The following is a 70,566-nucleotide window of genomic DNA, read 5'->3' as shown; positions in this document are numbered from 1 at the left end:
AGCTGTGTAACTGCATTCAAGTTACTTAAGCATTTTGAGCCTCAGTTTTCTCATCAGTAAAATGGGGATGATTGTGTCATCTTTATGGGGTTATTGTGAGAATTAAATAAGATGAGGCATGTAAAGTGTCTGCACAGTGCCTGGCACCTCCTACGGTCCTCAACAGGTAAGTAAAAGTGTGTTATGGGCTGAATTGTGTCCTTTAAAAATTCTTATGTTGAATTTCTAAACTCTGGTCCCTCAGAATGTGACTGTATTTGGAGACAAGTCTTTTTTTTTTTTTTTAATTTATCTTATTTATTTAGGCTGCATTGGGTCTTCATTATTGCGTGCAGGCTTTCTCTCGTTGCAGCGAGCAGGGGCTACTCTTCGTCGCGGTGTACATGCTTCTCTTTGTGGTGGCTTCCCGTGTTGCGGAGCACAGGCTCTAGGCGCGCAGGCTTCAGTAGTTGTGGCACACGGGCTCAGTAGTTGTAGCTTGCGGGCTCTAGAGCACAGGCTCAGTAGTTGTGGCGCACGGGCTTAGTTGCTCCGCAGCATGTGGGATCTTCCTGGACCAGGGATCGAACACATGTCCCCTGCACCGGCGGGCAGATTCTTAACCACTGCGCCACCAGGGAAGACCCTGGAGACAAGTCTTTTTTTTTTTTTTGAAATTCACGTTCTTTTATTTATTTATTTATTTATTTATTTATGACTGTGTTGAGTCTTAGTTTCTGTGCGAGGGCTTTCTCTAGTTGCGGCAAGTGGGGACCACTCTTCATCGCGGTGCGCGGGCCTCTCACCATCGCGGCCTCTCTTGTTGCGGAGCACAGGCTCCAGACGCGCAGGCTCAGTAATTGTGGCTCACGGGCCCAGTTGCTCCGTGGCATGTGGGATCTTCCCAGACCAGGGCTCGAACCCGTGTCCCCTGCATTGGCAGGCAGATTCTCAACCACTGCGCCACCAGGGAAGCCCTGGAGACAAGTCTTTTAAAGAGGTAACTAAGGTAAAATGAGGTCATACAGGTGGGCCCTAGTCCATTATGACTGGTGTCCCCACAGAAGGAGAGATTAGGACACACAAAAACACAGACAGAAGAAAAACCATGTGAAGACACAGGGAGAAAGGTGGCCATCTATAAGCCAAGGAGAGGACTCAGAAGAAACCAGACCCACCAACACCTTGATCTCAGACTTCCAGCCTCCAGAATGGTGAGGATATCAATTTCTGCTGTTTAAGCCCCCCACCCCACCCCTCAGTCTGTGGTACTTTGCTATGGCAGCCTGAGCAAACTAATATAAAGCATATAGAATATCTATTCACGGAAGTCTCTACTTTATAATCCTGGTGATTAGCCATATACAGACATGGATTTAGGCTCTATTTAGATCCAAGATGATGACACACAAACCACAAAAAAATAATAGTGGAAACTGGCTTGAAGTACTGCCTTCTTGTTGCCTTCTTGGCAAATTCACAGAAATGTTGTCATCCAGAAATGTGGTTATCACACGAGAAGGGTGACTAATCCCCAGTGATTCTAACTCATCATAATTTTTAGGTAAAGATTTTTGGATTCGGTGAAATGCAGTCATTTTTAATCAGGCTGAAATGTTCTAAAGAGCTTCTGGCCCAGATTCATGGTTCAAGATGCAGTTCATGTTGTCAGATGTTTCTGATGGTTTCTCAGGCCTGAGAAATTCATGTTCATCTAAGAATCTTTTTTCAGCTACTCTCTCTTGGCAAATGTCATTAACCGCCCCCCCCCTCACTACCACATGCCCTTCCAATCACCAACTAGACTATTTATATGATTTAATGAATTCCAAAACAGTTCTTAATTGTGATTATAAACCAGTCTCTATACACTTTATTCCCATGAGCGATGAACAGATTTGGCAAGGTAGGGCATGCAGTGTCATGCACCATGGATGTTTGATGGTTTGAGGTTTCTATAAACAGTGGTCAATGAAGGCTCATGAAGGAGAGTGCTTGAGCAGGCCCTTCCAGGCCAGAATGAGATGAGAATTTGGATAGGCAGAAAAAAAGAGGAGAGGCTATTTCAAGCAGAGAGGAAAGGTTGAGAAAAATCAGATGCCATCATATTGTAATCGTTTGTTATATGTCCATCTCCTTATTAGACCATGGTGAGGCCATTGAGAGTAGGGACTGGATCTTATTCGTTTTCGTACACCTGTTGCCAAGCAGAGTGTCGGCAACCTAGTGGCCATATAACATAGCAGTAATTGTCAGGACCCATGCAGTTCTCAACTTAGTCCACTCAATGGACAGAAACACAATTCAAAGTGGCTGAAGTGAGAAAAGAAATCAAAAGGAGAGGATATTATTGTCTCATTAAATTGGGAAGTCTAAGGGCATGTCGGCTTCAGGCATATTTGCATCAAGGACCTCAACAATGCCTCTTCATCTTTTGGCTCTGTTTCCTTCTCTGTTGGATTCATCATCAGATAAGGTCTTTCCACATAGTAGTTACTGGATGCTCTGGGTTTATAGACAATCAGTGCTCACTTTCTCTCTCTCTCTCTCTCTCCATATATATATATATGGATACCTTTATGTACACATGTAGATACGCACACGTAATTTTTAATGAACCATATAAGTTAGAGACATTGTTCCTTTTATTCTCAATGCAACAGCAACCATTTACTAAACACAAGGAGGTTCTCTTATGCAATCACAGCACAGCTACCAAAATCAGAAAATACAATATTGATTCAATACTATTACCAAATCCACACTTCATTTCCATCAGTTGCCCCAGTAATGGTCTTTGTAGTCATCCCGTCTCCTCTGCCCCAACCAGTTCAAAATCCAACCCACGATCATGCATTGTATTTAGTCGACATGTGCTGCTCTCTTTCAATCTGGAAGAATTTCTTAGCTTTTCTTTGTCTTTCTTGACCATGACATTTTTGAAGAGTACAGACCAGTTGTTTTGGAAAATGTCCCTCCATTTGGGTTTGTCTGATGTTTCCATGTATATTTTTGTGAACATAACGTTCCTTTTTTTTTCTTTCTTCCTTTCGCTCCCACCATCCCCGGCACTGCGATGGTGGGAGGGAAATTATCCTTTGGATGGCGATGGCTTTTTCACTAGAGATCTAATATGGCATTACCCCAGACCTTTGGCTCCTGTGAACTCCATGGAGGTGGGCTGTGAAGGAAGCCCGTCAAAGATTCCTGTGTTACTGGCTCACGGTTTCTTGAGGCTTGTTGGCCAAACTTTTATGGGTGCTGGGTTTTCAAAGACCATGTGACATTTCGGAGCTACCTTAAGCCCACAGGCCATTTTAGGTCATCTTCATCTAGGTGTGTCTGCTACAGGTTTGGGTCACTCTTAAGATTTGTTCAGGAAGGCAGTCTTCCTGTAAAAAACATAAAGGTCTTTGGTTTCCTTTATTGAATCATTTACACTCAGACCATTTCCATTGCTCCGTATTCCAACTTGTCTGAATTGACTTCATACCCTCTAATCCGTTCCCATAATTGAGGTTTTATTCACAGGCTGCCCTTATACCAATTATGGTGGAGCTCTGAAGCGATTCTTTATTAAATCACATCACTTTTATTCTCTGAGCCTCAAGTGTTCTTATCCATAAACAGGAGACAATAACAGTATTTCATAGGTTGCTGTGAGGATTAAATTTGAGTTAAAGCAAGTGCCACATTTAGTAAAATGCCTGATACAATGCCCATACTCAAATCCTTTTCTGTAGCTCGAGCTATGTATTTGTATGTGTATCTGTATCTCTATTTACCTCTCCATATGTGTAGATTCCACCCTTTACTTTGCAAGTAAAAACCCGCGTGATCCTTTCCAGAATTGCACTGGAGAGAAAACCAGGGAGGATGCAATTGATACAGAGTTGCCTAAGCCCCTTATTCATTTGTGGTTGAGCAGCATGACATTAGAATATGAGCTTCTTGAACACAGAGATGTTTACTGATTTTGGTCACTGTTGCAACTTCAGCACAAAGAATAGTTCTGGGCACATAATAGACACTACCAATATTTATTTAAATTGCAAGCCCCTCCTTGGTAACCTTGGAGGTTGGAATAAGATGGGGTTAGAGTATTAAATGAATTCCAGGTATAGCTCAGATCTCTTCCAGCTGGTCTGGAGAAAGGGGTGGAAAAGACGCTCTCAGCCTTAGACCTGTGAAGCATTAACTAAGTGCCAATATTTGAGCTGAAGGGGGGTGTAAAGGGAACAGCAGTGAACTAAAGCTCAGTAAATGCAGTCTCATGGGTGTCTTGATCTGATTCACCACTTAGGATTGAAATTATACTCGATTTCCTGCCATTGTGCTTCTGCACTGTGCCAGGCATGCCACAAGCCTTCCTTATAATCCTCAAAATCTCCCTGCAAGGTGGGTGTTCACAGTCTCAAGGCTTCAGATAAATCGTGAGGCAGAGAAACAATCTACTCAGGATTGGCTTTTTTCCCTCCTGTTAAAAGGCCTGAACGCTTTGTTGTGGGTTAAAGGAAACAAGCTTTCTCAGTTCTACACATTCTACACATGGACCACAGAGAGGAAGAAGGATGATATTATCACATCTGGTGGCCCTCTGTCAGTGGCGTGTTAAGTGATAAACATGAATATCTTACTTAATCCTCTTAGCAATCCTAGAAGAGAGGTACAAGTATGTCCATTTTGTAGAAGAGGAAATGAGACTCAGGGAAGTTTAGTAACTCACCCATAGTCACCCAAGTCCTCTAATGCCCTACACAGGGGATCCAGCTACTGAGCTCCACTGGAAACGTGCTTCATGTCATCCATGGGTGGTACGTGAATGAAGGCAACTGCCCAGGGCTACTGAGATGCAAAAACTGGGCAGTGGCTGGTACGAGTGACCGCTAGCTCGACCCTCTGGCCATCCAGATCCAAACAGACGGTAATGACTTTCAGCCAGAATGTGGACAGAGAGATGAAAGGCCTTAGTTCAGATTTCCCAATCCTTAAGCCAGCCACCTTGACTTTAGAACCATTCTTTGAACCGTCTTCAAAATCCAGCGTGAGAGGAGCTATAAGTCAGCTCCGAGCAAGACCACCCCCTATTATTGCTTAATAACTTCCTGGGCGTCTCTCGGTATATTGCTTCCCCCAGTGGTCTTTTCCTTTTTAGGGGTGTGAAAGGGGAAATAAGGCTTTGATATAAATAAATGGAGGCTAATATTCTTGGGAAAAGAGGATGTTGTCCTTGTGACCCACGTGGGCTGTGCAAACATCTTCCTTCATTGAAATGTATGTTGTCCCAGGTCAGTGACTGAGGTCTCCTGGCAGATGGGTCAACACACATTCATTCAATGTCTCTTTATGTAAATTGAGTTATGACTACTTGATGAGCTACAGGGGCGGGGGTGGGTGTGTGGTGGGAAAACTGGACCGCAACACCCTGTAGCTGTGTTGTCATAAAATGGTGCCTAGATGTCTCCAGGTGTTTGAACCAACACCCTTGCTTTTGGGTGTTGAGCTGCTGAAGACACTTTGCAATCTTAGCTTCATTCACTGCCACATTGCAGACGCTTCCTTGGGAACGCAGCATGAGCCGATGTCTCGCCTGGAAGTTTCCTCTTTCCAAAGAAGCGTGCCCCACCTTTCCCTAGAGATTTGAGTCAAGTGAGCTGAGGCAGAAATTTTGGGTGATGTACCTTGCTTGACAAGTCTCAGCTCCAAGACTGGCCTCCAGAACTGTGAGATAATATATTTCTGTTGTTTAAGCCCCTCAGTCCGTGATACTTTGTTACAGCAGCCCTAGGAAATTAACACAGCCCGAGAGGAGAGAGAGACAGTGAGGATGGCCCTGAGAATAAATGTAACCCAAACTCAGCTGACCCTCTGCACACAGTACCTTCTGTGGTGGCCACATCTGTGCCTCTGGTGACCGGGGAGAGTTCAGGGTGGCTCATTTCAAACCTCCCCTCACTAGAGCAAGTCAAAGGACATGCCTGATTAAGATTAGGATTTTCTTTGCTTAGAAAGACCAGCTTGGAATTTTACTAGCTCATCTGGAAGTATATGCCATACAATATGTTTGCCGGCATCCATGTACACATGGAAAGCATCATTATATGGATCTGTTTATTTTTAGTTACAAGTTAAATATCAGATACAGATCTAGGCCGATGGTTATACCGAATTCATCACAATAGCTAACACTTAACGGATCACTCGCCTGGTAGCTTTTCATGTATTATCTCATTCAAACCCTCCTAATAATTCTAAGAGGGGACACAATTATTATCTCTTCTTACATGTGGGAATACTAAGTCCTAGGGATGTCAGGCGCGTGTCCTTTTGGGCAGCTCTCCCTTGGTGGAGCAAGATGGTTATCAGCAACACTAGACTTTCCATCCTTAAAACTCTAAGTCCAGTAGACAGAGACCTTCTTTTTTTTTTTTTTTTAATTGAAGTATAGTTGATTTACAATGTTTCAGGTGTACAGCAGATTGATTCAGGTATACATATATAATATATATAAATTCTTTTTCAGATTCTTTTCCATTATAGGTTATTATAAGACACTGAATATATCTGTGCTATATAGACAGAGATCTTCTTTTTCCAGTATTTCTGGCAAAAGTCCCACAATAGCCTCTGATTGGATAGGATTTGGACACATGCTCATTGTTGAACCGATCACTGTAGCTGGGGGATGGAATATGCTAATTAGCCATCTCTTGGGTAATTGAAGAATGGGTTGTTTCCCAGGGAGTATCAGGGTGCTGTATCCAGAGGAAGAAATGGACGTTGTCTACTCTGGCCTGATAATGTGTTCTACAGAAAAACCTGCTGTAGTGTTTCTCAGAAAGCACTCACTCATCCTGCCTCACTAAACCCAGATCTATGCATTTCAGATTAACCAGGAGATTGTTTCAATGTAGACCTGACTTTATAGGAACTCTCCCCGACTCCTTGTCTCCTCCAGCTTCCATGGTTTGAAGCCAGAAGCACCAATCTATTTCTCATGCTTTAAATAACCAACCCTTGAAATTAAAGCCTGAGAATTTGCAGCTGGAACCTTAAAACGTCTTTCCTTAAAAACTGGAATGTGGGGATAGTCAGGGCTGGATCTGGCACAAGACCTTGTATCAGCTACCTACTGCCATGATAGTGCTGCATAACAAATAAGCACTACCACCAGTGGCTTACAACAATAACGTTCATTTTTGCTTATGAGTCTATGGGTTAGCTGCAAATGTCTGCCAACTGGTGCTTACTCAGATGCTTGTGGTCACCTTCAGTCAATAGGTGGTTTTCCTGATCTTGGCTGGTCTTTCTTATGTATCTATGGCTTTGGCTGGGACAACTGGGCTGGCTCAGTTCTGAGTCTCATGCTCCAGCAAGCTAGCCCCGGCTTCACACGGAGAAGACAGAGGGACAGGATAGCAGAAATGTACAAGGTGTTTAGTCATCCCATTGGCCAAAGCATGTCACAGAGGCCAAGTTCAGTGTCAGTGTGGGAAAGGGTTACCCAAGGGTATGGGTATCAGGTGGTGGGCAATGTTTGGACCACTACCAGGAAGTGACAGGGTCAGGATTTGATCCTGTGGCAACGCCTGGGAGCTGAGCCAGCCCACGCACCCAGCTTCCTCTCCAGGTGTTTTCTACCCCAGATATTTGCTCTCTCCTCAGTTCCTGGTCACACTTTGGGTCTAGATCTCTCTAAATATAATAGAATACAAGAAATAGAAATATAATACAAGAGTGCCCTCCTCTGTGAACCCAAGAGAGAGAAGTGGAGAGATTAGTCTAGAAAAATCAGTTTGGGAAAAGCCCAGCAAATGTTCCTTTTAAGCTGACTCTTCACTCAGCTCCCTAAATCTCCCCTCTCACCAGGAGCCCCGTTGTCCTCCTCCCTGGCCCCTGGGAGCCTCCACCCAGGGAAAAACAGGAGGTCAGGGAGTAGGCGACAGGCCAGCAAGATCAGCGAGAAACAGCTCTTTTTTTTTTTTTCTGCCGGCGACGGGTCCACACCCAGGGTGCATAAATCCTTTCTTTTATTTTTATTATTATTACAGCTCAGGGTCTAGCATGGGCCATAAATGGATTTAAGAGGCTGCAAGAGTATAGAATTTAATACAGTTGGCACCATTAAATAGTGGCATAGCAAACCCACTTGGAGAAGTGCGAACCCTCCCTCACCACCGCCCGCCCCCTTCCCCATCGCCTCTCATCTCCCTCCTGATCCCGAAAATCCTTCTGGCAAAGGTTTTCCCCCCGTCAGAGGGGGAAGGGCAGAGGGGAATGGGGCAGACGCAAGGACAGAGGCAAGCGGGGAGAGTGTCTGCAGCCCCAGTGGAGAGGGCATTGGGCAAATGGCCAATTAGGGACATTGGGGAGATGGGACAGAGCTTTCTAGATAAGCATGGTTTTTTATCAGCCTATAAAAATACCACTTTCACTTATCTGCTGGCTCCTTGTCTGGGCTCCTGGGAACAGATGGAAGGGGGCACAAAAGAAAGGCCCAGAGGACATGGGAGGGACAGTCCAGGGTAGGGGGCATTTGGGGCAGGGAGAGAGGAAGCGGCTCCGAAAGCCAAAAATATGCTGCAGGGACGTTTTCTTCCCTCCAAACTTACCGGTATTCAGACTTCTTTTCTTATTTTATTGCATGGAGCAGGAAGAGTCCTACAGTCTTGTGCGTCCTGTGCATTTTATTGATTCCGTATATATGCTTTGTCTGTGTCTCCACATCGTTGGGTCTGAGTCCATCTGTTACAATACCTTCATATATTCTAGTCAACTGATATTTATCTAGCGCCATGTAGAAGGGACAGATGCTGTGTTGAATAAGACAGTCACGATCTCTGTCCTAGGCAGTTTAGAGCCCATGGTGGAGGCAGATAATAAACAAGCACATAACGAAGATGATAGAAGGAGGCAGCCATGAAGAGAGCTGGGAGCAGCGGCAGTGGCACATGCAAAGGTCCTGGGGTGGGAACAAGGGTTGGTGCAAATGAGGAACAGAGAAGGAAGCGGATGGAATGTGGAGGCACAAAGGGGGCGGGAGATGAGGTGGAAGGGGCAGGGAGGGGACAGCTCGTGCAAGGCCTTAAAGATACAGAAAGGAGTTGGTTGGTGTTTTTTTTTTTTTGGTTGTGCCGTGCAGCTTGTGGGATCTTATCAATAGTTCCCCGACCAGGGATTGAACCCGGGCCTTTGGCAGTGAGAGCATGGAGTCCTAACCACTGGACCGCCAGGGAATTCCTAAAGAACCATTGACTTTTTTTTTTTTTTTTTTTTTTGGCCGTGGCACAGCTTGCAGGATCTTTGTTCCCTGACCAGGGATTGAACCCACACCCCCTGCAGTGGAATTGCGGAGTCTTAAACCACTGGACCGCCAGGGAAGTCCAGGAGTTGGGATTTTTATCGTAAGCTCTTTGAGCTGCCCTTTGGAGTGTTGTAAGCAGGAATGAGATATGGTCTGATGACTCACTTTTGCTTATGGGCGGGTCGCTCAGGCATCCTTGGGCCAGTAGGTGGAAGGGTGGTGATGGCAGTGGTGGGTGGCGTGTCCAGTGATCTTGCAGTGTGGTCTGCATGAAGGGCAGGAGATGGGGGCCCCAGCCCTAGCTCTGCTCCAAAATCCTTGGGAATTGTGTCTGTTTCCTTCCCGGTCTTTAGACCTGTGAACTGTGCCTCTAGACCTCAGTTTCCCCAGATGTAAAATCACAGAGTTGGACTAGTTATTGCTGAGGGCTCCGTTGGGCCCCACTCCCTAGATGAGTCTATGTCAGAGCCCCGGGACCTCTGTGGGGGGTTGACAGGCAGCTAGGGAAGAGGCGGGCTGCAGGGCTGAGGGCAGAGCTGGAGAGAGGTTTCTCCCTCGCCTGCTGCAAAAACCCATGTGTCCTTCCTCCTCCTGAACTGGAGCTTTCCTGCCTGGGTGGGGGAGTTAAATCAAGGGGTTCTCTCCAGAGGAACCCCCCCGTGCCTTGGTAACGATCCCTGATCGTGCCCACCCAATAACTGCCAGGCTGGGCAGGGGCAGCCCGACTCTAAAGGCACCGTGTGCAGGCTGCAGGAGAGGAGAAGTGAGTGTCCAGGGTAGGGGTGGACACAGTGACTGAGTGTGAACCATGGATGAATGGATGTGAATATGACTGTGTGTGATCGTGTGTGTGTGTGTGTGTGTGCGACTCAGGGAGAAGGATTGTAATTGTGTGTGTGGCTTTCTGTGCGTGACTGTGGGCCAGTGTGACCGCTTGTGATTGTGACTGGGTTAACGTTCACATATGTGCAGTTGTGAGCCTGCTGTGTGTGTGACCATGATTGTGTGTCTGTGTGTGTCTGACTGTGAATGTGGGCCGGTCTTTGTGTGACGACGAGCCTGAGAGTGTGTGTGTGACTGAACAGGTGTGTATTTGCCTGTGGGAGCTTGTGTGAGACCGAGTACGGGAGGGTGTCTGTGTATTTGTGTGACAGAATCAGTGTGTGTGTGTGTAACAGAACTGCTGCCCCTGTACAGGCAGTGGGTGGCCATGCATGGCTGTGTGTGCTCCAAGTGACTCCCAAGTGGCTGGGTCTGGGGTATTTTGTTGCTTGATCCCTTGGGGACAGAGGGCCAGGACAGTGGCATCAGCGAGGGGCCAGGACATGGGGCTCAGGCAAGCCAGCTCCCTCCCAGCACCGTGGGGCAGAAGGGGCTGGAAACCTCACTGCTTTCCGTGCAGGGGTGATGGAAGCATGGGCTCAGTAACCCAGATGAGCGCTGTGCCCCAACCTGGACCCCAGAAGGACTGGCTGCAAGTGGCTGTGGCCCTGGATGGATAGGGCTCCAGGAGCAGATCCACCCAGGAGCAGATCCACCCTGGAGCGAGCCCATCAGGCCCACGGCCTTGGGGGACAAGGTAAAGGCCACTTGGACGGGGGGGCGGGTCAGGCACTTGTTGCAGGGGCAGCCAAACTGCAGCACGTGATCCCTTGGAACCAACTTCTAAGAAGGAAACATGGTTAGGACGTAGCGTCACCTCCTCTTCCTTCTGGGACTGGGGAGGGCCCTGGAGGTGTGTGCAGGGCGCATGTGCACCCTTGGGTGTGGGCGAATGCTCTGGGCCAGGGGCTGGGGCGTGCTTGTGTATCAGCTGCCCCCCCTCCTGAACTCTGCCTGCAGAGGAAGTAACTGCCCTGCCTACTGTCCAGGTGTGTGGCCAGCACATTTATCGCACCTGACATTTTCAACCTGCCAGGAGTGTGGGCCCTAAGCCCCCGGGTGGCGGGCTTGAGAGGGGACTTCATTTACAACACTGACCCTTCTACTCCCAGGCATCTACCAGCCAGTCCCCAGGAAGTGACTGTGGAATTTGTTTCCAAATATAGACTCTGGTGGCCCGGGCTGCCTGTATGTACGTGGCCCCTTTGGCCTCCTGGCTGAACGGCTGGGCTGTGACTGCCTTTTAGGAGACGCAGGCGCTCAGACCTCCGCTTGGCGCTGTTGGTAAAAATAATAATCATACAAGTGGCCCATAAAAAAGGAGGGTAGCTGAACACTGGGTTATGAGCCCAGGACACCAGTTGCCCCGCGATGATCTTTGGGTGATGGCGACCCTGCAGGCTATACGCAGACACAAGGCATTCCACAAGGACACACGGACCCACACCAGCCTGCACCACACACACTCGGGGCCCCGACACTGTGGACTCACGAGTGTTTTCCCATAAGGAGACGCCCAGAAAAAACATATATGTATTCTCAGTGCTCTGTCTCAAGGAGGGACACACAACAACACACACACGAACACAACAGCAGAGAGACACACAAAGTTCCTCCTCAAATGACACACAGTCATCAGAGAGACTTAAGGATAATGTCATCTCCTTAAGGAGGAGACACACAGCCCACCTCTCCAGGTGGCTAGTAGAATCTCCGGCTTTGTTACAAGATGGGAACTGGGGAAGAGGTTGGGGAGTGAGCTAGAGCCAGCCCTTGCCTGTACTCAGATTCAGGTGTTGTGGAGTCAGGCAACCACTCCTGGGTCCTGGGCACTCCCTAAGATGTACCAGGAGCCAGTCCTCCTTGGGGCAGCTGTTGTCGGAGAAGGACTGGCATGGGAGAGGTCGGTGATAAAACCCCAAGAACCCAGCTGGTGTCTGTCCCCCAGGGTCCTGGAAGTGGGAGGTGTGCAGGTGGTGCTGGAGATCCTGGAGATGGGGCAGCCCAACGGAGCGCGCGTTTTGCATGGAGGAGGGAAGCATTGGTCCCTGAAGGCCATGGGGTCCGGCAGGTCCCGGGAGGAAGCTGGAGTGAGGATCACTTGCGCCTCCCTTTGGGGCGCTGTCCTGGGGTTTGGATCTCAGAGTTCCTCACTTTCTAATGGAGTCCCTCCCTTCCTAACTTGGATTTGCGGCAGCCGGTGCTGCGCCAGGAGCCGGTGTGGCAGAGGTGTGCTCCTGGGCAAAGGGGTGGCAGGAAGAAGTGTCTAGAAGCGGGAAGGCGAGGCAGGCGAGGCAGACGCGGCTGGGGAGGCTGCAGGACTGGTGGCAGGCGCAGACTCCTTTGGATCCCAGGTGCGGAGCCCCTAAGAGGTCTGGGACTTCCCTGAGACCCACGCCACTGGCTCACTCTCTCCACCCCGAGCGTGGAGTGTCTGGGACCTGCAGGCTGGCTCCACGCCTTTAGCAGCTGAGCCTACAGGCCCCGCACACTCCCAAGCGGCTAGGGTCCCCTTTCAGGCTCCTCCTGAAGGCGCAAAGCCTAGGGATGGGCACGGAGCTGGGTGAATTTCCAGCAGAGGCTGTGTGACTCTGCTCACCCTCTCTGAGCTTAATTATTTGTTTCAAGCAAAGGAGCCAGGCACATCTCCTCTCGCTCTCTATCCTACCCACCCTATTTCTCTCCCTCCAGGGGACAGCGTGTACTGGCTTGAAGCTGTGATAAATCCGGGCCAGGGTTTGGGAACAGAACACTGAGGTTTGGAGAGGAGGACTCAGCATCTCCCCATCTTCTGTCCCATCCTGCAAAGTGCTGTGGATCTGGGGCTTTGTGTCCACAGGCCCCCTTTTGGGTCCCTCTGCCTCCTCGGTGAGAGTGGGGAGAGGAGATGGGGACACGAAAAGAGATCTAAGCCTTTATCCCACGACTGAAGGAACAACTGACTTCAGCTTCAGACTGTGCTTTTAGGTGCTTACAAAGTGCCCTTCGCACCCCCACCCCCACCCCCGCAATCCAAGAGACCTCTTCCCATTCCTTCCCTTTCCCCGGCCTTGTCTTGTAAAAGAGGAGCTCCTGGCTTCTGGAGTCGGAGCGCCTGGGTTCCGGTCCCACCAGCATGTGACTGGCCGGGAGCCACCTTCTCACGGAGCTACTTACAACTAGCTGAGCCGAGTGAAACCATGTTACAAGAGCTCCTGGCCTGCCATAAATGTTAGCTCTGGTGGCACCTCGAAAGCTAGTGGGCATTTGAGCCTCTCTCCTTGTGGCTGTGTGGACACAAGCAGGACTCTTCTGCAAATACGAATGCAAAATGCTGGGGAGGAAAGAAATGGGAGCTTGAGTGTGCTAAGGGAACCCCTGCAGGTTGTCTTCCAGACTCAGACGGAAAAAGCGGGTAGCAACACTGCAAGGCCAGCCCAGAGTTTTTGCAGACATTGGATGCCCCATTGGAAGTAGAGGGAGAGAAGTTTTGTCTTTCCTGACCAGCTGGGAGATGAATGAGGTCCACAGCAGAGAGTGAAACGAGGGGGAGATGGACCCAGAACAGGAATTGCTCTTTTGGCTCCCTCCATTCCGCCAAACCCGGCCGTCCAAGCTGGTCAGCAACCTGTTTCTTTCTGAGAGCTTACTGCCTCCAAAATGGGAACAGAAAAGTTGTCCTGTATTGTCCAGTGGCCACCCCGCAGAGGGGCATTTCCCCGTGCAGGTTCAAGAAGAAAGCAATGCAACCCCCAAGTATTATTTAATGCTCTTTATAGTACACCCACAATCCAACATTTTTCTCTCTTAAAGGAAAAGGAGTGTAATTTATTTTTTCTCTCAATAAGATCTGGCAGACATTAATGCCATGAGTTTTAGCTCCTGACTTTTCTCCTCCCACTTTGGAGACTTTTTCCAGGCAGGAGAAAGGGTTGCCTGGACGGACGCGGGGAGCCTCAGGTGCCGATGGGGGTGGGCAGTATGCGTGAAGAGACCCCCTGGGATTCCTCAAGTCCCAGGTCCCTAGCTGAGATGTGCAGGATGCGGGCTTGGATGAAAGTATCCCACCCGCTGCGTGAGCGCACGTCTCCGAGGTCATCATTCGCCATTCAAAGTGGGGGCTTTTGCTGGAGACCCGAACTTACCCAGCAGAAGTTCTACTAAATCTCGATTTTCTCCCCCAGTTTTAAAAAAAGAGGGGAGTTTTTCAATCCCTGCCGTGTTGAACCCACTGAAGAGGCTCCGGGAAGCCAAGAGCGAAGGACGGAAGCGCCTTGCAGGCCTCAGGGCCCGCGGCAAAAGTGCGCGGCGATTGTCCTCCGGGCGCCCGGTGGTTGAGAGAGGTCGAGGGGACTCCAGGGTTGCCATGGCGACCGGGAAACCCAGGGCCCTTGTGGAAACAATTGCCGGGAACTTTTCCACCGTGAACCTCTGTCAGTTGCACCCCACGGCCAGCCTCTGTTGGTTTCACCCCAGTGTTTTCCGGGTGTGATTGTGGCTGTGTCGGAGGAGCAAGGCGTTTGGGGTCCCCGCTTCCGGACCCTGCTGTCGCTGTCGAGGCTGCCCCCAAAGGCCAGAAACCCAGTACAAGGAGCCCAGAGGAGACCCTCTGGGGCGCTCTTGGCCCGAGCTGAAAGGGAAGAAAAATTAGAGGTCTCGACCAAGCAATCGTTTTGGTGATGGATCCTTCCAGTTTGGGGTTTGGCCGCCCTCGTCATCCACGCCCCCACCCATCTCCCTTCACCTCCTCAAGGTCATTACTAGAGTTTTCACTCGCAGCTCCAGGCGGGGTGGCCTCCTCCATCCTCCACCCCTGCACCGGTGCAGAACTCCTTTCCGGCAAGTTTCTCCCAGAAAGAAAAGAGGAAGGAATGTGAGATTTAGCCCTGCAGATGAATCTGCCTATTCCCGCGTCTATAAAACAGCCTCTAGGGTTCTCTTAAAACAGATAGGCCCAAAGCCTGATCAGAACTTAGGGTTTTCCAAAATCACTGGCCTGGCTCACTCTGGCCACAGGGTGAATGTTCCCTACCTAAATCACTGGGTTGATTGGGAGATAGCAAGCTGAGCTTTCTTAAAGGAGGTAAATCTTCTCACAACTGCCATCTCCTGTGTTTTCTTTGCTGTTACGTGTTCTGCCTCTCCGCAGGTAGACGGACAGAAACCATGTCCCTTCCCCCTTAAATAAAACACTTTATGAAACATCGGATCGAATTGTCTCCGGTGGGGATGCCACGCTCCGTGAGACCCGGGCTGGCTGGAAAGAGGCCCGCGGGCAGCCAGAACTGGAAGAGTCAGAGTTTCGTCTCCGTTTTGAATTCTGCCCTTGGAGCAAGCTTAACACGTGTGGATTTAATTTCCCTTTCTTTCTTGCTTTCTTCCCCCCAGCCCGCCGCCCCACCTTGTGAGGAAACAAGAAAAATAGTCTGCCGTGTCGACAGCGCGACACCGTTCCCTTTGCCAAAGAAAATTTGTCTTTCCAGAGCCCCGGAGAGCTGCAGGCTCCCAAGTTTCCATCGCACCCTCCAGTTGAGGGAGGGAGTATCCACACAGCCACCTCCGCCCCCCATCCCGCCTGCATCCCAGACCTGGAGGTATTAGCCTAAATCTCTATCTTTCCAGGGTCAGAGCCCTGGAATGTAGTCTCTTCCCCACCCCCCACTCCTTTCGGGGCTGTGGGGACATTGTGACCCTGCAGACATGGTGACTAAATGAGGAGGCCTTTCTACAGGTTCTAGGCTGCGGATACGACTGGAGTTCTTAGGCTCAGAGCAGCCTATGGAATGGGGGTGTGTGCTCCAGGTTTTCTCAGCTCAAGACCCTCACCCTTCTCTTCCACTGGGGACTTGCCAAAGTGGAGGGAAGCAAGAACAGGGACTCCTCTGCATCCAGGTGTGGTACTGCCTTCTCTGTTCTTCTGCAGATCTCCAGCGCTGATATTCTTCCAGGCTGAGCCTCTCGAATGAAGCTCCCGTAGCCATTTCTTATTTCATTACCTGACTGGGGTGGTGGTGGCTGTGGGGAAATCTCGTCCACCAAACTTGGGGGAGTGGAGAGGAGTATCTCCAAAGCACAGGGAACAACATCAACATGTCTAATCAGTAAAGTAAGTAACAAAACTAATTCTTGGTGGAAATATTGGAGAATATTGGATATTGAAATAATAAGAACCGCCAGTATTCCCAGATACTTCTGGTCAAAAGGGAGGAAACCAGGAACCGAATAAAACATTGGGAAGGAGAATACTGCAGTCCTGGAAAAAAATACAACAGAGCCATAATTAACTAGGCAGCAGGGAAAGTGACCGCCTGAGAAACGAGGGAATTTCCCACCCTCAGTCTGACCCTCTCTTCTGCAAAACGAGTTGGTCAAAGTTTGCTTTCGCCATCATTTCTACTGTTGTTATAATTCTTATTAATTTTCCCAGTCCTATCTGCACTTCTACCTATTTTTTTGCCTTCGATAGAGATCCGAGTCAGGCGGGGACACATCGCGGAGAGAAACGGAAATGGGGTGAATTCTTAAGCGAGTTCTCTTTTGGGAGGAAAGAAATACGGTGGTTTGGAAGGCGACTTTCTTAAAAGCAGAAGGCAAGAGTGAAGGAAAAAGATCAACAGCGGTCGCCCTTGCTTTTATTGTTTTCGACTTTTAACATAGGAACCTCTGCTTCCCTATCCATTGCAATATTAAAATCAAGGCAGGAATTTTGCAAAATGAGGAAAATACATTTCGGGAGAAAACCGAGCGCGGGTGGGGGTGGGGATGGGGATGGGGGTAGGGATGGGGGTGGCAGTTCGGGGAAAGCATCGGTCCTCCGAAAGAAGGAAGGGAGGTTGCAGATCGAAGCCTCTCTTTCAAGTTAACTGTCCAATGACTGGGGAAAGAATGGAGATTCTCAAACCTAGTTGCGGTCTTCAGTTTATTCTACCAGTGGTGCGGCCTCCGGACCCTCTGGGACAGCGGGTCCGGAAGCTGAGCATACGGAATCCTTTGTGAGTCGGTCCGGGTCGTTGCGGGGCTCGCGCCAGGGATGCGAGAGAAAGGAGCCAAACGGAAAAGAGCTCGCCCCGCTCGGAGTTTCGCTTTCCCCTTCCAGTCTCGGCGGGGCCCAGGCCTCCGTTTCCGGCCCACCTCGGCCCAGAGGTCAAATAGAAACCCATCTCCAGGTTCTGGGTGAAGGATTTGGGGTTGCGCTCTTGGGCATCTGGGAACAAACGCTGCACCCAAAGGGCCTCGGAGTGGGTAAAAGATAATTATTAATAATTTGGGAAATGAAAGCGAATCTCGGGAAAGTCACTGCGGCCTGGCCGAGAGGAGAGACAGGGGTTCTGCTTGCTGGAAGCAGCAGAGTCTGCGGCCGGACTGGCCCGGGCGCCCGCGTTCGGCGCTGGAAACCACTGCCAGGTCTCCCCGCGGGCCCGACCTTACCTCCTGAGGCTGCTCGGTCGACTGCGTTTCTGCACTTTCTGTTGCTGCTCCAGCCCCAGACCGACGGGGCCTGGAGCCAAGCCGTGCTTCGGAAAGCCCGGGGGGGTGGGGTGGGGCTGGGGGCACGCGCACAACCCAGGCTCGAACCCCGAAGCCGCGGGCAAGTCCAGAGTCCGATGTCCGGCTCCTTCGGGGCCCCTAGGAGGGGAACTTACCCTTTCCAGAAGGCCGGGCGCTCGCTCGCTCGCTCCGTGCTGGGTAGGCCTAGCTCTCCTTTCAGCGCCGCCCGGGGCGTCTATGCGGTAAGTTTCGCAACTGAACCTAGTGGGTTTCCAGCTGCGCGCAAAAGCTTGTGCGCATCCGCCACGCGGCTGCTTAGAAGTTATGCCCCCTGACGAGACTAATATTAATAATAATAATCGTCATTACAAAACAAAGTAGAGCGCCTCGTCCCTCTGCAGGACCCGGCACTACAATTTTTCTCTGCACAAATCACCCTCCCGCATCCCGCCCCCGCCGGGCCACGCTGGGACCAGTTGCATCCCCCGACCTAGCTAAAGGAGGATTCGCAGAATGGACTTTTTCTCAGCGAGAAACGATGCGGACGACTCTCTCTTGCTCCAAACGTCTCTGTGTCTTTTCCCCTCCGCGATTAACCCAGTAATTACTTCTATGCACGCCTGCAAGCGGGCAGTGAGTTATCGCGTCCCAAACTTAATCAGCTAGAGAAGGCGCCTCAATAGTCATATGCTGAGAGCTCCTCCTGGGAAAAAATTGTTTTTAAATAATGAGAAGACTCTTGCCTCCTGAGAGAGACCTCGATTCCAACCCCCCCCCCCCGCCCCCGCCAACTCGGTTTTTCTCCAGTCTATGGACTGATGTGGGCTCCCACCTCCCTTCGCCAAAAGACCCCCTCCCCCTCCCTAAGAAAATCGATCTTGGCTTTATTTGTGGCTGATGTCCGCCACCCCCATTTCCCCAGAGAGCGCTGGATTTGTTTATTTCTTTATTTATTCCCGTGGCCCAGGCGTCTGAGACTTGTGGCTGCGCAGACCCGGGCGGGAGTGATAGGCGAAGACGGAGAGGACTCAACCTCCCGCCGCTGCCCCCCAGTCGAGCGTGACAGCGCGCGGGCCGGTTGCGTGACTCGTGACGTCTCCAAGTCCTATAGGTGCAGCGGCTGGTGAGATAGTCGGTATCGCCTGATTGCCTCTTTATTTTATTGGGGTATGCCTGGTAATAAACAGTAATATTTAATTTGTCGAAGACCACGAACCAACTTCGAGCTGGGCGGTACACACTACTCTTGAAAGACGCTGGAAGAAGGCTTGGCCTAAAAGGGGTCTCTTTTGGGGGGTCCTTTCCAAACTCTTCATCTGAACCCCTCCCAGCGAGCCGTTACTCTCGGCATCTGCGCTGGAAAGAAGAGGTGGGAGTTTTGGAGGTGAGTGTCGTCCTGGAGAGCTCTGGGGTGGGGGGGTAGAGGATTCTCTTAGCACTGGCCTGCCCACGGCCCCTTGGCTTCCCTCCCCACCTCGGCCCTGCTGAATCCACTCCACTCCCAGCCTTGCTCCTTTTTTTTCCACCGTGGAAATAAGAATGCACTCTCTTGCTCACGAGAGTGTCACCTGGCAAGAATAGATTCGCCCTTGAGATTTCAAAATCCCAATTTAACTTGGTGACCCGCAGAATCTGCACTTAACAAACTAAGTGAATCTGGGCCAATTACTTGGGGGAGTACGGATTCTCCCTCTCGGGAGGGACCTGCAGATTATTTATGGGAATTTATTTTATCCGCAAATCTCTGAGAATTTAAAGGGATTGGAGAGCTCTTTCTGGATTTCCCCTTCCTTTTTGCTAGAGATGCAGGCTCTTCCTGAAGCCATGTCTGTTTTCCGTCGTTGGCCGGGGGTCGCCCCCTGAGCGAGCCCAAAGTCCTCTGAGCTGACATTTTGGAAGAGTGAGGGTGTTTTCACAAATAAATAAACTGTCTCAGCAAAAGGCTGTTTGAAAGCAAACTTGGAAGGTGGAGTGAGAACTCTAGAGAATGCTTGGGTTGGTTTTCTCCCTAGTTGCCCCACTTTTAGGGTTGGACAATCCACTTTGGAGTTTTGCAGCGATGCATCAGGCCTGCCCTGGGATTTTAGTTCCCGGGGCCATAGAGGATGGCACTGAGGCGGCCTCAGATCTCCCTGGCGCTTCTCCTCCCTCCATCCCTCTCCCCAGACCTTGGCCTGCAGGCCTGAATCTCTAGACAGAGGCTGAGAAAAGAACAGGGTGACAGAGACATGGGTGAGAAACAAAAACGGGGACCCTGACGTTTGTTCCAAGCACTAATTCTTGACTTTCCAAGCTGGGTCTGCTCAGGCTAAGACCTACTGACTGTGTTTACGCTTCTATTGACCTCTTCAACTCGACCCTCAAAATAATACATTTCAGATAGGGGGAGGGCAGGGAGAGGAGCCGAGTGGAGATGAAAACCCCAGCCAGCCCCCAGTGACTGTTTGATTATTTTAATAAAACTGGGCACTGCCTTGTGTACACCTCCAGCACGGGAGGTCTGGTGGCCCTGAGGGGGTGGGAGCGCAGGGCGGTTTCTGGGCATCTTTGATCTCGGCCCCTATCCCCACGCACCTTCACCCTGCCTTCACCCCGGAGTCTCTCAGAGTCGGGGTGATGAGTGGGGATGGGGGGAGATATCAGGGCGGCTAGCGGCGGCAGGCTGGGCCAGGCGGGGTCAGGCAGTTCTCCGTCTTGAGGTCAGCGGTGGAGAGAGAACGCGGGCAAGGCTGCAGAGGAGGCTCCCAGCGTGTGTGTGCACGCCTCGTGCGTTCGTACTCCGTTCTCTGCACAGCCGCGTCACCGAGATTACTTCCCGGGCAGAAGGCGAGCGGGTTTGCGATGATTTGTGCAGGATTTTTTGCAGCCACCGAGCCGCGCTCAGAGAAGCAGAGATGGATGGAGGTTGGAGAGCGGGTGGAGAGGAGGGGGTGATCTCGAGGTCTGGGTTTGAGAGTCTTGTTGTGATTTGAGTGTTCGGGAAATCTAATGGAAAAGGTGGTTGGGGGAGGGAGTGGGAAGGGAGAGGGAGGAGGGAGGAAGGGAGGGAGAGAGAGAGAGACAGACAGAGGCAGGCGGCGTGCAGTGGGAGCTAGTTGGATAGGCAATTTCAGTACTTTGTAAGCATCAAGGCAGCCCAACGTCACCGAGCTCAGCTGAGTCGGCTTGTATTTCTGAGAGAGAGAGAGAGAGAGACAGAGAGACAGAGAGAGACAGAGAAAGAGACAGAGAGAGAGACCGACTCTTACCTCGGATTCCGGAACTTTAACCCTGAAAGCTGCGCTCAGAAAGGACGTCTCCCATTCGCAGGCTCCCTCTTGTCTCCCAATTTTCCCTCCCTGTGGGTACAAGGGAGAAGCAGGGCACTGAGATTATATTATTGGAGGTGCTCCCGGAGGCTGCCGTTTTGCTTTCTTCGGAGCCCTTCTGGCGCCTGACAACTTGCAAGTCTTTAGGGAGCGCGAGCGCAAGCGGGGGAGGTGTGTGAGTTGAATTGTGGGCAGTCACTGCCGAGGCTCCCGCGGTGGGTCCTCCTTTGTAGGCAGCGGTAGCCGCTGGTCTGGGGAAGCAGTCCCCCCCCATAGACCCCGGAGCCACCATGCCCGCGCCCCCGCCTCGCCGCCGGCTTCCCTGCTAGGAGCCAGAAGGGATGCAGTGAATGCACCGGCTTCACCGAGCGAGGTAACAGTTCCGCAGATGGCCCGGGAGGCTGGGGAGGGAGCCTGCCGGCCGAGCCGGCTCAGGGAGGCGCGGAACGCGGCACTCGAAGCCTGGCCTCGGATTTTGCAGGGCCCGGCTCGCGGAGATTTTACGCGGCCCGGAGCTGCCCGGCGCGTGGAGCCGAGGAGGCGGCCGGGGCTGGGGGAGAGGCGTTGAGGTTTGCAGGACGCGCGGCCCGGTTCTGTCAAGCCGCATCTCGTTCGGCCCCGCCAGCCCCGAGCTCCCCGGGACCCCGGCCAGGGCTCGCGGTGGGACTGTCCCCGCGGCCGGCGGTGAAATGGGAGCGCACGTGGGGCACGCCAGCCCCACTTTCTTTTGTTATGAGCAGGCTTCGGGGCTCCCATCACCGCCTACCCCAAACCCCAAGGGCGTGGTGAAAGAGACGGCTTGGGTGGGAGTCGGGCCTCAGAAGCTGATCTTCTCCTCGGCACCATTTCTGGGTCTCCTGCCACTGCAGACCCGGGGTGGGATCCAGCCTTTTGCCCAAGCGGCTGCTAAGATTTGGGGGAGGCGGGAGGCATTTCTTGCGCCTCCTTCCCAGTCTTCCCGGGTTTTGAGGGAGGAAATCCCTACTTGGGAACGTAGAGGATGTTGGAAGGAGATCAGAGCAGGAGGCAGGCTCCTCCGGGCTTGAACCGTTCTGCAGCTGTTATTTTGCGTGTTCCAACCTCACATGCTTGTAACCCCGGGCCATTTTGCAAGTTGCGTCGGACCTCAGTGGCCGGTTCAACGCCAGAAGCCCAGGATTTATCCGGGCACCACTTTGGCGTCGCCAACCCCGAGCTTGGGCCTGCAGTTCCAGCGAGCCAGGCCCGACGGAAGCTCGGAGAAGCTCCCCTCGGCCAGGCCGCTCGACAAAATGCCCGTCTCGGGCTGGAGAGCCGAGAAAACGAGGAGAACGCGCCCCCAGCGCTGGCCTCCGGCACCCAGCCGCGCACCGCCCTCCGAACCGCTGCGCCGCCGCTTTCCTGCCCTGTTTGGCTCCTTTTTACTTTTCATGTTGCTTACGGTTGGGGGAAAGGGGAGGACTCAATGTTAAAGGACTTTTAATTTCAAGGCCTGTGACCGATAGAAGATGAACGTGAATTCTCAAGACCTGGTTTCTCGATCAGCAGATCTTTCCTATGTTTTTGGTTTTTGCGAGAGGCGGGTTATTTCAGGCATTTTGCCTGCTGCAAAAAAATATCCCTCTTGTGAGTTTTCATAAACAGGGCTCTGCTGGCCTCTTTTAATTTGACGAAGAAAAAAAAAATCTCAGAAGGGCACCAGGTTTGTGTTTTGTTTTGTTTTTGGTTCGTACCCAATGGCTTCCAAAAATACCCAGGCCTTATCTTTATTGGCTCTTCCAGAAGTCCAGACAAATTTGACGGGCAGCTCACTTATCGCGGGGGAGCCTGCGAAGGGGAGATGGGGGCCTCGCCTCCTCCCGCTGTGACGCGGGTCTTTCGCAAGAGGTTGTGCGTGGTCTTAAAGTAATAGTAATGATAATCATAACGGGACCTTCTGCAGCCTCCTTCAGCTGGGGACGGAGGTGCTGGTAGCTGGAAACTGCGGCTGGCAGCCTATTCACTGTTCCCTCCTGTCACCAGAACTGTGCTTCCAACCTTCTCTTTTTCTTCCTCTGCGCCCACCCCGTCCCCCGCCATCTGTCTTTCTCTTTCCTTCCCGTCCTCAGAGCAGGACCCCGAGCGGTCACAGGGCCCCGGGCTCACCATGGCCGACGCAGACGAGGGCTTTGGCCTGGCTCACACACCCCTGGAACCAGACTCCAAGGATCTACCCTGTGACTCAAAACCGGAGAGCGCGCTAGGGGCCCCCAGCAAGTCCCCGTCGTCCCCGCAGGCCGCCTTCACCCAGCAGGTAAGAAGGGCCTTGGGGACCTTTGCAGAAACCAAAGCCCCTCTTTCGAGTGTTTGGGCAAGGGGGGCGGGCAGTGCCCATGATTTGCCCCTTTTCTTTTTATCCTTGCGCAATTCCACCCTTCTCTGCCGTGCCTCCCTAAATGCCAGTATAGTGCCATCCACTTTATTGTGACGATTGTCTTTATGGCCAGAGGATTTTTGAAATACATTGAAGTTGTTAGGGGAGCCTCAAAGATCCGGCTCTTTGGGGCCAGCGAACAATGGCCCAGATCATTTCTTTCCTGCTGCACTAGGTGTAAACTCGGCTTGAACGCCTCATTAAGGGTCGGGTCAGCGGCCGCTTCAGGCCGGCATGAGCGATGGCTTGACCCCTCTTCAGATCTTTCGTAGCCTTCGCCTCCTCCCGCCTCCTCCGCGTCACCGCGCAGCCGCGCGCGCTGCACCGTTTGTCTGGCGGCCGGGGCCTGGTGGCCTGGCTCCGCGGGGCCGGCGGCGGGGAGCGCGCGCGGCTGGGACGGGAGGGCGCGGGGAGCCCGGGCTCGCCTGGCTGGAAGCTGGGCCCGAGCTGAGCGTGAAGCCTCGCCTCTCGCTCTGTGCCCTTCACCCCCGGCGTCCTGGGCGCTCAAGGCGTCGTCCGCAGACCTTGATGGTTTTGGAATAGGGTGTCAGAGGGCTGGAAGCGGGGTGTCTTGACAAGAAAAGATGTTTGCACACAGCTAAAACCCTTCTTTGGCATTTCGATGTCCTTCCTGGCTTTTTCATTGTCTCTCTCCTTTGCCCTTCACATCTCAGGAAGATGCGCGTATATTTGTATTGAGACAGTGGGCACGCATTTTCAGAAACTTAAGAGGTTTTCTTTCAGGGAAAAACAAATCTACTTGTTAGACGTTTACAAATTATTGCAAAACGAAGTCTTTGTATGTAATTTTTTTGTATGGGTTTTGTAAAATAACTTGTAGTTGAAAGTAGAAATGTTAAATCGCTTCGCCCATAATCCAAACAGCTTGAAATGAACGAAGCTGGATGTGAGGAGGGCCTAGGAGGTATGTTAATATAGACATTTGAGAATTAATTTTTGTTTGGGATTGTGGAAACCTATTATATAAATATTTAAAATTTTATATTTCACCTATGTCTACATATGCACTGCCATGGTGAGAATAAACACGCATGTATACAGTGCACATCTGTCTATTTTCGTGTGGACATCTGGGTGTCTACATAAGAATATCCTGGGTGGGTTTTTCAAGATTGAGGTTTTTTTTTTTTTTTCCTTTTAGCTGCCCCTTGGCTAAAGCGGATTGGGATTGGTCCCATTTTTTTCTCAGCCCCCCTCCTCCCCATGCACATTCTGGAACACCCTGATGGCTGGGTTTTTTTCTCTAGCCTTGTGTTGGTGGCATTAGAAGGAGACAGCCCTGCACTGTGGGATTAAGACCTGCCCGGGAGAGAGTATTCACAGGGATTCCTGGGCAGGGTCTGCTCCAGAGCCCAGACACTGCTGCAATGGACTGGGGGCAGTTTTCAGCCTATGAGCCCACTGCCTCGAGGGGGAAGGAAGAGAAAGCTCTGTGTTTTGGGGGAGTTTGGGGAGGCAAGCCTCATTGACTTTTCTCTCCTTCTTATAGGGCATGGAAGGGATCAAAGTGTTTCTCCATGAAAGAGAACTGTGGCTGAAATTCCACGAAGTGGGCACGGAAATGATCATAACCAAGGCTGGCAGGTGAGATGGTCACCTCTGTGGAGGAGGTACAGGGAACTTGTGGGAGAGACTAAGAAAGGTGTGGGAGACCAGAAAAAGGGGAGAATAGAAACAGAGAGGGAGGGAGAGAGACAGAGAGCGAGAGCGAGAGAATATGAATATATCTTATTTGACTCTATTCTGGTTAAAGAGGAGAACGGTGAATTCCTCCAGTGATCTCCACCGGTGTGAGGGGAAATACCTGAAAGATTCAACTCAGGGAACTGGGTGTTTCTTCCACCTCGTATATAAGAAGAAGCAAGAGCTTGGGAGGCTGTGCTATCTGGATGGATTAGTAATAAGAGAAGGAGGGATGAGGTGGGAGAGCCAACAGGAGAACAGAGAGTTGCAGAGACACACAGAGATGACACGGGGTTTGGGTTTCATGGGATCTCAGACTTGATTCCTGGCCCAGACCCTCCTTCCCACCCTCCCTGACCTTGGAGCGGTTCCAGAGTCCCACCCGATCGCCAAACTCGGAATCGTTGAATGTATTCGCTACCTCTTTCATTGTTTATAGAAAGCAGGCGAAGCCTTTGAAAGTGAACCGGGGCTCGGCAGGTCTCTATATACAGACACCGATAAACACGGCCGTTTCATCAAGACACTCACCCCGGAGTTCCTCTTAAAAGCTCACAGTTTTAGCTAGAAATGCGAGACTTCTGGGGGAGGGGGTAGGAGGGTCGTGCAACTCGGTATCTCAGCGTCTGAGTGCGCCCGGGTGCGGGGACAACCCCGCCACGTCCCTACCGGTGCTGGACTGGCCCTCCGCGTCCCTGAGGGCAGAAAGTCCCAGTCTGCGCACAGCAGGCGTGTGAAGCCGAGGATCCGGTAGGCCGAATCCACCGAGTGTGTGAAAGGGGCGGGTGGAGCCGCCTCGCCAGACGCCCACCGCTTGTGCAGCCCAAGCCTCCCGCAATAAACTGACAACAGTGACATTTATTATTATTTGAAATTAAACAATGTGTGCTCCCCCGCTCGGCCCGAGCGAGCAGGAGGCGAGTTCTGTTTATACCAAAGAACTCAGGTCCTCTTCCCATTCTGCCGAGGAAGGAAAGGGCGGCCGGGGCCTCCTTTTTCCCTCCCAAGCCTGAGCCAACGGGATTTAACTATAAAAGGCCTGCGAAGCCTCCGGCGCCTCCGCCTCCAGGCGCGCTCGCTCGGGCAGATAAACACCGCGAGGCGAGGCTCCAAGGCCAGAGGGAGAAGTCTCCACTCACCCCTTCCCGCCATCCCTGAGCGAGCCAGGTTCCAGCAACTGGTCCTTGCGCCCCGGGCGGCCTTGGGAAGGCTTGCTTTCCGGGGCGCCCTCCTCCCGAGGCCGGATGGAGATGGGGAGCGCGCCCGGCACACGCGGGGCGGCGGAACCTCCTTGCAACCACCCGATCCTCGCGCAGGGCCCGGTTCCGTCCGAAACTAAATTTCTTTGAGGAGGGCCAAAGCGTTTGGACTCTCTAAGGAGGAGTGCCAGGCGCCTCTGAGATGTGGTGGGGACATTTAGGAAGAAACTCCTGCGCGACACTCGTGTCAGAGGTCACGCACCGAGCTGTACCCTGGGGGCGGAGTGAAGCCAGGACGTGCCGTGGGTATCCACGCGCGGGCAGCCCCAGGGAGCACCCAGGTGGGTGCCCACGTGACGCGCAGCGCTGCTCAGAGCGGCCAAAGCACCTGGCTGGGCGGAGGAAGCCAACTTTTTCTTTTTCTTTTCCTTTTTTTTTTTAAACAAGCCTTTTCCTGCCCCCAAATAAAAAAGTAGGTGTCTGGTTCTGAAAAGAGTCTTTAGCAAGAGTTGAAATGAGGGGTCCCTTTCAGGGCTTCCTCGGAACCGGTCTCTTGAAGTCCTCGCCGTCTGCTTTCTATTTCCTCCTATAGATAGGTATAGTCCCAGCCTGCTTTCTCATCTCTTGGCCTTTCTCCTCCCCATAACTTGGAGGGAAACCTGGGATGGATCTTGGCAAGAGCGGAGCAGGGGCCGCGTTTCTCGTCCACGTTTCTTAAAAGATCGATTCTTCCATCAAAATTTGTGGATGCGCTCTTCAGAATATTTGCATTAATTCCCTCTGCCTCTGTGTCTCTTCCTCCTCCCCGTCTCTCCTAGGCGGATGTTTCCCAGTTACAAAGTGAAGGTGACCGGCCTTAATCCCAAAACGAAGTACATTCTCCTTATGGACATCGTTCCCGCAGACGACCACAGATACAAGTTCGCAGATAATAAATGGTAGGCACCGTAGCGGCTGGCGGGGAGGGCGGGGAGGACCGTGCAAACCAAACTTCCCTCTCCCCACTGAACCAATAAACATTGTTTTGAGCTCCTACTGTGTGCTAGAGGTTTTTGCTGCCCCTTCCGCTGCATCCTCCTGACCTCACCCTGAGAAAAAGAAAGAGCAGCCATTAGCCCCCATTTTATAAACGAGAAAACTGAGGCTCAGAGGAAGTAAAGTGCCGATGTCTGTTGCTGCATCGGAGGGTTGTGGATTTTTAAAAAGGGTATTGTTACCAAGCGTTGGAGCTATTTCTGGGGGCATAAACCATTAACAGTTATTTTTTATGAGTTACCTGCTTTGAACATGCCTTTTTTATGAAATTGCAAAATCAGTCCGGGGTATTTGAGTTAAACAGGCAAGAGAGGAGAGGCCCATTCCTTGGGTACATTGCTCCGGCGGCTGCCAAGAGTGCAGAGGCTTGAAGACAAAGCCCCTTTGGAAAGCCCTCAAGGAGTCTTCCCGAGACTTTTTTGCACATCCAGGCTTCCAGAACCCGCCAGTTGTTCATGGGCAGAGAGACGCTTCGAGGCTCCCCACGGCGCCCTTGGTGCTGGGGGAGGAATTAGGTGGAAGGAGAAAGAGCCGGGCGGCGGCGGTGGTGGTGGGAGCGCTCGCCTGGACACCAGCTCCAGGCTTTCTGCGCATCTGGCATTGCAGATGCCCAAGCAAGACCTGAGGGTCAGGCCATTTCCAGATCATTCTCGTATTCAGCAGCCGTTGCTTTGCTCAAGAACCAGCCGGCACCACGGTGCACTAAGTCTAGGGGGGTGGCGCCTCTCCTTGGTCTAGGTCTGTGACGGGCAAAGCGGAGCCCGCCATGCCGGGCCGCCTCTACGTGCACCCGGACTCGCCGGCCACTGGGGCGCATTGGATGCGGCAGCTTGTCTCCTTCCAGAAACTCAAGCTCACCAACAACCACCTGGACCCATTTGGGCATGTGAGTACCTCCTGCAGATCTTCCTTGTATCTTCAGGTTCACACCTTCTCTTCCTCACCTGACTCTCCTCTCTCTCTTCTCCAGGACTTTCTCTCTCTTCTTGGCTCCTCACGCCACCCACCCACGCTTCTTCCTTTGCTCCATTTCACCTGCCTTGGTTTTTTACTCTCTCTCCCTTCTTGACCTGGCCTTCCTTTCTCTTCCCCTTTCTCTTCTCTCCTCTTTCTCATCTCTCTTTTCTTTTCTCTTATTTCTCACACCTTCTAATTCTTTCTGGCTGTGTCCACCTCTCTCCTACCCAGACATCTGCCCCTTGCCGTCCACCTCGTGGTCCACTAGTTCACGGTCTGGGTGTGTCTTTCCTGGGTGGCTGGCGATCGAGCCCCCTAGGTCTCCGGGCCTGGGGCTCTCACCCTGCATCCCTGCTGCCAGCACCCAACCCACCTGCCTTTGCTGAGGGACAGGGGTCATGGGGTGACTAAGGCAGTTCACCCTGGGCCTGGAATTCCTGTTTGTTCAGCCCCATCTGTGACGAGGGGTGGGGAGCAGTGTTTGAGTCCTGCCGAAAACATGGGCCCTCTAGCTCGGCAGGTACTCAGCACAGACTGCAGAGGCTGGACCACGATGGGACCTGTATACCTTACCTACCTCCTTCCAAATCCTGCCATATTATGGGGATGTTCCGGCTGAAAGGGAGACCTTAGGCCCCCTGCTTCCTCTTTTACAGATGGGGAAACCAACCCACCAGAGGCGAACTCCGGTACTCGTGCCCCTTTTAGCTTGACACTCTTGGGTTTATCTGTATTTTTCCCAACTTCCAGCTTTCCCTCTTCCTCCCACCATGCCCAGAGTGGGCAACCAAGATCAGGGCCCTACACCTGGAATCTGGATTGGCCCCGAGACAGAGGAGCCTGATGAACTCCCTGAAATTGCAGGATATTGAGCGTGCAGTCCCCCACCCTCCAAGAGAATGTGTAGCTTCTAGTAGATTCTCTATAGGGTATCATCCTCTCTTCCCCCAAAGAAAAACAAATGAACAGAACACTGATTTGAGGGAAAACGTCCCTAAATCTCTTCATTGGAAATAATCACAAGGACAGAACGCAGTCTCTGAATTCAGAGTTTACAACCCTTAGTTTGATGATTCCACCAAACAAGTAGGCTGGTTCGTCTTAAGGCATTTGATCCTCATAGCAGCCTAGAGAGGGGGATGGAAATACACAGCCTTTATATGGAGTCCAGGGGAGGGGAGGTTACCTGCCTGAGGTCACACAGCTTGTATTTGGGAACAGGGATCTGAGGCCAGGTCTCTCTAATTCCAGAAGTGACCTGCATCCTGCCACTTTGGAGAATCAACACACAGGGTTCCCAGTTTGGGGACATGAGGGGATGGGGTACGAATGCATTTGATCCGGAGGGCGGACAGTTTGTGAAGGTCCAAATGAGAAATCCGTTCTTGTGGGGCCTTAGGGCTGAAGCACTGAGTCTGTGTTGGGAAGGGGACCAGGGCCCTCCACTGATGTGCTCAATGCCACTGTACACGTGGTTGGTGTGAGATCGGACTGTTGACCACTGGAGAAGAGAGAAGGAAGGCCTATTCCCCTTCTACGCTGTAGGAAGGAAGAGGAAAGGGGCGGTGGGGGGGGGCGTTTCTAGGCAAAATGCCGGGTCTCCTTTGCGTTTAAACCGGGGTGTTTTGCCTGCAGCGTCCAGCTTGTGGTGCATCCCAGGGCAGACGTGACCTCCACCTTGCGTGGGTGTTGGCTGCCTGACGGTGTACTTGCTGTCCCTGCGGATGCTGAACGGATGCTTTAGGTTAAGCGCTGGGGAGAGAAGGGACCATTTTGTAAAGGTCCTGCGTGCATCTCCCAGGACCGCGTCCTTCTGGAGGCTGGGCCTCCGTGGCACCTTGCTCTGGGCTCCTTAGCTTTCCCTCTGCGGCCCCGGGTGTGCCTTTGGGGTGGCCCCCCGGGGAAGGCGCGCGCACGGTCCTGAGCCCTGGGCGCCCGTGTGAGTTTCAAGTCCTTCCAATTCCGCGGAGGAGGGCGCGGTGCTCTGAGTCGCTTCGGACTCCCCAGTTGCCACGTATCCCCACCCCAAACTCCGGACTTTGAGTCCAGAGCCGCCCTAATGAAATTAAGGGCCATTTAGATCGCCCTCGCGCTGATGTCTCCACACTGTCCCCAGATGTCAAAGCAATTTGGCTAAGCCGGGACGGTGGCCGCGCCGGCCCGCAGGGCCCCGCTGCGTCTCTCTGTCGCCACGCCGCCCCGGCCGGCGTCGCTATCGGCCAGGGAGGCGGCCGGGCCGCGGCGGCCGGAGATTAGAGCCGCGCGGCTCGGGGTCGGGGAGCCGCGGGGTCCCGAGCTTTTCGCCCCTCCCCCGGCCGAGTCGGGCCGCGCTCCCCTCCCCCTCCTCCAGGTTGGTTTCAAGGGTTGGCCCGAGAACCCTGCCCCAGGGTCATCCAATCAAAGACGCTGAGACTACCTCCGCCGCTCAGTTTGCGGTCCTGGGGAAAAAACAGGCCAGATTTTTCAGCTCGTGCAACGCGGCAGTTCGCCCATTCGGTGGGTATAGATCAGAACGTTTTGAGCTACCAGCTTCCCGGGAGCATCGAAAGCACGGCGCCATCAGAACAACAAACTCAGTTTTTTTTTTTAGTAAAGATGCTCATCTTCTCTGGATAGTTCCGCTCCAGCAAGAGTGTGGTGACTGCAGACCCCCTCCTAATATTCACAGTGGTGGTTGTAATAAGAGCTGCAACAGTGAGACCCCCCACTAGTCCCTGGGACCCCCCTCCCCAAGACATGGAAAAGACAGAAAGAAGGAGAAAAATATTCCCCCCAAAGCAGATGCCACAGTGCTGTCCGGGGCCAGGTCTGGGGATAATTCCGGTGGCAGATCCTGAAATATTGTGAAGTTGGAGACAGGGAATCTCAAGGGCAACCAGACCCCTGTTTGATGTTAGGGGTGGGGTGGGTGCTTCCCTCCCGCCCAACTCACATCCTTAAGAGTCTCCCCCTCCCCACCATTTTCCTCTCTTCTTCCTGCGCTATTTCTTCCAGTTCTGCAAATGCTTGGTCTCTTCCTTTGCATCTCTTTGAGCCTTTTTTTCTTGGGGGGTGGTAGTTATTTATTTATATATATATATATATATATATATATATATATATATATATATATATATATGTTTGTTTATTTGTTTCTGCTGTCCTTTCATTCCAAAATTGTTGCCCAGTCTTCCTTGAGGGGGGCACCAATTCTTTGCCCCAAACTTGCTTCACTCCCACTGGGGGGGGGACATGCCCTACGCAGGGAGTTAATTTATTAAACTAACTTTATTAAGCATTCTGATTTACTGCTGTGTGTGCTTTGGGTAGATTCCTGGAATATTACCCTGGCTTTTTCATATGGAAATTGTCATTTTTGAAATGTTTCTTTTTAATGAAATCACTGGCTTCTTTTCAAAAACAGGAGAAAAGAAATGGGACCTTTTTTCCAAGAACCTATATAAGGAACATAATTTTGGGGTGGAGAGTGGGATTTTATGGAAACAAAGCGGTTTGATTTTTCTTACAATCTCATTTTCTTTATTATTTTTAGATTATTCTAAATTCCATGCACAAATACCAGCCAAGATTACACATCGTGAAAGCGGACGAAAATAATGGATTTGGCTCCAAAAATACTGCGTTCTGTACCCACGTCTTTCCTGAGACTGCGTTTATTGCAGTGACTTCCTACCAGAACCACAAGGTAAGCCCAGTACCCAGGAACCGGCGGGCCTGGGGCCGCCCGCTTGTTTGCAGGAATCGCAGTGGTCTCCTGCTAAAACCTTTAGCTTTATGGGCACCTTTATTCCTCAGCACAGTGGGCACTAACTTCTACTTCAGTGGGCTGGGGCAAGGACAGAGCTGCAGCCTAAGGATCACAGCTGTTTGTACTACATTCATGCGGTTGGCACGAAAGTCACACATACACACACACACAGCCCAAATAGAAATGAAATTATCAAACCATAGATGACCACGTGGTATCAATGCTCGGTACTCAAATGTAACAAGGAGGCATCTCGCTGCAGTCGTGAAGTGATCAGTGAGAAGAAAGGTCCCCGTATTGGCTGGCTCCGTGCTCTTGGGTGGGGACCTGGTGCCACCCTTCCTGGGACCACCTTTTCTGTGGGGGGGTCAGTCTCCTTCCCTCCTGCACTCTGCCTTTTGGATGCATTTCAATTCCAATCGGGGCAGGTGGCAAAGTTGCCGGAAACCTTGAGCTTGGGTTTTCCCAGATGCTTCCTTAATTGTTTCAGTGATTACGGATCCTGGACCACATACTAAAGCAAGGTTGGCATTGCTAAAACAAAAGCAAAAACTGAGCAACCTGTGTCACCAGCTGCCTGGATCAAAGCTCTGGGGACTTAAATATGATCCTGCAAAAACACAGCTTGGTGAGGGGAGGCATGCACGCGACCAATGCATCATTTGGTGGCCGTAGTGTGGTATAGAGGTGGGATGTCGCAGGTGGAGTGTGTCACTGTCAGACCCCCACGCTGTTCGAAATCCAGGCCCCGATTTGGGCCATTCAAGGCTTGACCGTGCTGTTGGAACAGGGTGCCCCATAACCGCAGGTTGGGGGGAGTATCTTCTATTCTTGCTCAAGAGAAAGGGCTTGTCTTGACTCGTCATGGTTCATGTCTGTTCTTTAGAAACCTGAGTGCATGTGGATTCACTTTATTGGGAGGGAGGGCAGGACTGAATGATTCCTAAGCCTCGTTATGGAAAGATCTGGAATCGGGAAAGGCGAGATATAGGGTTGGGGAGAGGCAGCTGCTGCTGTGGGTGGGACTGTAGACTGTTGGGAGTATTATGAAGTGATTTGGGGTTAGAGGGCTGTGGGAGGGGAAAGTAGGGGGTCCATATGGGATCAGTGAGGGCGGGTCATGTGGACAACTTACGGAGATGGACATGGGGATGGGGCGCCCCTCCCCCTCTACAGCTCCTGTTCCTCCTCAACCTGCAAGGGAAGAGTGGGGTGGAGGGAAGGTATAGGGACTGTGGAGCCAGGCACGAGAGGCCAGGGTAGGGTGAGAGATGGGCTTAGCACCCTAAAGCCTCCAGTCACCCCTTGAAGGTCATTTCATGCAGGCTGTGTGTTGGTTAATACCCCCCCACCCCCTGCCCCATGAAACAAGGGCAGTAACGAAATGCTGCGGGTAATCTCCAAATTCAGGTTGTCAATGACCAAGGCAAGCTGTGATGGATGGCCACTTCCAGGCCACACGGCCTGTCTGGGATCCCAGGCCTTGAGAGAGCTTCCTTTCAGCAGAAAACTCACTCCCCCCACCACCCCCGTGCAATTACTTTTTAAAGGGAAAGAAAGATTCTTTTTTTTTTTTTTTAAGTTCTTCCCACTCGTTGAACCAATAAGCGTGAAAAAGTAAGGTCAAGTGCCCTGAAAGTTCCAGCACTGTTTCAGGCTTGAGACTGACTGCTAGAAACCTGTTTCCTGGATGGCTGCTATAAACCTATGTTTAACTTTGTGGTGATGGCCACAGGGCAAAAAAAAAAAAAAAAAAAGGAAAAAATAGCAACCAGGATGCTCAGTTCCCCATATATATGTATGCTTAGAGCCTCCTAGTTCTGACAGAGGATCCAAAAATATGTTGGATTTTTTTTTTTTTTTTCTGCCAAGGAAACCCATGTTCATCCACAGAGGAAAGGAAGTGATAGACACATGAAAGTGATCTGCTAAAGAAACACGTGGGTGTTCAGGTCTTTTGGGGGAAATTCCTAAGTTCTGTGTAGTAAAGATCTTAGGGGTCCATCAGGAGTGGGTAGGTCTGGGGGACCACGCATTCTTTCTCTGTTTATACCTTTACTGAGGCATAACTCTCATACAGTAAACTGCACTATTTGAAGTATTCAATTCGCTAAGCTTGACATATGTGTATACCCATGAAACTATCACTGTAGCCACTTAGGGACATACTCAACACCCCCTAGATTTCTATTTAAAAAAAAAAAGTCTTCTCCAATGAATATATTTGGTGATCTGTGTGAGTGGAGTGCCTGTCCAATGGGGTGTGTATGTGTGAGTTTTGAACACAATCTAGGAGATTGTGTATCTAAACGCTCACGGATCTCAAAACGTGGGTCTCCAAGTATGCATTTGGATATATGTATTTTTTTTGTTTTTGTTTTTTCTTCCAGGTTTATTGGGATATAATTGACATATGTACTGTTTGAGTTTCAGGTATACAGCATCATGCTTTGACTTACCTACATCATGAAATGATGACCATGATCAGTTGAGTGATGGATATAGGTGTATTTGAGGATCACACAGGAATTACTGATTTTCTTCATTGGTTGGGCCAGGGAGCCCGGTTGTGCTGTCCATATAGGTCTTTTTAGCCAGCCTGACATCCAGAAGAGGGATTTCGTAGGAGACCACTTTGAATCACTCTCCCCCGTATGAGGTTTTCCCCAGTATTTAGTTACTGAGTACCAAAGACACCTATTTTCTTTGTCAGGAGGAAGTCTAAAGCAATGGATTTTTCCAGTAGAATCCAGGCCCTTGCAGACATTCCCCACATGGATATATGATGTGTGACTTAAATAAGCGGGTCAGGTTGAGTGTGATTTGTGGACTCTGTTTTGTTACTTTATTGTCCCACCTGGACGAGATGTTGAGACTCGTGACTTCATGGGTAGAAGCCACCTGAGCTGTTCCTCACCCTCCTGTAGGGTTAGGGTGAGAGTCTGCAGGCAGACTGCCTGAGTTCAAACCCATTTGACTTGGGCAGATTATTTAACTCAGTTTTCCCCATCTGTAAAATGGGGATAAGAAGAGAATTTTGTTGTTGTTGTTGTTATTGTCTTTGTGGGGATTAAAATGAGATAATCCGTGGAATGTGTTTTGTGCAGAACCTGGTACAGAATCAGCACAGTGTTAGTGATGATTCCATTGATCGACTACTTAACTGATCAGTTTATTAACAGGGCAACTCCATCCAAAATGCGCGTGTTGGAAAACTCTTTGCCTACCCTATTTTAGAATCTGAAAGACTGAGATTTTTAAATAAGTTCTCATTACTGTGGTTGAAACACAACTACAAATGTTAATGTTTGTGGTTTAGTTGCTTCATTCTGTGGTTGCATTGTCAATCCAAGGACTGTTTGCCCAGCGTTATGCTTTGGATAAGTGCGCAGGGAAAGAAAAGCAGTCTATGAGATTAAATTGCCAGGACAGTTTGGAAAAATGCGAGCCACCAATTTTGGGTCCAAAGGGCTTAGTGCCTCCAGACTGATTTGGAGGCAGGTACCAGGTACCAGGAGGAGGCAGGTACGCGGCCGGGTTCATTTCTTACGCTGCTGTCACACACTTGTATACCACGGGGTTTCAATGACACGACATATTTCCTGATCCCAGCTGTGATCCCAAGCTGGATTTGGGAGTTATTTCCCCAGATGGTTGACAGCTTGAGAAAGATATTTAAACGCTCGACTCTTCCCCAGCGACGTTTACTCTGTGAAACATGTTTTTGTAAGTTTTGCGCTGCAGTTGTCAGCAGCTCCCAGAGCAATCCCTAGAAATATTTAGGTGTTAAAAAAAGGTCACATGGGCATTTCATTTCCCTGCTTCTGCAACAGTGGCTTTGTATGCAAGCATGTCTCTCCCCCGATATTAACTTACTTTGCCATTAAAAGGCACTTTCCTCCTGCTTAAATCATTGTGTATGGAGCCTGTATTTATGAGGTATGAGCTTTCTGCTTGGGACCAGGAAAAGAATCCCCAATAGAGAGACATAATTAAGACTTTTGGCCTCCGCGAGGGTTTTTTTTTTTTTTCAAAAGTGAGAATTCACAACAATTATTCTCATTAATTTTTACAACCTCTGTCTCACTGGTTGGAGCTGGCATTTATATTTGTTTCCCCCCCCCCGACCCGTGCCCCTCCCCCGGATATCTGGTTTTATGCTTATTTTGGAGGGAGTATATTTGTATGACGAATGGAAGTCAAGTTCAGTGGAGCCTTTGGGTAGAACTCAGACATCCAGGTGTATCAGTTTATGTGCCCGTGAGTGACTAGCTCTGTGTTAGGAAGGGAATATCAGAGACAGGGTTATGGTAAGTGAGGGGCCAAGTATGAAATAAGTATGAAATCAGATGGACATTTTTACCTGCACCTAAGCTTGCATGTTAACATTTCTCACAGGTAATTCTTATGTCCAATAGGCATCTGCACCAAGACATAGGTAAGATCCACACACCTAAGTGTACATCTAGCAAACTGTGCGTCTTTTTGGAAGCTATGGTGATAAGAGCAAGAATTAGGTAGTAGTTAATCTGTTTGAGGTGCAAGGAATGGGTTTGAGGAAAAAAATTTTGTTGATAAAATACCAAAGCCACCCTTTTCTTTTTTTTCTCAGGGTAATTTTTTTTATCCTGAGCTCTTGGTGGAACAGTGACGTCATGGAATAGGCATTAATTCAGCCCTGATGCCACACCCTCATTGTCTTACTGTCCTCAGTATATTCAGGGGCTGCCTTCCGTCACGGGGTGGGTGGGAGGTACAGAAAGCGGGGTAAGGATTCCCTCCACCCCTTTAAAAAATGATCTAATTTTTACTTAACTTTTTGAGAATTCCCCTCTCCCCCTTTAAAAAATGAGTTACGGTCAATTGGGCTGCATTTTATTGTCATAAAACCGGAGTGAGAAAGAAAACCCCACTAGGTGATGGGCTTTTGGACTCAGAACTGGCTTGAGGAGTACACATGTTCAAGACTGTTTTCCAAAGAGATTTTTTATTTTTTATTTTTTATTGCAGTATCGTTGATCTACAGTATGTGCCAATCTCTGCTGTTTTCCAAAGAGATTTTACAGACGTTTCTACTCATTCTGAAGAGTTAATTCAAAATCAGAAAGTTGCAGGAATGGGTACAGTTAAAAAAATGAAGGAGGAGGGAATGTGTATTCATAGAAATACCCAGACATATTTAAAAAGTTTTAAAATTGATTTTATTTTTTGGAGCAGTTTAAGGTTCATAGTAAAGTTGAGTGGAAAGTACAGAGAGTTCCTGTCTACCCTCTGTCCCCCTACATGGACAGCCTCCCCTGCTCCCAGCCTCCCCCCCGCCCAGAGTGGGACATTTATTACTGTTGATGAACCTACATTGACACATCATCACCCAGAGTTCGTAGTTTGCGTCAGGGTTCACTCTTGGAGTTGTAGACTCTGTGGGTTGTTGTTTTTTTTTTTTTTTTGGCTGTGCCACGCAGCTTGTGGGATCTTAGTTCCCCGACCAGGGATGGAACCCGTGCCCCCCGCAGTGGAAGCGTGGTGCAGTGGAAGCGTGGAGTCCTAAGCACTGGACCGCCAGGGAAGTCCCTAGACTCTGTGGGTTTAGATAAATGCATAATGATACGTCTTCACCACGATGTATCCTACAGAATCGTTTCACTGCCCTAAAAATCCTCTGCGCTTCTCTCGTTCATCCTTCCCTTCCTCCTAACCCCTGGCAACCACTGATCTTTATGCTGTTTCCATAGTTTTGCCTTTTCCAAGATGTCATACGGTTGGAATCACATAACATTTAAAAAATGTTAATTTTACACATATATTTTATTGTGAACACACACACACACACACATATGTAGTAATTTTATGTTCATGGTAGAGCCTTGGAGTTAGAAGGAAACTTTATAAAACCACCTCTTCCAGAAAACTGAACAGACCAGAATGCTTGCCCCCAAATGGACAAATTATGGGTGCGTTCATTAATTACGCCTAGTTTCTCAAAGCAGCTACTTGGTTTCTCAAAGTCTATAACGATACTACTGGGGGTAGAGGAGATGGTTTTGTGGGTACTTGAAGATGATGGAATCACAGAAAAAATGGTTCTTGTTCCAATTATCTTTCTATTCATTTATCAGAGAGGAGTCTTACTTCAATACCAGTTTATCATAAATACTTCTCTAAAAGTGTCGAATTTCCCCTTGCAACAAAGAGAAGGCAGGCCTTAGGTTTGGAACTTTCCGTGGGTACCAGGAGAGGGAATTTTTTTAAAAATTTAATTAATTAATTAATTTTTGGCTGCATCGGGTCTTAGTTGTGGCATGTGGGATCTTTCGTTGCAGCGCGCGGGCTCTCTAGTTGTGGTGTGCGGGCTTAGTCGCCCCGTGGCATGTGGGATCTTAGTTCCTCGACCAACGATTGAGATAGTTCCCCAACCAGGGATCGAACCCGTGTCCCCTGCATTGGAAGGTGGATTCTTAACCACTGGACCACCAGGGAAGTCCCAGTAGAGAGAATTTGATATACTTATTTTCTTTTTATTGACTAGCAAGTGATTCCACTTTGACATATAGAGAAGTGATATAATTATTTTTATAATATAAATTTAAATCAAAAGTGGTTTGATTTAAATAAAAGTATTAAGCGGACCAGTGAACAGGGACTATATAGATACGATAATGATGGTGAAGGTGACCTTTGAATGACTGGCCTCTGATGAATGCTGCCCTGGTTTCCATAAAGTGATTTGATATATAAAAATTCAGCTCACACACAGCTTTTAGGAAATACTTCTGGCAAACTCCATAGGGATGCACTCTTTTACTTAAACCTGCTACTTGTACGCTCACACTAACAGAATATGTGTTGATGGTTTCCATGAGGGTTCTGGACCTTGAGCCAAAGACCCTGTTCTATCACTAAGTTTTGTATAGTGCAACAAAAATTTCCAAGAAGAGGGCTCTCTCTTCCTTACCTAGACAATTTTTTTTTTTTTTTTTTTGCCCTACCGTGCGGCATGCAAGATCTTAGTTCCCCGACCAGGGATCGAACCCCACTGCCCCCTGCAGTGGAAGCACTGAGTCTTAACCACTGGACCGCCGGGGAAGTCCCCTTACCTAGACAATTAAAGAGGTTTGAAGCTGTTTGGTAGCTATCGTATATGTGATAATTTTATATGTTGGTCTTTATTTAATTAGACACCATTTTCCACCTGAGCTAGCAAACTGTATCTGTGAAGCTATGAAATGAACATGAAATGAGGCATAGTAGGATTTTGAGAGCAATAATCAAGACCTTCCCAATGGAGATTGCCACGCTGCAGGAAGTTGACACCGTGTCAACATGGTACAATTTTCCAAGGAGCAGGGGGTGTACCAAGTGTTGAGGCCAAGATTGTGTTTGAAACACAAAATGCTACGAAAAAAAAAAAAAAGCCACTCCAGCCGGAATGATGCAGAGTAGGACTCTAATTAATGGGCAAACTGAAACCAGGTTTTCTTCCCCTTTTAAATACAATCGAGGACATTTTTCAAAGCCTCCTTTCGAATGACATGGTGGGTCCCGTTGATGTGACTGGCTTAACTTGCTTCTTTGGGTTGCCAGAGGTTGCGTTTCCATGACACTTATTATTAGCTGGGTCCCGAGGTAGTCTTGTAACAATCAAGTGAAAACGGAACTCTCTCTCTCTCTCTCCCCGCTTCCTTCAGATCACCCAGTTAAAGATTGAAAATAATCCCTTTGCCAAAGGATTCCGGGGCAGCGATGACATGGAGCTGCACAGAATGTCGAGAATGCAAAGGTAAGAATCGGCTCCTCGCCTCTGCTCTCCGCACCCCCACTGATAACCCAGGTGAGCCAGCAGCACCAGAAGAGCAGACACAGAGAAATGGGGCCCTCTTTGCCATCAAGAAAAAGGAGAAAGAGCCTCTTCAATCCCACTTTCTGGTAACCCTCCGGGTGGTTTCCTCTATCAGGCAACGTGGAGCGCATAGCTTTAGGGGAGAGCATGTCGGAGGGAATGTGATGGTCTCCATCTGCCTCGGGAACAAAGGCTACAATCTTGTCCTCTTTCTCTGTTGTCTCTCTCCCTCAAGTGAAGTCCGCTCTCTCTTTCTTCCCGTAAGTCACAGCCGATGAATGATGTTCTTTTTGGCAACAGCTCTTGATAAATGAAAGGGAAGTTAATGGCTTGAGTTCCTGGGGGTGATATACAGACAAAGTTGACACCACGTGGTGTCCCAGGCATGGGGGGATTGGAAGCTGGTGATAAAAATTGCTCGGTGTTTTTACATATCCTGTGGTCACGGTCGCTGATATGATGAATAGAAGGGGCTGTGGAGAATGGGAATTTGGTCTGATTTGAAAGGATTGTACAAGCGTTGCCAATTTTGTTAAATATTCTCTCTACCTCTTGGTAGAGTTCCAATATAACTTACCATATGGCAAGAGAATTAGAAATACATCTTGATCCCTTTGACCAAGAAAGTTTTTTTCTTCCCTTTTTGGTGGGTTTAGTATTTCAAAATAAAATGAGGTCATTTAGGAAGCTTTTCCTTATCCCTTCTGGAAGACACGAAAAGGGAGAGTTGGGCAAATGGACAGATGTAGTCATTCAAAGGAGGACAAGAGACCTAAGAAAGGGAAAGAGAGATAGGCCGCAGCTTTGTGGTTTGAACATTGGGTTTAGAAATACATGCCATGGAAATTGTTTTCAGATAGCAGGCTTACCAGATCTAATTTTGCATGCTCTTAAAAAATAAATATGCCATTATCTTCAGATGGGACACGTACACCACACTCATATGAATTCCTGCATTCATAACTGGTTTCCTTCACAATTGTGGATTTGTAAAGATGCTTTTTGTGGCGAAAATAACCAAGTTCTTACATGATTATTTAGAAACATTTTTGGCTTTACGTGTCTACATTTGGGAACTGGAGTTGGGTTTAATCTATGGCCGTTGGAAAGGTTGACAACAAATACCACTTAAAGGTGAAAGAGGCCAAACTATTTTCAGCCGTAGGCAAGGGATGCCAAGTTTTTATTTCTATGGTGTCTAAACCCCCATCCTATCCTGATGGTCGTCTGTCATCACAGCAGCTTCGCCGTTGATGGACAGTATCATCTTGGTCCTCCTGCAGGTAGGGACTGTTTCCAGCCTGCAACTGAAGACCTTCTTCCCTCGCCCACTTCTTCCCTACTTCCCACAAGGTCAAGAGAAGGTGGGATCATGGGTTTAAGGTGTTGCGAGTCACCCCCTCAATCTTACCCAGTCACCAGGTCCTGTTGATGCTACCTTCTTATCATATCTCTCAAGTCGCCTCCTTTCTCCATCCAGGCTGCCTATTCCAACCACCACCAACCTCGCCTGCTGCAGCCTCCTAACCTCTTTAGACCTGACGTCAGCTCTGTTCCCCTCCCGGACGTGCTCCAGGCAGCTGCCAAAGACATCTTTGTACGACGCAAATCAGACACGCTTACTGCACAGCCTAGAACACTCCCAGGCCTCCTGTTGCTCTCAGTGTCAGGTCCAGACTCCTTGGTGTAGTTGACCACGCCCTTCCCATCCAGCCTTGCCACGCCCCCTAGCTTTGTTGCTCACCAGCGTCCCCTCTCCCTTTCAATCATGCTGAAGGAGCTGCTCCAAGTCTGTCTTCTTTCCATTATTTTTGGCCCTTTGAACACCACAGTTGGTCTGCCTCTGTCTTTCTCCCCTCCTCTTCCACCTCCTGCCCATCACTAAAGCCTCCTTGTAGCTATTTCTTCCTCCAAGAAGCTTCCCCTGGCCACAGACTGCGTAGTCAGGGTGTGTCTATTCCCAAGAGCCCTCACTGCTTTCCTTTGTCAGGCCCGGGCCCTGTGCTCTGGAAGCTGGTTGGACAGATGATGGACATCAAAGGAAAGGCAGGTGGGGAAGGACAGGTGTTTGAGAGCTCACACGTCAGCGATCCTGGGGACTCTCTATTACAGCTCTGAACAACACGGCTGGTTAGATATTTAGGCAGATGACTGTACTTTGGTCTGAACGGGCTGGCCTAACCATCCCCTATTTACTGCAGATTGGCTGAGGGGTCCTTTCCGGGTAGGCCCTTGGAGATGGAAGGAAGGCAAGGTGGTTGGTCCTCAGGAGTCAGTGATTGACGTGTTGGATCGAAACTCTCAGCCTCCGAGCCACATGTGTCTTTGTGGCCACGTTAGGAGTTGTGCTGGGGAACAGGGAGTGGACAGGGTCATGCGCGCAGTTCTCTAGAGATGGCCCCTGGGGAGGAGAGGGAGCAAAGGAGAGAGGCTCCAATAGGCTTTGGAGTCAGACAAACCTGGGTTCAATCCTTGCTCTGCGTTTATCGGCATGTGCCCTCAGGCAAGCAATTTCACCCCACGGAGCCTCAGTATCCTCATCTGTAAAATGGGCATAAATAAATATAGCTTCCCCTTTCTGGGGTTCTTGTAAGAATTATATGAGAAAATACCTGAAGAGTGCTTGGTTCCTAGACCACGCTCCAAAAAATGATCCAAGCTGGGGAAAACTCCTCATGACTCCCAGTTTTGCCCTTGTTCAGAATTTATTCTGGGCTGTGGTCCCAACTCCCAGCTCGCAGTAGGTAGTGACAAGTGGGGAAGATGGCTCTCCGGAGACGGCTGTGATAACAGCCTGGCTGGAACGGCAGGCTCACTGTTGATCTTGTAATCCTGTTTCCTGTCCCCCACACACCCGGTGACAGCTGGCTCAGGCAGCAAAGCGGGAGGAATGAAATTTCCTCTAATTCCAACAATCGGACGAAGGGAGAAGGGTGGGGTTAAGGAGGGTTGAGCCTTCACTCGCAGTGATCCCACATAAATAACGTTTGGATTAGCTTGGCCAATGTCTGGGCACTCACCACCCCCTCCTCTCTCTTCACCCAGCAGTCTGGGTTTGGAACATGCAGAGGGTGTCTTAGTTTTCCAACATTGATGTACGGTTTCTAGTTACAGAAGTAGTAACTGCTTATTCTGAAAATGGGGGCACGAAGGGAAAGCACAAAGAAGAAAATAAAATCATTCCACAAATCCTGCCTCCAGCCGGCTGATTAAAATACATGACGAGGTTATTTTGAAAGGTTAGTCTGTGGCTTAAAAACATCTTATCCCTAAAAACCAATATTTCCCAAATTGCAGTGTCCCCTCCCCTGGTGAGAGATGAGATGATTTTAGAGGGTGCCCACAGACACACAGTTGCATCAGGCTGATTTCATAGACAGTATTGCTTAGAATGCGACTAAGTTCATTTTTTTTTTTTTTTTTTTTTGGCCACACCGTGCGGCATGTAGGATCTTAGTTCCCTGATCAGAGATTGAATCTGCGCCCACTAAGCGCAGAGTCTTAACCACTGGACCGCCAGGGAAGTCCCCGAGACTAAGTTCTAAGGAAGGAAGGGAAGAAGGAAAGGAAAGAGGAAGGGAGGGAGGGAGGGAGGAAGGATGGAAAGTTAAGGCTGATTATTTAAGGAAAATATTAACTAAATGGCAGGACAGCTGGTGAACATTGTCAAGGTGATATGCACATCGCAGAAATCTGGGAGTTGCACCTAAATAAACGTTCACCTTAATGAGAAAGTGTGGGAGCTTCACTGTCAAAGGTGAACAGGAACTTCCTTGGCTTATGGGGCCAAGGCCAGGGCCCTGGGGTTGGGGAGGGCACCTTTATGGAGAGGATGGGATCCAGGCATTGCCCCAGCAATGGGATTTGAAAGTGTTGGGAGGAAGGGTTTTCTGGGTTGGATCAGGGAAGGAATGGACCGGGAGCTACCTGTCTTGGGCTCTGGAGGAGGCGTCAGACTCTAAAGATCTCTGAAAGCCGGCTGGCGTGGCACTATGACAGGGAACACCATTCCTTAGAAGCGTGGGGTTCTAGAGGTAGAAGGGATCCCAGGAGGTGGCATCTGGTCCCAACTTCTTCCTTTTGTGGAAGGGGAAACTGCGGCCCAGACACTCTTTTATTCAGTTTTTGATCTGTTGCTTGCTTCTCCAGCTAACACACATTCATTCAGGGTTTACTCTATGCCAGGTCCCGGGGATGCAAAGGTGAATCCATGCATCGAGGGGCAGGGTCCACTGATGGTAAAGCTGGGGTCCAGGCTATCAGGCTGATTAGCCCCGGGGCTCCCCTACTCCATGGAGCTTCTATCTCCTCATCTGTAAAATGGGAGATAATTATAGAACCTGCCTCCAGAGCTGTTGCAAGGATGAGATGAGGTAAAGCGGGTGTCCTAATTACTATTGCTACGAAACAAATTACTGCTCAATTTCACATGGACCGGCTGCAGAGCCCTGCGCTCTGAGCTGTGCTGTCAGCTGTGTGTGTGTGAGACTAAATCCGGGACAGCCAGAGCTCTATCACTTAGCTTCCGACGCCTCCACAGCCCACTCAAGGGGGAGGAGGTACAGACAGCCTCGGTCCTTCCCTGGGGAGCTCAGAGGCCATCACAGTGCGCCAGATTTCATCCACTTGCAACCCACTAGCCTTCGGGAATGCTCCCTCAGTGCTACTTATGGTGGAAAGACCAGGCATCGCTTGCTGTCACTATGCATGAGGTGAAGCAGGAAGTCCCAGGGAAACACTTTGGTTTAGTTCAGGATTTGTGGGTCGGGAATTTGGGAAGGGTGCCTCTGGGCAGTTGTTGCTCGCCGTCCGGTGTTGGTGGGGACGGGGCAGGTATCTGAAGGCCAGACGAGGCTGGACGTCCAAGCTGGCTCACCCCATGCCCCGCAGTTGACTCTGGCTTTTGGCTGGGAGCCCATCTGGGTTGTCCACTGGAGCGTGTGCATGTGACCTGTGGGGAATCAGACTCCCTCCGTGGTGTCAGGCTGCCCCTGGAGGACCACAGGGCCTTTGCTCACTAGACCTCGGGAAGCTGTAGTGTCTTTTCTGCTGCGTTCTCTTGGTTGAACGGGACTCACTGAGGCGGACCCAGATTCCAGGAGGAGGGGCAGGGGTCCTTCCTCTAGATAGAAGGAGGGTCAAGGAGTGTGCGCACATGTTTTAACACTGCCCCAGGGTGCCCAGGAGTGCCTGGCGCGGTCCCTGGCCTGGAGTGACCCTGGATCACGTTAGGTGCTGAGATGGGATCCTTCGCCTCGTGAAGCCAGAGGCCAGGTTGACTGCCAGTTAAGGCGCAGAGGCCTGGCTGTAAGCTTTGTTTCTTTTGGATGGAGAGAATCCCCCCTCCGCCCCGCCAGGCCGCCACTGGTCTTTTTGGAATGACAAGCCCCAGAATCTGAACAAACAGCAGCAAAGTGCTTCCTTGGGCACTTCTTGCTTTAATGCACACAGAGTGGCCGTGAGCAATGCCTGGTCTCTGGGGCATACACAGCATTTACTGAGTATTATTGGGAGGCTAGCAGAGTGCAGCAGTGGGGGCTTCAGAGCTCTTTGTGGGAGAATTGTGGTTGCCTCTCCTTCCTCAGTTTTTTACTGGACTGCCGATACCTTCGCAGGAAGTCATCTCCAGAGCTGGGGTACTTGGAGTCTCTGTTTGGCTGGCCTGGATTTTGAGCCCCTCAACCAGAGAGCAGATAGAAAAGCTTAGAACCCAGGATGTCCCAGGTAGAGCCACTAGGTTGGTTTTGTCAGCCCCAGGCCGTGGACGTCTCTGCCCACCCACATGAGAAACCCACCATTGTCCCCCACCTCTGAGGTGCATGTCATCTCCTCCTCTTCTACCTTTAGGGTGGGGCTTCTTAATCAGAATCTAAGATCCTGTTGGAAAATCTAATTAAAGCAAGGAACACTGAAAAACTCAAAATATATAAATAGAAAAAAATGTCAAAGAATTTCAAGGGATTCATGGGGTCCGGGACCCTTCAAAGGTTAAAATCCTTCTGTTGGAGCTGTCCCTCCTTTTCCAGCCCTTCCTTCCTGATTTCAAATGAATGTTCAGCTCCCTAACCTCAGATGGCCTTTTTCAAATGAAAGGCTCAGCGCTCTTGTATTCTCATGCTTGTGGTTAAAGGTGATGGGGAAGTCCAATTAATGAGGTGTGATTTCCAAGACAGTGTTCTGGAGATGGCGTTAAATCCCCACTTCTTGCTGTACTAGGCACGTGGCTTCTCTCAGGAAATTGTGAAGTTATGTAAAACAAGAGGGGGGTTATGTTTGGGAGGCCAAGCCAGCCTAACTTGTGAATGGAGGTTTGTCCCAAGGGGTCCCATCCTGAGTCCTGGTTGTCCATCATGTCTACCATCGTTTAAGGTTTCCCGTTCATCTGCAACATTGTACCCACCCCTACCCTCCCCAGCCCCTGCCCCAGTGAACCTTCTCTTCAGGGGCAGTGTCTAAGGGCAAACCACATGAAAGCAGTGCTTCTTAAACTTTTGGCAGACATGACATTAGCTGGGGGTGGGGAGGCTCGTGAAAAAAAGCAGATTTCTGGGTCTCACCTCAGAGGTTCTGAATCAGTGGCTCTAGGGAAGGGGTCTGAAACTGCCCTTTAGCAAGTTATCTGATGGAAGGGTCCCCTGGTCACACCTGGATAATTTGTTTTGGCCCTACAGAATGAGCAAAGACATGCAGGTAATGTGTGATCTTATTTTCTGGAAATAGAGCTCTTGTGCTGGGCTGTTTTATAAAAAAGAACCCTTTTCTCTACTTGGTGGTCAACTTTGGCTGAACATTAGGAGTTCCTGGAGTGTGTCCCAGTGTTGCATTATGAAGAATGTAAGACATATAGAAAATATGGAAGAATTGTATGGTGACCACCCATATGCCCACTGCTTAGGGTCTGCAATGACATTTTGCTATATGTTTGCTCCGTCACACATCCATCCACCAATCTGTCCATCTGTCCATCCATCCATACACCTACCAATCTATCCATTTATCTACCCATCTATCAATTCATACATACATTTATTCTTCCACCAATCTATCCATTCACCAATCCATCCATCCATCCATCCATATTATTTTTTTTTGGATGCATTTCAAACTCTGTTGCAGACATGAGTACCTTCCATCCTTGTATACTTCAGCATGCATACCATTAACTAGGACTCAATTTTTGTTCATGATTCTCTATTTCAGGTAAAATTTACATACTGTGAAATGCACAACTAAGTGCACCATTTACTTCCTGACAAATGCCCATACCCGTGAAACACAAGCCCGTATCATGATATAGAGGATTCCTTCACCCCAGAAAGTTCCCTCACGCCCCTTCCCAGTTAATTCCTCCTCCACTTCCCCACCAGAAACAGTCAATATTCTGATTTTTTCAAACTGTAGGTTAGGTTTGTCTGTTATAGAATTTTATATAAAAGGAATCATACAGTGTTTACCCTTTTGCTTAAGGCTTTTTCCTCCTGGGTAGCTTTAAAAACTCCCAATGTCCAGGCTGCACCGCAGAACAACGGCATCAGTATTTACATTCCCCAGGTGACTGCAGGATGCAGCCAAGTTTGAAACTCACTTCTCTGGAGAGACTTCCCTATCTCTACCCATCCCCACCTTAAGCCCTGTCTCTCAACTGTCCCATCATAGCGGTTAACGTTCTCACATTAGGAAATTGTTTTCCTAGAGACCCATTCTCCCATAGGTGTTTTTTGGTTGGTTGGTCTTTTTTTAAGGGGGAGAGGCAGACTTGTATATTAGTCCACAGAACATTTAGTATTCCTGCAGAAGTGGCTGCTTTGGGGTGACTTTGTCAAGGTCATCATTTCACTGACGGTCATTCTGCATATGACCAAGGGGCCCCCGTGCTTCCTTTCGGAACACAGGAGGCCACACAACCTCTTGAGTACAGGAAGAAGTTTCAGAAAGGTCCCTGTCCCAGGTTAGTCCCGGTCCCTCTGCACTCTGGCTTCCAGAAGGACCGAGGCCCAGCCTCAGAAGGCATCCCTCTACCTTCTCATTCTCCCTCCAAGATCATTAAAAACAAAACAAAACAAAACTAAAACTAAAATCAGTAAAGTATTGAGCTCTTCAATTTAGTACTAGATACCTGGGAATACTATCTGATGTACTATTACTAAGAGCCCGCCACAGGTTTAGTTTGCTTTGATCTTTCATGACTGTAGCTTCACATCCAGCTTTTACCTTGGGGCTCACAACTCAACTGTGACGGGGGCCTTGTTATCCCCATCTGCAAAGGGAGAAACTGAGACAGAGGGAGATATCCTGAATCATCCACATAACTGGTCCAGGACTTTTCTCTCTCTTTTTTTTTTTTTTAATTAATTAATTTATTTTTGGCTGCGTTGGGTCTTCATTGCTGCGCGCGGGCTCTCTCTAGGCACGCAGGCTTCTGTAGTTGTGGTTCGCAGGCTCAATAGCTGTGGCACACGGGCCCAGCCGCTCCACGGCATGTGGGATCTTCCCGGACCAGGGCTCGAACCCGTGTCCCCTGCGTTGGCAGGCGGATTCTCAACCACTGCGCCACCAGGGAAGCCCCAGGATTTTTCTCTTGATTCTGGAGCTGCTTCTGTAGTGTTACTCAAAACCTTTTTGTGAATCTCAGGCCCCTTCAGAGTAACCGATGCAAGTATGGACCTCTCCCTAGAAAAACTGACAAGCTCTACTCATCTGATATTAGGGGTTGCGGGGCGGGGGGGTGGGCAATTCATAGATCAGTTGAAGCCCTTACAAGGTAAGAACTTCTGCTTCAAAACATAATTGTGTGGTTTATAAGCTCGTGTCTATTGAGCAGTGTGTCCCAAATATATGCTAAGCCTTTCCAAACACTGTATCATTTGACCATCCTGAGAGGCGGTGAATCTGATATTCCCATTTTACAGACAAGAGACTTGAGGCTCAGAGAAAGGAAGAACTTAGCCAGCCCCACAGTGGCCAAGTTGGTGACTGGGTACCAAAGGAAGGCACATCCACACAACCTGACTTCAGAGCTGCAACTTGAAATGACCACCCTGGTATGAACTTATATAGAGATTTAAGAGGTTGCCAACCAAAGTTGTCATAAATGGTGGGTGCTCATGGCTAGAGAGGGCAGTGTCTTTGAGTTTCTTTTTTCTTTTTTCCTTTCTTGGCGCGGCATGCGGCATGCAGGATCTTAGTGCCCCCTGCAGTGGAAGCTCAGAGTCTTAACCACTGGACCGCCAGGGAAGTCCCAGTCTTTGAGTTTCTTGCTGTCCCTTACATCAGACAGCCCTGGTTGAATCAATGGTGGGAAATTCACGTTACTTCTTTGTGTCCCCCCGGCCTCGCCAGCGAGACGGAACAGCCAGCGTTCACCGTGCTTTTCTCCAGCTCACTGGTGTGGTGAGATCTGAGTCATAAAACGGTCGAGAAGCACTTTGTAGACAAGGAGGAGGGAGCGATTCATTATTTGCAGAGCAAAAACCCACTTGGGGTGAGCTGCCTCCTGTCCCTTGAGTGTCCACACACGTTAGATCAGAATCGCTTCCCCAAGCCTATCAGAAAGTTAATAAACCGGGAAGGCTCTTATGGGATTTTGGGGCCCCCCCTCTTCATTCTAATAGCAGATTGAAGTGCTAGTGAGAGGAGGAATTTGCTCTTGGAGAACAGAGATCTTACAGTCCCCAGCCTTGCCCCAGTGCGCGGCTTTAGTCGTTTGAGAAAGGCTGCCAGAAACTGAGTAAGCCTCGCCAGGGGAAAACAACAACCGAAACCTCCCAGCACCCCAGAACCTCTGCCACCTGCTCCCGTGAAAAGGCCAATTCAGTCGGCTGCAGTGGAAAACATTCTCGGGGCCGTTCGTTAGCAGGCTGCGACGCCATTTGGCCGTGGATTTCAATATTCCCTTGTAACGTTTTACAACCCAGACCCGGCGACAATGGTGTCATTCATTGCATCCGCTCACGTGGAACAGAATGTGAGAGGGAGGCGGAGCTGGGGAGAAGCTGGTCTGCAGCCCTGACACCCAGGGCGAGCTGAGGTACTCAGGACCCTGGTTGGTGTCCAGACTGGGCAAAGTGTGTCTGTGTCTGCAGGAGACAGCGGAGAGCGGTGGGATTTGACATTTGGTAAAGCAGGATTGATTGACAGTTTGACCGGTAAAGGTTGATGGTGCCTGGTGTAGCCAATATCTAACTCCGGCATCATAGAGGAGGATGTCATATGTAACAGAATGGTTGTGTCATCTCAGCAGCGATGGGAAGGCAACAATTCCCTATTATCAAGTATAAGTTGGCAAGAGCTTTGGAATAACCCTGACCTGGAGTGCAGCTCAGCTTTACCTCTTCTTAGCTGGGTGATCCGGGGCAAGTTGCTTAACCTTTCTGAGCCTCATTTTCTCTATCTCTAAAGTAAATCTAATCATACTGATGAAATGAGATTCTTGCCAGGATCAGGTGAGGGAAAGCGTGTAAGTCAACCAGTACAGTGGCTGGGACATTAGGACGTACAGAGAGAACAACGTGGATGATGAAGAGGAAGATGAGGATGAGGATGGTGGAAAAACAGTCCCCAGTTGCTGCCCTCTTCCCAGACACACGAGGGCTTTTCAACTTTCACTTTAGTTCTCTGGTGTCCTGGATTCTTCAATGATGCTCTCCAACTGTGGAGGAAAATAGTCTATCTTCTCATCACAGGGACTTTAGAGGCTTTTGCTGTGTTGCTACTCACTGAGTTCCTTTGATTGGCCCATTGATGAGCCCAGGAAGAACAATCCCGGGAATTCCCTGGCGGTCCAGTGGTTAGGACTTGGTGCTTTCAATGCCAAGGGCATGGGTTCGATTCCTGGTCAGGGAACTGAGATCCCGAAAGCACTGTGGCCAAAAAAAAAGATGCCAATGTTGTCTGTTGGTACCATTTTCTTCTCTTTGCCTCTGTAACCCCATCCTGATTGAGAAGTCACTCTACTCTTCCATGCCTCAATTTTGACACCTGTCAGATGGATTTGGGGATGTTGCATTTCAGGCATCAAGAAAGATGTGCGTGATTGATGGTGGGAATGATGTTTCAAGTTCTTCAGAGAGGAACAAACTGAGAGGGACAAGTGGTTATTGGGATAATATGCCTTTCCCACTTCTGTGAGTGTTAGTAATCAAAAGCAGAATTTGGCCTTTCCAGAGAGTAATTTTGCAATTTGGCAGTGCTGGAAGGGAGAATTCCACAGAGTCCATTGATACATTCTCTTGTAAATTCCCTCAGCCAACATTTTTTTTTTTTTTTTTTTTTAAATTTTTTTTATTTTATTCATTTATTTATTCATTCATTTATGGCTGTGTTGGGTCTTCGTTTCTGTGCGAGGGCTTTCTCTAGTTGTGGCAAGTGGGGGCCACTCTTCATCACGGTGCGCGGGCCTCTCACTGTAGCGGCCTCTCTTGTTGCGGAGCACAGGCTCCAGACGCGCAGGCTCAGTAATTGTGGCTCACGGGCGTAGTTGCTCCGCGGCATGTGGGATCTTCCCAGACCAGGGCTCGAACCCGTGTCCCCTGCATTGGCAGGCAGATTCTCAACCACTGCGCCACCAGGGAAGCCCCAACATTTTTTAAGAATTATTTTCTTTAATTAAAAAAATAACGGTCCCCATTAAGAATATCAAACTAAAAGAGATTCCCCCCTTCCTGTTGGATCTCTGACAGTCCAGTACTTGAACTAAGCAAGACCTAAATAGAATTGCCAGTGAGATTTGACAACTTCTTTGTTTTTTTATTATTATAATTTTTCTTCCTCTTCTTCTTCTTCTTCTTTTTTTTCCATTACGTAGCTTCAGCAGCCAAGGGAGAACTATAAAGCTAATTTCATTCCTTTCAGCCTCCTGGCCCCAGAAGGAGAGTCTGAGCAGTGGAGCTGCTCAGGATGGCTCCAGCTTTAGTTCTGAGATGACACAGGCCACGGGAAAGCTGGGCTAGGAGACCCCTGGGTGTCGTGAGGGTGTCTGTAGCCTCATGGAAACTTGGCAGACACTCCATTGTCCCCTGCCTGGTTACTCTGACGTACTTTCAGATGACAAAGGCAGGGGCCCAGGGTGGAGATGGTCAGACCCCTGAGGGATGGGAGAAGTGAAAGAGGAGTCTTGGGCCCCAAACACCCGCACCCCCAAAAGCATATTATGTTTTAAAATTGAAAGAAGTCAGTAAGAGATTGGCTAGAAGTAATTCGGGGACAGTTGGGTTAGAAATCTGGTGGTGTCTCTTTGTAGCTCTGTGATCCTGGGCAAGTTATTTAATCTTCCTGGGCCTCGGTTTTCTAATCTGTAAAATGGGAACTAAAGCAGTACCCACTTCATAGGGTCATGGAGAGGACGAAGTGGGCGGATGCAGCATTCTTCAAAATGTGCTAGGTGTAGTGCTCTTTGAATGTAAGATAATTTCAGGTCTACCTTTTGATTTTAATAGGTATTTACTTTAAATTGCATTAGAATAACTATAACTAGTACCACAAACCCCTAATTTCATAGATATTACTACTCAGAGTGAGGCAAAACATATTTAGATAAAGAATTCATTTTAAAAATGGAATAAGTTAAAGAACAGTTGGTTCATGGCAAAAATCACAGCTAAGTTCGGGATCTCCGGATACATATTTCTTCTAGAGAGGCGTTCTTACTCTGTTTAAGGCCATGGGCCTCTCTGGCAGTCTGGTGAAGCTTAGGGATCACTTCTTAGAATAATCTGATTAAATGTGTAAAATAAGATGCATCGATTACCAAGGAAGCCAGTTATATTAAAACACAGTTGTCAAAATCTTTTCTAAATGGTGATATAGTAGTATGCGCGCTTTATGAACGTCTTAAGTAACAGGATCTAGTGGCAGGTCAAAAACGACTGTATTTTTGTAGTCATCATGAGCATAAATGGTGTCTGGAGACACATACAGCTGCAACGGGATGTGAAGCTATTTTGTTTCTGTTGATGACAGTCGCTAGGGCTGCTAACCGAACCGTGGCTTGTTGCCGACACCCAAACAGAAAGAAATACTAAATTCCAATTCAAGATTAGTGAAAACAAAGACATCATTTTGAAAATCTAAGTTTACACCCCTAAGTTTTTCCCCAAAGTTAAGATCTCCAAGTTAAGGAGACAGGCTTATGGCACTGCTCCCTCCCGAGAAATTTTATGGGCTGAAAGCACGAGTCATTTTGTAACGGCAGTCACGATAGTTTCTACTATGTGCCAGACATTTTCTAGAGTGTACTGTTGGGTAATTTCAACAATCTTGAGAGGTAACTGACTCTCAGAGAGATTGTGTCTTGTCCAAGATCACACAGCTGTTAGATGGTACGTCTGGTATAGAACATATATTTTCCTGAATCTAACACCTTTATTCTTCCCACTATACCCTGATGCTTAGATACTCAAGTAAAAATCACAGCCCAGTGGGTTATCAGGGAAGGGAAGGTGTCCGGGGGACTCAGGGCTGACTGCTATGGTTTCTCCAAACTATCTCTGTACTTCTCCCATTTTGCAGATGAGGAAACTGAGGCTTAGCTAGGTCACCTGCCAACTCTATGACCTTTAGCTGAGCTCTGTGCTACAGACTTGGTGGATTGGAGAACCCATTTCTGTGGGTTGTGTGAAGAAGGGACATTTCCTGAAGGGTATCGCTAGGAGCTTTGCTGGATCCACAGATGACCGGAGATCGGATTCAAATCCTGCTCTGCCCCTCTCACTTCTAGGGACCCATCTTGGGGGAAATGTGGGGGAAACTTGGAGTATCTTCAACTTCATTTTCATTTTGCTTTCCAGCCAAGCAGGTCCTCCCCTGGGAGTTTCAGCTCTGTTTCCATTGCGTTTTGCCAGGCGCGGTGGTGCGGTGGGTGGGGATGGGGGGAGTATGGATGGAGAGCCTGGAGGGTCATACGTCACTCCGGGAAGCTGTACGCGCTTCCTTTACTTGTGTATTCCTCCTAAGCTAGTCCTCCCGCTCCACTGTAATAATAATTATTATATTAATAATTCATGTAATAATTCTGTTAATAACTGGTAATAGTAATTATTGTTTTCAACATGGAAGTATTCATCTAAACTTCGTAAGCGCTCACTGTAAAAAGAGCCAAGCCGTGCAGACGTGCAGAAAGTAATAAGTTGATCTAAAAGGTCTCCCATAACCCCAACTTCTGGAGGGAACCTCTGGGATTCATTTCATAATCCAGACCATGTTGTTTCCTCCTTCTTTAACTTAATTCAGCTCACACAGATTTCTGAATTTGTGCATATCCAGCCTTCTCATCCTTTTCAAGGCTGCATAATATTCCATCGGTTAGCTCTATCAAAGTTGACGCTACCATTAATGGGGACATTTAGGTTATTTCTGGTTTTTTCCCTTGTTACAGACAGTGCTGCAGAGAAAATCCTCATACTTACGTCTTTGGGTACTGACCTGATGGCTTCTTGGGAAAATCCTTCGTAATGGGATTGCTCGCTCCATGTCATTGTATATTATTATTATTATTATTATTATTATTATTGTTTTGGCCACGCCTTGTGACAAACGGAATCTTAGTTTCTTGACCAGGGATGGAACCCATGCCCCCTGCATTGGGAGCGTGGAGTTTTAACCACTGGACCACCAGGGAGGTCCCTGTATATTTTTAAAAATGGATGCTCTCGGGAATTTTCTGGTGGTCCAGTGGTTAGGACTCGGGGAATTTCACCACCGTGGTCCCAGGTTCAATGCCTGGTCGGGGAACTAAGATCCTGCAAGCCACGTGGCGTGGCCCCCCCCCAAAAAAGGGTGATATCATATTGCCTTCCAGAAAATATGGGCAAATCACCCTTCCATCAGCCTACACACTGTACTAGTTACTCTCCTGAACAAGATTTCCTTTCCCCATCCCAAACGTTGACAGCCCCCTCCTCTTTGTGCATGTGGGAATATTATGGGTTGGGCTGTTCTCTTCTTATCCCCCCCGGATGTTTCTCTCAATTCTCCCTGTTATCTTTGAGCTGTCCCTCCTCTCAGCTCCTTTGCAAACTCTCACTCTGATCCCTCCCCCACCCACCTGGCTTCCTTTGGGACTCTTGTGATGCTCAGCATCACTTTCTTCCTTTCCAGGAGATTCTGTTGAATTTCCCAAACTCTTAGGGGGAAAAACATGGTCTGAAAGCTGAAGGGAAGGGAATGTGGAGGACGGAACATAAGAGCGTGAGGGACCAGATTTTGAGCACTTTGGAGGAGGCTCTACCTATGGCGTCATAAGCTGAGGCTCAGAAAGGTTGTGGTTCAGAATTCTGTAAGTGGTGGAGATGGGACCTGAATTTGCATCTGCCTGGTCTTAGTTTCCATGCTCTTTTCTCTATCTCCTTTGTCCTCCTTTTTCTTCTCCTTTTCCTTCCCTCTCTCTCTCTCCCTCTACTCTGCCTCCAAAACTGTGACAGTCGTGCTGATGGCTACCATTTGTTGTGCCAAACACCGTTTTAAGCCTTTCACGTGTATTAACTAATTTCCTCTCTCAATAACCCTTTGAACCTGGGGGGTTTTATTATCCCTTTTTTACAGGTGGGAAAACTAAGGCACGGAGAAGTTAAGTGTTATGTCATTGGCGACAAGTACAGCAACTCAAAAGGAAAGTCTAAGGCACAAGGAGCAAACTATTCAGATTAGGGTAACCTAGGTTCTTACGTGACTACCCCAGGTGGTCAGCTGCTATTCTTTACTAATGTTGGGCAAAGGCTGCAGCCCCACTTCAAAGATGGAGACCCAGAAGTTAAGTCTCAGTGAGCTCTCAGCTCTTTAGCTTTTGAATTAGGGAATTCAAAGACGTCTAGAATTGGTTGAAATATTTCAACTGCCATGTGTGCTTATTGATTGTTGAGAGGGGTTCTCAACTGGGGGGTGCTCATTTACCTTTCTGCGTATGTATAGAACTGTTCATAAATCTACTTGCCTAATGTATAAGACATGAAAAGGTGGTGACTAAATATATACGTATAGGATAGGATGCATTGGATGCACTTGAGTATAACTGGATCTATTCATTCATCAAAGATCCCTTTGTTTCTTATTCTGTGAGTTTTCTGGTAGAGTCTTTGACCCTGCGGTTCAGCCAGTGGAAGAATCTCTATCAGGCCACTGACCAGTGTTACTTCGCATCTTCTCTCTTTCAGTAAAGAATATCCTGTGGTTCCCAGGAGCACAGTGAGACAGAAAGTGGCCTCCAACCACAGTCCTTTCAGCAGTGAGCCTCGAGCTCTCTCCGCCTCGTCCAACTTGGGGTCCCAGTACCAGTGTGAGAATGGTGTGTCTGGCCCCTCCCAGGACCTCCTGCCCCCACCCAACCCGTACCCGCTGCCCCAGGAGCACGGCCAAATTTACCACTGCACCAAGAGGAAAGGTGAGTGTGACAGCCCTGCCCTCCTGGCCACTGTCTGTACTTCTTCCTTCTTTTCCTTGAAAAAAAAAGTACACATAACTACGTGTATTTATTTTTAAAATGTAAGCAATACAGAACTACATGGAGATTGTAAGAAATTCAAACCATTCAAGTAGAGCTAAAGATTCCTTTGACACGTCCCCCCCCCCCTTGGGGAAAACTTACTTGAAATGTTCAGACCCATTTATTTATTTACACTTGCACACACCCACAAATACAAAGAGTTTTGCTTTTAGTTTTCACAGTTGCTATCATACTGCATCTATTTTGCAATTTGCATTATTTTAAACTTTAGAATGCATCGTAGATATGTTTTCGTGAACTTAGAGTGGCCTCCTTCTTTTTAGCTGCTGAAGAGGAAGTATTGCCCCAAAAGGATAAAGCTGAGTTTATGTTGCCACTAGTGGCCAGGGGGTGTGCTTCCAGGGAACCTCCTTGGGATTGGATGTACCCTTTAGTTCACGGGCAGGGTTTCTCCCAGGTGGATTCTGAGCTCTTCTTTCCTTTCCAGATCAAATCAATACCGAAAAAGGCAGGGAGGGAGAGAACAAAATCACAATAGATTTTTCTCTCCTGTGCATCCCTTCTTTAAATCTACTAGGCTGCTCTCTGAGACACAACCTCGTTTCCTTTGCCAAATGAGAAATGGATGATTTTTCCCTAAGGTATCTGAGTCCAGAGGATAGGTTAAGGAAGGAAATTTCTGGTGGCAGTTTTTCAAGGCAGAATCAAAGGCGTTGATGCGGGCAGTGGGGCCAGAGAAACAGATCTGAGTCTCAACTCTGCCACCAGCTTCCTGTGTGACCTCAGGCAGGCGTCCTAGCCCTGCTGTGTGTCAGTTTCTCGCTTTGTAAATGATGCTGAGTTCCCTAGAGCAGTTGGTGCTTGGTAAGCTGGGTGACAGCTATGAAGGAATAAGTGGCAGGTATCCCTCCGGAAAGTGAGTCCTGGGAGGAAGTGAAGAGAAGGCTGCTCATCTAGGTGAAGGTTTGGGATAACAGACACAAGGGGAGGGGGCCATGTAACCTCGTGCTTACGCCCGTGGTCTTCAGAGTCAGAAAAGCAAGATGAATCCTACCTTTGCCATTTTCAAATGTTTATGATTCGGGGCGAGTTACTTAGCAAACATCACTAAAAGATACTCTAAACATCACTAAAAGTCATCTATAGGTTCGGGCCTGTGATTGGACCTGTCTCATAGACTTGGTGTGAAGATGTCATGAAATCATGCTTGTCCTGTGTTCAGCACAGGGTTGACTTAATAAACCGGCCCTGTTTTGGTCCGGCAGGCCCACGGCTCCGTCTTTAGAGTGGCCTGTTGGACCTCACAGCCCTAGCAGCCAGCACGACGCCTGTCAAAGCCCAGTGCCTGGTGCCTGAACCCTTTTTTGGGCTGTGCTCGTGGCATGCGGGACCTTACTTCCCCAGCCCGGGATCGAACCCGCACACCCTGCAGTGGAAGCACGGAGTCTTAACCACTGGACCGCCAGGGCAGTCCCCCATGGGCTTTCTTTAAACAAACAAACAAACAAAACCCAATAACTCACTAACCAGAACCGATGGAAAAGGATGCTTTGGGAGCTTTCTCTGGAACAGGGGTGACATGAGGAAAGGAACACGGTTTGGTGATTTGACATTTACCAAACTCACGTTTTGAAAGAGGGAAGAGCTATCATGGGTCCAAGCCTGGGGCTGGGGAGCTGACTTGGGTGAGACTGAGCTTTCCCGACTTACCTGAAGCCCATCCAAGCTCCTTGGATCTGGAAGTCCTGAGCAATATCACCCCATCAGGCCCCCTGGCCCAACTCCCAGCACGACCGCTGCCAGATGGGCTGGAGACCAGATGCCTGCAAACATGCCTCTTCAGGCACAAGCAGGGGTTAAGAATGTCCCATGAAACACAGGTCCCTGCACAGAGATTCTGTTTTATATTATATTTAAGGGTGCCCTGCCTAGGTTCCAGACCACAGCCTTTTCAAGAACGTTATTAAGTAGGGACTCTTATTAACCCACTTTACAAACGGGGAAACTGAGGCCCACAGAGGGAAAATTGTGAGCTAATGGTTCTTGAAGGCAGCATTTGAACCCAAGCCTGGTCTGCAGACTCTGCCTGGGCCCTGAACCACCGCCCTATCTGCCTCCATTACCTTTGCTTATGGGCTACGGTCTCCAAATTTCATCGTCCACCAGAGATCTGCTCTTGAGGCTGGGTCAAACATTGCTGATTAAGAGCTCACCAGGTTTGAATTAAAGAGTTCTTTCGATTAAATTAATGCCAGACCAGCAGAAGAGGAGGAAGTTACAGAGAATCAGGGCGCTGTTTTGAGTTCAGTATTTACAGCAGCGTCCTTGTAAATCCGCTCCTGGAGGATGCAGGGTGTGCAGGCTTTGAATGCAAGCCTGATGAACCTCTTTGGGTGATGTGAGCACTTGGTTTGCGTGGGGTGTTGTCCTCGAGTGAACTTGGGATCAACTTGAGGTGGCCCCTGGGGAAGCTCGAATCAGTGGCTGGTCTGTTGCAGTATGTTCCAGCAGCTGACACTTTCCAGCAGTGTGACCATGGGTCAGTTGTTTCAGCTTTCTCAACCACCTTTTCTGCAGAATGGGGATGACAGTAGCACCTACCCTGCAGGGTTGTTAGGAGATGAAATGAGATAATCCAGGTAGAGCACCTAAAACAGTGCCTGGTACCTGTTAAGTCCTCTATGGAACGTGAGCTAGCGCTGCCCTTGGGAAACTCACACGGTTGCAGGCAGCTCACACATGAAATGACTCACTATAGATTTGTTTGATGACAGTGGTGATCGAATGCTCGAATGCTATCACGGAGATACGGAAAGTGTTAACAAAAAGCAAAGTGGGGTATCGATTGGACTAGGGTAGGGCGTCAGGGAAGAATTTCAGCTGAGGTCTGCGGAGAGTGGGAGTTGGATAGGAGACTGGGGAGTTGAGTGGGTGTCCAGGCGTTGAGAAGAGCATGCGTGCAGCCCCTCGGAAGATGGGGCGCCCGCTCCCACTGGGGCAGGGGACAGGAGGCCAGGGTGGCTGGAGCACAGAGCAGGGGAAGGTGATGGGAGGGAAGGCTGCCGAGGAAGGCAGGGACTAGCATGACACCGGCCCTTGTGAGCCATTTTGGGGGGTTCGGATATTAGCCTAACACTGATGGGCGGCCATTGGAGGGGTTTGAACCCCCGAGTGGCAGGATCAGGTTGTGTTTTGAGGCGGTCACTTTGCTGTGATAGAACTGATGCCAGGGCCCCGTTCAGAGGCTGTTGCAGGCTCTGAGGTGTGAGATGACGGTGGCTCAGGCCAGGGTGTGCGGAGAAGAGCTGGCGATGTCGGGAGAGTCAGGACCTCGTGACTGGTTGAAGATAACAAGGTGAAGAATTGCCCCTCATTCACGGATGCGGGCACTGAGGCTCAGAGAGATTGAGAAACTTGCCCAGAGTCACCCAGCTAGTGAGCCGCTCCGCCCCGAATTCATACATACTGAGGTCTGTGCACTTGGGGTGCAGGGCTCTGTTCACCTCTGCAGAAACCTCTGCCCTTCTCACCTCCCTCCACCCCCCAAAAGGGAGCTCCCAGGGACAGAGAACATTCCAGCCAAGCTCGGTCTGTCCTGCCTGCCTGCCTCGGAGACGACAAAAAGCAATTCATCATCAGCCTCCATTGTAAAGTGATAAGGAATCAGCCGAGGTTTCCTTCCAGTTTGGGACTCCCGTTAAGTGATAACTCCATGGGTGGCTTCCCCCGACCCCGGCCCCTGACTGCCCCACTATCTGACTTCCCCTCATTGTCTGTCTCCTTTCCAACCAGCCCAGGAGGCAGCCCCAATGAAATGTCAAAGGGCCAGGCCGGCCAGAGGGCCCCTTGTGTTTGGACCCAGCTGTCTCCAAACTATCTCTCCCGATGGTTGGAGCCAAAAAAGCTGGGAAGGTCTTTCATCAATGCCACTCAATCAAATCCAGGACCCCAGGGCCTGGGAGAGCACTTGTCTGTCTTTCTTTCCCCCACCCACCCTGACTACCCTCCCCACAATTAGAAACCAAAGGCAACCCAAATAAAGATTTTAGCAAAGCCATTTTCTGCACTGGTACAGAGAGGGAATTGGATATAGTAAAGGGCTTTGCATCTTCTCAGTCTCCGTAGTTTGTAGAGCGATTCTACCTCCTTTTCTTCACTGGATCCTCACTGCAATCTTTGAGCCATGGGAGATGCCCTCCCATCTCCATTTTGCAGGGGGGAAAATAGAGGACTAGGAGCTTGGATTCCCAAGGTTATGTGGCTGGTGAGTGGCCGATCTGGGATGCGTTCATCAAGTAAATATTAACGGTACACTTACTTTGTACTGGGCACTGTGCTGTGTGCTGAGGACAAGGGGAGAGCAAGATGGAAAAGGTCTCTGATCCCAGGAAACTTGTATTCTCACCGGGGGAGACAGATAGTAAGCAAGTCAGTACATTTCATGGCTTCAGATAGTGGCTGAGATCTGAACTGGAGTCCTCTGATTCCCAATCTAGGATCTTCCCACAATACCATCCCAGTTCTTTTCACTTCAAAGCTAAGAGCTAATAGCATGAGGACAAACACACACACAAATCCATCCATCCATCTGCCCATCATCCATCCATCCATCCATAAGTGTCAAGGTTACCACCTTGTCATACTCTCTGAACACAGTGGGTTGCATGAAGGCTGAAAGGTTGGGGCCGTCTAGCAGAAGGAGCACTGTTTAAGGAGTCCAAAGGCCTGAATTAGAGTCCTACTTCTGACTTGCTGAAGGTCACTCAGCTAAGGAGTGGGTGCTCACTGCTCTACCTCCAGGGTCTCTGTCTGTGAAGACTCCACCACGGTCTTTCATCTGAATGAACTCCATCAGCAAGGGAAGTGACCCATTTGGGAATGGTGACAATATTTACTCAATGGCATCAGTGATTTGAAAGCAGCTCTGTGAGTTTTCTAGCTCTGGAATCCACCCAAACACCTTCAAGTATTGGATGACCTTCACAGAGCCATCTGTCCAATCTTCCAAGAGGGAAAACAGAGTCGACCCACATTACTTGGGCAGATAGGATTTGAATACTTACTTTAGGTACAAGGAAGATAGAAACTAGATTGCACTGTTATTATCTCAATTCCTACATGAAATTTAGGGATTATCCCCACGTACAAACAAGAACTGAGACTGGAATGGTCCAGCGGTTCGCCCAAGGTCACGTAGCCAGTGAGTCAGAGACATAACTGTGCCCTGAGATCTGTGTCCTGGATTCATCATTAAAGTCACTTTATCCAGAATTGACAGCATCTGGAAACACGCAAGGCATCAGGGGTTTTCACACTGCTATGTGGTGATCAGTGGTCAGAATCAGGAAGAGGTTTACTATTGTCCAAGAGGCTCCTCTGGGTTCTGGACATTACATCAATATAATTGACCACCCTTACGCAACTTTCTGAAACCAAGCCGTGGACTCATCTGATTGAGGACTTGACCCTTGACTACAGCCCATTCCCCAACCGTGGAAGAGAAACAGGACTCAGCTGGGACAGAGGTCTTTGCTGTTGATCAGCTATCAGGCTCCCAATAAAAAGACAGAAACCAAACCATCACGAAAATAAACACAGAGATTACATCCCAAGCATTTATCACGACCGACGTGAAATTTGGATCCTGGCTTTGGAATTTCTTTACAGTGTGATGCGGACCAAGAGGCACTGGAGAATGCTCACGTCCTGTTTCCATCAATAAGCCAGCATTGAGTTTTTCTTAGGACTCTGCATCAGATCTTTGGGGTATTAAGGATTGGAATGTGTAATTTTACGATTTTCCAAAATGTGCTCTGGCCTTTTTCATATTATTCTTCCTTTTTTACTTGTAACCAGTCTGGAAGGGGATCAGAAACTCGGGAATGGTTAGTTTGCCTTGTTTTTTTTTTTTTTTCCTCTTGCCAAGGGTACCCTGCAGCTGTACTTTCTATTATTGAAAAGGGGAACGCCCTGGTTAAATGGAAAACCCAAAGGTTATGATTCCAGCAACAATGGGAACATTCAGATTTATGGATCTTGGGGGGCGGATGGAAGGAAGAACGGAGGGAAGGAATCAAGGGAGGAGGTGGCCAGGACAAAAAAAAAGAAATAAGTCGAGAGAAGCAGTGTCTTTAAGACGCCCCCAAAACGCCCGGTTGAAAAGTGAAAAAATGTGGACGCTTGCTCATCTGGATGTCTTCAAACATCTGGGTGGTTGGCATCATGTAGCTAGAACACCTGGAAGAGTGATGACTGCATTTTTCACTTTTTTTTTTTTGGACCAATGTTTGGGCATCCTATGGGTCCCAGATGTGTCCCAGGAATAGTCTAGCTAAAAATAAGTTAGGTGGGTACAACCTTCATGTAGATATGTGTTATTTGGGGAGATTTTTGACTTACCTGGGGGTATCACTCGGAGAATGATGCCAGTAGAGGTGTTTGGTGGAACCCCCACCTGTTGGTTTATAGTCCAATGTGAAGCCATAGGGCTTCCTGTGGGGAGGATGACTGACTTGGAGCTTTACATCCAAGGACCACCTGCTCTTCACACAGTGTCAGCCTCCTGCCCTTACAGGTCCTGCCCCTGTGCGGGGGAGGATGGAGAGGGGCCAAGGATGTGTGCGTGCTGAGCAGGACCGCAACTACCAGTTGACCAGCACCTGGCACTTGGTAGGGGCTCAGTCAGTATCTGTTGGGTGACTTGAGTGAGTGGCGTTGCATAGTAGAAATCGAGAGAGCTTGGAGGCAAGGTGTGGTCGGCAAGGTGAAGCAGACCCAGCTTTGATTCCAGCCCCTGCTCCTTCCCAGCTGCATGGCCTTGAGCAAGTCACTTCTCTGAGCTTCAGTTTTTGCCTCTAAGAGATGAGAATGAGAGCAGCCACCTTGAGGAATGACTCTAGGAGATTAGAGTCAGGTCACTTAGTAGGTGCTCAATAAATCATAGCTCTTCTTTCTTCCCTTATTTAGTCCTGCGTCCTGCCCACATGCCATCAACCATCACAGTGGTGACAGTTGTGGGATTGTCCCAGTGTTTCATTTTTCTTCATACTTGCCAAACTCAGGCATATTTCTTTTCTTTTTTTTTTAAAATAAATTTATTTATTTTAGGCTGCATTGGGTCTTCATTGCTGCACGCGAGCTTTCTCTAGTTGCAGCGAGCGGGGGCTACTCTTCGTTGTGGTGCACAGGCTTCTCATTGTGGTGGCTTCTCTTGTTGTGGAGCATGGGCTCTAGGCACGTGGGCTTCAGTAGTTGTGGCGCAAGGGCTTCAGTAGTTGTGGCTCGTGGGCTCTAGAGTGCAGGCTCAGTAGTTGTGGCGCACGGGCTGAGTTGCTCTGCGGCACGTGGGATTTTCCCGGACTAGGGCTCGAACCCGTGTCCCCTGCATTGGCAGGCAGATTCTCAACCACTGCGCTAGCAGGGAAGACCAGGCATATTTCTTAACGTTATTCATTAGAAAGAGATCGGAAGTGAGGAAAGAAAAATCTCCAGTTTGGGGAGTAAAATTCCAGCCAAGGAATGAATCTGTCTGAGGTTTACATCTTGGTAGAAACTCCCAAGTATTGCTTCCCTTGAAGGAAACACCTGGAGGTGTGTTATTACAGACGAGGTCTGCCATGACACAGGTGGTGTTACCCTGGTAACAAGAGCTGCCCTTGGTGATGGATATCAGGAGATTTACATGCTTGGTTTTATTCCTTAGCTGCCCAGTGAGGTAAGTATTGCTAATTCTGATTCAAAGGTGATAAAAATGAGTCCCTAACAACAATAAAAGAACAATGGAGAAAAAAAAAAAAAATGAGTCCCAGAGTTGGCAGATGCCTTGCTAGTGTCACACCGACATTAAGTAAAAGAGCCGGATTCAGACTCATGCATGTCTAAGTTTCTTAACCTGAAGTCTGCATTTTAGGGAGTCCTTGAGCCCCCTGAAGTTGTGTGCATCGCTTTGGTCTATACATACACTTCTCAAAACTTCGTGTTTCAGTTTATTTTTCTAGGAGAGAAAAGAACCCAGCTCTTTTGTTAGTCCCCAGAGGGGTCAGTGACCTCAAAGTGGTTAAGGAAGACCCTCTTTCAGAGACAGAACTCTCTCTACTGCTCTCCACTAGGGATTAATGAGTGCTTACAGAAGGGAAGTGACTTGTTCAGCGATGAAACAGCGACACATTAATTGGTACCAACTCAGCAGATCGTAACTGGGTCCTTGTTCACATAAGGCATCAGGAAAGGATTTGGGGATTCATTCGGGCTCCCATCCATTTATCCACTTGCCCATCCACTGTTCCATCCGTTGCACAAGTATTTGCTGCGTGTCTTTCTGTCTAGCATGGCATGGAAGAACAGGAATTTTGTCACGAGATTCCTAGGATTCTAACCTTAGCTCCACTGTTTATCAGCCATATAAGACCTTGGGCACGTTTCTTGACTTCTGTGTGTCTCCTTTCATCTGTAAAGTGAGGATACTGAGAGAACCCACCTCATGGGGTTGTTGAGAAGATTAAACGGGTGACCTCATGGAGAGTACTCAGAACAGTGCCAGGCAGAGTAAATGCCGTATGTGTTTTTACTGTTATTGTTGATGCTGTTGTTATTATTTTTGTTACTAGGTACATCCCAGGTTCTGGGAATACAGTGATGGGTAATCCAGACCATGTCTTGCCTTCATGAAGTTCACATGCTGGGGAGGATGGAAGATAATAATAATAATTGTGATTTATTGAGTGTTCCCTTGTACCAAGCTCTGGACTAAGTATTTAATCTATATTTTCCCATTTCATTGTCAACACTTCCCTTTCTAGAAGGTGCTGTCATGACCCTTTCCATTTTACAGATGAAGAAACTGAGCTCAATTTCCCCAGGTTACTAGAAACTATACAAAGCATCCTTTCTAATGATTGCATTAATGTTCTATTGAGGGAATATACTGAAAATTATTAAAAAAAAAAAAAAAAAAGGAAACTGAGCTTGGAAAGGTCAAACTGTTTGCTTAGAACTCCGTAGCCTAAAGTCTTAGCCGTGACAGTCTACCCCCTTTTTATCAGAATGGAGGTTGGAGCTAACCATCTTCCGGACTTAATTCTTCCGTCCTTGGGCCAATTGGCTGTCTCTGCCTTGAGCTATGGGGTGGCTGATCCTGGCCTCACGGGTCTCTGTCCTCCTGTCTCAGCAGATGAAGAATGTTCCACCACAGACCATCCCTATAAGAAGCCCTACATGGAGACGTCGCCCAGTGAAGAGGACCCGTTCTACCGCTCCGGCTACCCCCAGCAGCAGGGCCTGGGTGCCTCCTATAGGACAGAGTCAGCCCAGCGGCAGGCCTGCATGTATGCCAGCTCCGTGCCGCCCAGCGAGCCCGTGCCCAGCCTGGAGGACATTAGCTGCAACGCCTGGCCCAGCATGTCCTCATACAGCAGCTGCACCGTCACCACCGTGCAGCCCATGGACAGGCTACCCTATCAACACTTCTCTGCTCACTTCACCTCGGGGCCTCTGGTCCCCCGGCTGGCTGGCATGGCGAACCACGGCTCCCCGCAGCTCGGAGAGGGAATGTTCCAGCACCAGACCTCCATGGCCCACCAGCCCGTGGTCAGGCAGTGTGGGCCTCAGACTGGCCTCCAGTCCCCCGGCAGCCTTCAGGCGTCGGAGTTCCTGTACTCTCACGGCGTGCCAAGGACCCTGTCCCCGCATCAGTACCACTCGGCCGTGCACGGAGTCGGCATGGTTCCAGAGTGGAATGACAGCAGCTAAGGCGAGGCCTACTCCTTCACTGCCATTTCCAGAGGGAGGGGAGAGAGGGAGAGGGACAGTCGCAGGGAGAACCCCACGGACGAGATGTCTCATTTCACCCCATGTTCACGTCTGCACTTGAGAACCCCCCACCCTGCCCCAACACTGATGTAATCAGTCGCTTGAAACCACAATTCAAAAAATGTGACTTTGTTTTGTCTCAAAACTTAAAAAACCGACAAGAGGAGATGAGTCTCCGCCCGCCCCCCCGCCCCACCACACTCATCAACCGGCCACATTCACACCACCTCCAGATGCCCTCCTTGATTTCTTTTCTTTTGGTCTCCAGAAAGTCCTGCCTCCTGGAGTGTTTGATCCTCATGCATAGTTAAGAGTCCTTCCCTGTCTTGGTGTTAATGTTGACGTTGTTATATAATAAATAATAATATATTTTTTTTTCTTTCCATTTTCTTAACGGGACCCAGTCCCTTATTTTGGGGGAGGTCTGAGGCAAGTATGTTTCAAAATATGTATTTGTGGGGTTGCCCTCAAATACTCCTCCACCCCCAAACCTAAAATCCGCAACCCTCCGCCTTGACTAAGAAATTACCTACCTCTGCCATGTGGTGTCTCCGATTTTGTCCTCCCTTCCCCATCCTCACGAAGTCCAGTTTCGCCTGCTACCAACCAGTGGAGTCAGGGTAACGCCAGACTCCATCTGGCATCCTATCTTACTCGGCCCTCCCTGTCTTCCCGGCTCCGTGTTTTTCCCGCCCGCTAAAACGTGGCCTATAGCTTCCCGACCGGAAAGCTTGCTTTGAAAAACTTAAAAAGCCCCGGTTTACATGCGGGCAGAACTGCGATAAGCAAGGCGCAAGCTCTGTGCTGACAAGAGTTGTGAAAAAGCCAAACTAAATATTCGTCCTGATAAAAAAACAAAGCCAGCCCCCAGCTTCCAAACCTCCATCACTGCCGACCCAATCTGGGTACAAAGGCAAAAGCCGTCACCCTAAAGAAGCAGCCAGACGTGCTTACTGAGGAGCCTTCTCCAGAGACATCACACCAGCACCAAACGCAGGCCAAAACTGTGGTTATTGAAAGCAGAAAACAGTATTAAAGAAAGTGTGTAAGTAAAATGTTATTGCAGGGTTCTTCAGATGTAATATTTTACTGGTACTATTTATTTATAAATAGGAGTTCTAATTAAGTAATAACCTGAAATGAAATCCAGCATGGGAGCTGGCCAAAAGCTTTTAATTTTATTGATACTCAAAACCAAGTTTGCGTTTTTTGTTTTTGTTTTTTTCTTTCAAATGTGCTTTGCTTTCTCGATTAAAAAAGTTTTGTTTTGTTTTGTTTTTAACTGACCCTAATAAAGAGAACAGGGTAATATGTGAGACTGCGTATGTTCAGGTACGTGAGGGCGTGTGTCTGTCATGTGAGTGTCTATTCGATTATGTCTTTTTATGTTGCTAAGGCGGGGGGGTGGGGTGAGAATTAAGTACTCGTTTCGTATATTTGTGTGCCAGTTCATGCCTAATAAATACCATGTGCTTACAAAAGTACAGGGACTTGAACACCCATTTTTTCTCCCCTGTTCTTTCGACGGACTGATTTGAGAGGAAATTTGGTGGAGGAAACTGCTTTCTCCGGTTGTTCTCAGGGGTATTTGGAATCCTGTGCTTGAGTGTAATGGAGCTGAGTACGTTTACCCACTGGTTTAGGTCTCTGGAATGGAGATATTTGTTTTAACTGAATTTGGGTCGGCATCGGAAAGGAAAAATCATCAGGAATCCCAGCTGATCAAAAAATGATATCGGCCATGCTATACGTAACACCTAATCCTTGGTTTCCTGAAGGATCTCCTTCTTTGAGTTAATTTACTGCAATCAAGGGTTTTGGAGGTCCCAATATAGGCAACTTTACAGAGCTTCAATGGATATTTACTTAAAACCCACGAATTTAGGATGTGTGAGTTTGTCCCATCTAACACGTGTAGGGCAGAACAGAGCAGCAAATTGGTAAGTAAATCAGTGCTGCAATTTTTCTCCTATTTTTATAATTTCAGCTCCCACACCTTTCAAATGATCTAGAACCATTGAATATATCACATCCCCTTAAAACAGGAACAACTGGCTTGTTAACTCCAAATTGTTCACTTCATCAGGTCCCCCTGGACTTTTCCTAGGCAAAGAACTCCCAGGAAGTGTGAATTAATTATACAGAAATGACAATTCAGCTTCTTTCAAGTACAATGGAGAAACTAGGTCAATGGCCTTCCTGTCCCCACAGAGAATGAATGAGGAAAGTTTCACTGGATGAGTTCTGACTATACTCTAAACAGATACATACTTTGATGGGTTAAAAAAAATCTTCGAAAAAATTAACTTCTAGACTAATTTACCAACTCTACAAGATAGGCAGTCTTACTCTTTCTCAAGAGCATCGTAAGAATACAGAATTCACGTCCCCATCCCCAGCACTCAAACAATTGCCTCATAGGAAGAATCATTAAAAGCATGTCCACAGCAAGTTTCATAAATCAAAAAAGGGACACTGTCCTTCCATAACAGATGCAGGTTGACCTCTTTGTGTTCCAGACAGTGGTAATAAAGGAGCTTTGCAGGGAATTGGTAGGTTTAAGGATGTCATATCCAAAGATTCATGTGGTTTTTTCGTCGTTTAGATGTCAAAAGGCACAACACAAATTACTGTATTTCTATAATATGTTTAGTGGACGTTTGCTCTGGACTGGACATGTGATAATTACTGAGGACACAGTGATAGAGGTTGTGTCCTCCTGGAGCTTATGGTTTACTGAGAAAAACAGCCCTTGGGTAATCATCTGCATAATTAAAGGATTGCAAAGGCAGGGAGAACTATGAAAGCAGCATTCATGATGTCATAAAGAGATAAGACGGAGTCCTAACCTGGGTTAGAGGAGCTGAGTCCTGAGTGATGAGTAGGAATTAGCCAGGTGAAAAGTTGGGAGTGAAACATCTCAGGCAGAGGGAACAGCTTGTGCAAAGGTCCTGAGGCAGAAATGGTGATGGAGAAATGAGATAACAGATTCATGAATGGGTAGTAATCACTGAGTCTGCATTCATTCATTTGTTCAACAAGCATGTGTTGGAGTCCCAGCCTGTGTGACAGATAGACACCCTTACTTGTTGAGGACCTACTAATGGTGTTGAGGTCTTTCCCAGTTTGTTCCCACAGCTGCATATGGTGAACTGGATTTGTGAGCCAGTAGACTTCTTTGTATAATACCTGGGAGAGGAGTGTTATAGCATTCTTCTGGCTGCCTTGCCCAACACTGAGCACTCAAGTGCGGGACTCAAAATTATGGGGCAGAGGATCACCAGAGCCATCAGAGACTCTGATCATTAGTATTCTTGAGCTCAGAGAGGTTGGGAACACCCATAACATCACACAGCTGGTGTGTGGCAGAGCTCAGCATGGAACCTAAGTCTGTCCAAGCCTTAGCTTCCTTGGTCACTAAAAGGAGCTATTTTACCTGCTTCAAAGGACTGTTATGAGGTTTAAATGAGATAATATGTCTGGAAATGTCCCGTTAAGTACCTAACACAGTACATGCTCAATAAACACTTAAAAAGAAAGACTTTGGTCCATGAAATGCAAGTTACGTAAAACTTTTTATTCATTGATTTAGCAAATCCATATTTAAAAAATAATAATACAGGGAATTCCCTGGTGGTCCAGTGATTAGGACATGGAGCTTTCACTGCTGAGGGCCCGGGTTCAATCCCTGGTCGGGGAACTAGGATCCCACAAGCTGCCTGGCATGGCCAAAAAAAAAAGAATAATACATGTTGCTAATGAGGAAATAGGAAATTTCATAAACTCCTGGCTGGAATGAAGATAGATAAATGCTTTGGGAGGAGACTTTAGCAAAACAGATGAAAAGCCTTAAAAAGGTGCTAATCATTTAATTGGACTATTCTGCTTTAAGGAATTGGTCCTAAGGTCATAATCTGGGGTGTGCATAAATATTTATTTTCTGGGATGTTCATCATGATTGTTTTTTTAATCATACAAAACTGGAGACAGCCTTATTATACAATATGGAGTTGGGGTAAATAAATTAATGTCTGCCCAGACAGGGCAATATCACTTTGCCATTAAAAACCACATTTGTGAAGACGATTTGAAGAAGATTTCAAGATCCATTGTGAGTGAAAGAACGAGTTACAAGAAGCATGCCCACCAGCATCTCAGTTTTACTAAATACAACAGCATTCATTCATGCTCAGAGGAAAAAAAAACCAGGATGTGTAACACAATAATAATAGGGGTGGGAATTGTGAGCGTTTAAAATTTCTTTGTGTATTTGAATATTTTCCATCTTCTTGTGATGAAGATGAATTCTCTTTATAATTAGGAATAGAATTAGTAAAATAAAATCTAGTTTATTTTTTGGTTGTTGACCAAATCAAGTTTGTGAGGAAGGTGAGGCACCGGTGTCTGCTTTGAGGATGAAAGGTTGGAGATTCCATCAGGGGTGGTATTGGCCTCGGCAGTGACAAGAGCTGGGTACCAATACCAGTCGGCTGCCTGCTCAGCGTGGAATGT

The 70,566-nt window shown here is 48.9% G+C and overlaps 1 protein-coding gene and 1 long non-coding RNA gene across 4 annotated transcripts; one reads left to right on the top strand and one right to left on the bottom strand.

Moving 5' to 3' along the window:
- Nucleotides 1–18,660: 18,660 nt before the first annotated feature.
- LOC102997274 (uncharacterized) lies at nt 18,661–21,916 on the bottom strand. Of its 2 annotated transcripts, none has more exons than XR_009004969.1 (3): nt 21,707–21,916; nt 20,207–20,970; nt 18,661–18,805 (listed from the first exon to the last, which is right to left on the bottom strand). It is a non-coding gene; the product is annotated as an uncharacterized LOC102997274 (long non-coding RNA). The 2 variants fall into 2 exon arrangements; XR_450066.3 differs by lacking the exon at nt 21,707–21,916 and having other exon boundaries at nt 20,207–20,617; nt 20,881–21,214.
- Nucleotides 20,454–66,067, top strand: TBX5 (T-box transcription factor 5). Of its 2 annotated transcripts, none has more exons than XM_028163595.2 (9): nt 20,454–20,536; nt 23,028–23,212; nt 24,843–24,937; nt 27,054–27,173; nt 28,009–28,156; nt 31,760–31,912; nt 39,661–39,752; nt 55,958–56,184; nt 65,417–66,067. In XM_028163595.2, the coding sequence occupies exons 1-9, from the start codon at nt 20,527–20,529 to the stop codon at nt 65,992–65,994; spliced, it is 1,608 nt and encodes a 535-aa protein (XP_028019396.2). In that variant the 5' UTR covers nt 20,454–20,526; the 3' UTR covers nt 65,995–66,067. The 2 variants fall into 2 exon arrangements, with proteins under 2 accessions (XP_028019396.2, XP_007170923.2); XM_007170861.3 differs by having other exon boundaries at nt 65,414–66,067.
- Nucleotides 66,068–70,566: the final 4,499 nt, after the last annotated feature.

This window comes from Balaenoptera acutorostrata, chromosome 13 (assembly GCF_949987535.1).
Source record: "Balaenoptera acutorostrata chromosome 13, mBalAcu1.1, whole genome shotgun sequence".
NCBI classification, from domain to species: Eukaryota; Metazoa; Chordata; class Mammalia; order Artiodactyla; family Balaenopteridae; genus Balaenoptera; species Balaenoptera acutorostrata.
The sequence above is the reverse complement of the archived record's forward strand: the minus strand, read 5'-3'. Positions and strand labels throughout refer to the sequence as shown.

Bases quoted from the DNA above. Each gene is read 5' to 3' on its own strand.
- TBX5 (XM_007170861.3), top strand. The intron at 31,913-39,660 runs GTAAGCCCAGTA...CGCTTCCTTCAG, and splicing joins CTTCCTACCAGAACCACAAG to ATCACCCAGTTAAAGATTGA. The intron at 39,753-55,957 runs GTAAGAATCGGC...TCTCTCTTTCAG, and splicing joins AGAATGTCGAGAATGCAAAG to TAAAGAATATCCTGTGGTTC.